This window comes from Coregonus clupeaformis, chromosome 39 (assembly GCF_020615455.1).
Source record: "Coregonus clupeaformis isolate EN_2021a chromosome 39, ASM2061545v1, whole genome shotgun sequence".
Classification (NCBI taxonomy): domain Eukaryota; kingdom Metazoa; phylum Chordata; class Actinopteri; order Salmoniformes; family Salmonidae; genus Coregonus; species Coregonus clupeaformis.
This window is the reverse complement of record NC_059230.1, coordinates 1222897-1294985: the sequence shown is the minus strand read 5'-3', so window position 1 is coordinate 1294985 and position 72089 is coordinate 1222897. Positions and strand designations below refer to the sequence as shown.

General features: G+C 43.7%; 3 protein-coding genes across 4 annotated transcripts; all 3 read right to left on the bottom strand.

Moving 5' to 3' along the window:
• Window positions 1–16704: 16704 nt before the first annotated feature.
• LOC121554192 (P2Y purinoceptor 3-like) lies at window positions 16705–21492 on the bottom strand. Its single transcript, XM_041867672.2, has 2 exons — window positions 21235–21492; window positions 16705–18291 (listed from the first exon to the last, which is right to left on the bottom strand). The coding sequence occupies exon 2, from the start codon at window positions 18136–18138 to the stop codon at window positions 16705–16707; it is 1434 nt and encodes a 477-aa protein (XP_041723606.2). The 5' UTR covers window positions 18139–18291; window positions 21235–21492.
• A 997-nt stretch (window positions 21493–22489) lies between these two features.
• LOC121554624 (schwannomin-interacting protein 1) lies at window positions 22490–33892 on the bottom strand. 2 transcript variants are annotated; one of them, XM_041868278.2, is made up of 7 exons: window positions 33452–33892; window positions 26527–26854; window positions 25227–25366; window positions 24773–24866; window positions 24496–24651; window positions 23580–23697; window positions 22490–23299 (listed from the first exon to the last, which is right to left on the bottom strand). In XM_041868278.2, exons 2-7 carry the CDS (start codon window positions 26764–26766, stop codon window positions 23199–23201), a joined length of 849 nt encoding a protein of 282 aa, XP_041724212.2. In that variant the 5' UTR covers window positions 26767–26854; window positions 33452–33892; the 3' UTR covers window positions 22490–23198. The 2 variants fall into 2 exon arrangements, with proteins under 2 accessions (XP_041724212.2, XP_041724211.2); XM_041868277.2 differs by having other exon boundaries at window positions 26527–26834.
• A 9489-nt stretch (window positions 33893–43381) lies between these two features.
• LOC121554679 (acetylcholinesterase-like) lies at window positions 43382–69459 on the bottom strand. The gene is made up of 11 exons (XM_041868351.2): window positions 69075–69459; window positions 55571–55988; window positions 55101–55205; window positions 54628–54841; window positions 54248–54511; window positions 53724–53906; window positions 53237–53335; window positions 52311–52506; window positions 49637–49829; window positions 49148–49326; window positions 43382–44652 (listed from the first exon to the last, which is right to left on the bottom strand). The coding sequence occupies exons 2-11, from the start codon at window positions 55894–55896 to the stop codon at window positions 44531–44533; spliced, it is 1881 nt and encodes a 626-aa protein (XP_041724285.2). The 5' UTR covers window positions 55897–55988; window positions 69075–69459; the 3' UTR covers window positions 43382–44530.
• Between the last annotated feature and the right edge of the window lie 2630 nt (window positions 69460–72089).

The following is a 72089-nucleotide window of genomic DNA, read 5'->3' as shown; positions in this document are numbered from 1 at the left end:
GAATAAATATGTATTGTAGACAAGTGTGTGTCTGGCATTAGTAGCACAAGCCATACTGGCAGCCCAGAGACAGGCTAGCTACCAGTAATGATGTGCTGCTAACACCAGACACACTGGAGACAGGCTAGCTAGCTACCAGTAATGATGTGCTGCTAACACCAGACACACTGGAGACAGGGCAGCTAGCTACCAGTAATGATGTGCCGCTAACACCAGACACACTGGAGACAGGCTAGCTAGCTACCAGTAATGATGTGCTGCTAACACCAGACACACTGGAGACAGGGCAGCTAGCTACCAGTAATGATGTGCTGCTCCTGAGTGGCGCAGTGGTCTAAGGCACTGCATCGCAGTGCTAACTGTGCCACTAGAGATCCTGGTTCGAATCCAGGCTCTGTCGCCGCCGACCGCGACCGGGAGACTCATGGGCGGCGCATAATTGGCCCAGCGTCGTCCAGGGTAGGGGAGGGAATGGCCTGCAGGGATGTAGCTCAGTTGATAGAGCATGGCGTTTGCAATGCCAGGGTTGTGGGTTCGATTCCCACGGGGGGCCAGTATAAAAAAAAAAAAAATGTATTCACTAACTGTAAGTCACTCTGGATAAGAGCGTCTGCTAAATGACTAAAATGTAAAATGTAAATGTAATGCTGCTAACACCAAACACACTGGAGACAGGCTTGCTACCAGTAATGATGTGCTGCTAACACCAGACACACTGGAGACAGGGCAGCTAGCTACCAGTAATGATGTGCTGCTAACACCAGACACACTGGAGACAGGGCAGGTAGCTACCAGTAATGATGTGCTGCTAACACCAGACACACTGGAGACAGGGCAGCTAGCAACCAGTAATGATGTGCTGCTAACACCAGATACACTGGAGACAGGCTAGCTACCAGTAATGATGTGCTACTAACACCAGACACACTGGAGACAGGGCAGCTAGCAACCAGTAATGATGTGCTGCTAACACCAGATACACTGGAGACAGGCTAGCTACCAGTAATGATGTGCTACTAACACCAGACACACTGGAGACAGGCTAGCTACCAGTAATGATGTGCTGCTAACACCAGACACACTGGAGACAGGCTAGCTAGCTACCAGTAATGATGTGCTGCTAACGACAGACACTGGAGACAGGGCAGCTAGCTACCAGTAATGATGTGCTGCTAACGACAGACACTGGAGACAGGGCAGCTAGCTACCAGTAATGATGTGCTGCTAACGACAGACACTGGAGACAGGGCAGCTAGCTACCAGTAATGATGTGCTGCTAACGACAGACACTGGAGACAGGGCAGCTAGCTACCAGTAATGATGTGCTGCTAACGACAGACACTGGAGACAGGGCAGCTAGCTACCAGTAATGATGTGCTGCTAACAACAGACACTGGAGACAGGGCAGCTAGCTACCAGCAATGATGTGCTGCTAACGCCAGAAACACTGGAGACAGGGAAGAGACCAGCAGGCAGACCAAGGGAAAGCCCAAGAGCCAGGCCGACAGAAGGATAGACCTCTCTTTGGCGCCAGAGACACTAAAGACTGAAGAGACCAGCCAAGTCGACTGACAGACTGGAGAGGAAGACAGATTAGAGACCATCTGACCACCTGGCCTTAGTTTGGAGCGAGACAGACCACCAGGCAGGTCGACAGGCCTCAGTCTCCAGACACACGGAGGAGAGAGACCAGTAGCCAGGCCAACCAGCAGGCCCAGCAGCAGGACCACCAGGCCACTCGGTCTGGAGCCAAAGGCCCCTTTCATTAGGAGTGTCAGACTGGGAGGGATCAACACTGAATCATGGTCCTTTGAATGGCTAGATAAATGTAACAATGGAGTGTGGCTTGATTCATTCCTACAGAGTAGAAATAACTGGAACATTAACTTTCCTTTGAGTAATATCTGATTATAAAAGGTCACACTAACAATCACAAAGTTGTATTTAGATACATAGTATTTCTTTCCAATGAGAGGAATAGCCATTTCATGCTGAAAAGCCACCAACAAACTGAATGCCAATCTAAAAGGGGCAAAAAACATGACATTGAGATAACAGTAAAACTGTCATGCTGACAACATTACAGATTATACAAACACCACTGACATCAACTGCCAGTGCAGATAAGGGGTCCTCCTTCAGAATGGAACATTGATATCTGTCAGTATTGGAATTGCAAAACGGTTCTTTTGGAATGGGCGTGATTCCAAGGGCTCCCAGTGACAGCACATAATGATTTGGAGTTGCTTTTAGATGCCTGCAAAACATGATGTGCTGCTAGAGGGTACCCCGGAGAGAGGCACAGAGAGGGAGAGAGACACAGAGAGAGAGAGAGAGAGAGAGAGAGAGAGAGAGAGAGAGAGAGAGAGAGAGAGAGAGGGGATTCTCCATGGTATGAAGCTGTGGAGATAAAGAAAAAAACAGATAATTAACATAACATTCTAACAAGATTTTCCCACTCATGGTTCAGTACAAGATTATTCTAGCACTTTATTTAAATTACACAGAACCAAGATATTACATATAGGCCTGTAACATAGTTTAAAGATATGTAATTTTTTACACTGGTTGCAAATTGCTTCTAGAGTTATATCAAAGAAACAGGAGTTGTGAGTAGTACAACAGTAGTTATGCTTTATTTAAAAAAAATAAAGAGCAAAGAGAGATAGTGAAATTATTTTCTTGGCAAATGCAATACTGAGTAAATTCTATGTAATTAATAGGAATTGAAATTATACTGCAATTATAATACAACTTTATTTACATACAATTATTTGAGACCACAAAATGGACGGTGGGCAAGTGGACAAAATGGTGGATGAAGATGACAAAAGAGAAGTAGAGAAGACACTTTCTGAACAGTTCACTAACTACACCAAAGGTGCTTACATTAATCTATTCACATTATATCTGAATGTAAAGACACCTAGTCCGTAAAAATATACTTAATAAAAAAATCACTATTTGCATAATATTTAACCCTGACTATTTTTGCCTGTTTTACCCTTTTCCCTAGGTTTTACATAGATTGTGTACTGACAAGACTGTTACATGCCGCAGAAAAAGATATACACAAGCCAACAGGACCACATCCCCATACATTGAAAATAATTGTGATGATTTCATAATGGTTATTGGTTGCTAAAAAATATATATGTTAATCCCCACAACATAGTCCAACATATTTACACCCCCCCCCCCCCCCCCCATCACCACCACCTCACCGAAACAATAACGTCATGTACTGCAGACTGCCAAACAGATTCACAAAAATAATGTGTTGAAATGAACACATTTAACTCAATATGTAGAATCATAGTTATGAAGTGTGCCTATTCTAAACCAGATAGCACATGAGGAGACAGTGATTCTCATCAAGACAAGCCCCCCACCATCTATCCCAATAGTAAAAACAGGAATACGAATTTTAACATGTCTATTTAAAAATATATATACTTGAGAGAACAGAAAAAGGGCCAGTAAAAACAAATAATAATTTATGTAATTATACCCTGATCATAGAAATTACAGACACCACAATGAAACCGGATTGAAAATGTCCCTGGAACACCCTGTGCAGCAAAGACCAATCAAACTTGTTAGGGCCTTGTTGGACCTCACTGTCTTCAAGACAAGATGATCTTCAAATATGAGTCGACTGTGCATGTGTGTGAGTAAGTGTGTGTGCGAAAGAGAGAGAAAGTTTGTGGACAGAAAAGGAGGGAGAGTGGAAAAGGAGGGGGAAAAAAGAGGGCGAAAGAGAGAAATTGCCCCCATAGGTGTGACCTTGACAACGAAATTGACGAGCAGTGATGCACCTGAGCTCCAGCTAATGTAGCAACCACAAGAGACACACCTCAGAGAGAGGGACGAGAGAGGGAGGGAGAAAAACAGAGGGCAGAGGATGCACGACAGGCCTCTGACTGTGGCTACAAGGGGTCAGTTCTTGGCACTAGCAGTTGAAATAGAACTGATGTGGCCCTCGAATCAGGCTAATCTAACACACAATTTAATATACATTTGAGACAAGTAATACATGAACTACAGTACATTTTTGTGTTATCAAGACACAGAAGGGTCACTTGGCAGGTTAAACAGAACTGATGTGGCCCTCAAATCTGGCTAAGCTAACACGATTCCAGTTTCAGAATACAGATAAGAGACAACTAATTCATAAATTACAATAGATTTTTTTGTTTTTATCACATATTTGGAATCCGGTTTGTGATCTGTTGAAAAAAAGTCTGAGAGACAACCTAGGAACAGTAATTAGCAATGAAGCTAATTACTGAAATATGAAAAAAATCTAAAAGCTACAAAAAGTATTACCTAAGTAGTGATTGTTTTTTTTAAATTGTAATTGAAGCGATAGTTGTTGTATTAAGTAAGAAATATATTTGGTTTTTAGGAAGGGGGGAGAAAAAAATATTCCACACACCACACCCTATGTGGTGTGCTTAAACCTTTTACACTTTGAAAAGTTGGATTTCCAAGGCATAAAGAATACCGAAATGAAACTTTTCACAGAGATACTATTGATATGAATTCATTTGAACCAAATTAACACTAAATTAGCCATACTTTTAGACTTTAAACAAAATCACAATTTTAACCCTACAATGTGAAAGAGAAAACAACTTCAAGGTCAAATAGCAAGCATTTGTCCTAGTAGGGCCAGAGACTAAAACCAACACAGTATTAATTAATTGCACCTAATTCACAACTTTTATGCAATTAGACATTCAAAGCCATGTAAAGAGTACAAGGGTATAGGCTACTAGCCTATTTCAGACTAGTGCCACACGACCACATTCATAGCACTACTGATTCAGGAAAAGCAGGCTTATTAGACGTTTAAACAAGCCAGTGATCACATCAGAAAGCAGGCATCAAGCATCCGTTTCTGTCTGTCCCTATTGCCAGATAGGCTCATTCAAAAAGAGTAAGGACAGCAAGAGCAGGGTAGAGAGAGGAGGGCAGAGAGAGAACGAACGAGAAAGAGCGGTGGCATAAGGAAAGGAAGCGAGAGAGAGAGAGAGAGAGAGAGAGAGAGAGAGAGAGAGAGAGAGAGAGAGAGAGAAATAGCAAGGCAAAAAGTGTAGCAGAGCGAGAGATGTACAGGGTAGTAGAAAGAACACATTTTTCAGTCTCTCCCTCTCTGGCCTATGCTTGTCACTCTCCATTCAAACCAGAGACCATTTTAAAATACCTGAAACAGAGAGAGGCGAGGGAAAGAAAAGAGAAATTCACTTACCTCGGGTCCATGTTCAAAATAATAATAAAAAAATAAAAAAAAAGGAGGGGGAATGGTTGGGGGCCAATAACAATCTGAACACCCCCTTCAAAATTCAATCCAGCTCACACCTTGTGTGTTAGCAGACTATTTCTCCTTATATTTATGCACTTCTTCAAAATGTCCTAAAGGCCAATTGTTCTCTCTACTCCAGCTCTCTCTCTCTACACACACGTAGCTTCAACTAAAACTTCACCAATTACAACACTGACCCAAAATCGAAAAAATAAATTAAAATGTCTTACAAGGAAATGTGTATCACTTGGGGAATAACCCAACCTAACCTTTTTTTTTTTTTTTAAGGTAAAATAAGCTTTGGGGGCTCCCCTTTCTAATTGGGGAAGCTTCCTGAACAAAGTCCTAAAATTTTCCCAAAAAACCTTTGGTCCTCTTACCCCCCCCCCCTCCCCAAAATACCCCCTCTCTCTCAATACATCTCCCTTATAAAAAAATATTTAAAAAAGGGACTTCTTGGATAAATAAAGGTTAAATAAAAAACTGAAATGCCCCCGTACTACACCCCAAACCATAGTCCCACTTACCCTCCCGCCCCCCTCCCCTCCTCTTCACCCCCAACGGGCCCCAGGGCAGGCTCCTGTGCTGTGCTGTGTGCAGTCCCTCTCGGCTCTATGCTGAAGCTAGTGAGGAGGCTGGGGAACTTAGTAGGCATAAAAAGGCAAGGGGAGCTGTTACTCTTTTTCCCTCGGCATCACTTTCTACAATAAAAATTGACATTTTCGGAGCCGCTGAAAAATCTGAAAAAAAATCTGCGGGTTGACGAGGTATCGGGGGAGACAGGTGTGAAATTTGGGGGTCGTGAGGGGAAGTGTCCAGCGGGAAAAAATTAATTTGCGAGGGTATGTTTTTGTCTAGTCTGGGCTGCACTAGTGCAAGCTGCAGACGCCACTCGCTTCGGTTTCTTGACGTCTTGCCAAGGCGTTCACTCTGCCAACGAAGGGAGAAAGCGAGAGGGAGAGAGAAGGGAGGGGGGGCAAGAGGGAACAGGCTAGACTGCGGAAAAGCACAGAGAGAGAGGGAAATAAAAATTAAGGAAAGTGTTGTTGCGCGTTTGTGTGGTGTTTTTTTTGCCACAGCGACAATGCTGAGTTTTCCCAGCAAAAAGTCGTAAATATAGTAATAAGCCACAAACCATGAACGTCCCCGAGCTGAACAATAAAAATTAGAGATACGACTACTTTCCAAGCTTGGCCCGAGTCCCATTTCGCATTTAACAGAAAAGGACGAGCGGGCGAGTGAAAAGAAGAGGGGAAAAATACAAAAAATATTTAAAATTGCAATCGGAGTCTCACCGACCTTTGGGGTGTCCGGCATTGTCGATAGAACAGAAAAGCAGCAATGAAATAATTTGACTAGGTTCATTGAGGAGTGGAAGGAAGAGAGCAAGCATACAACGTAGAGAAAATGTAGTTCTGGATCTACAGATAGTTTTACCGAGGACAGAGGGCCTCAAATGCACACAAACACGCACACAAGTGCACGTACAAACACGCGCACACACACAATATACGAAAAATAAAGACAAAGGCCTAGAATGCCAGAATCATAAATAGAATGTTGAAACTTCACACACAATTCCGAGATTCTGACTCCAAAGTAAAACATCTCATAGTTAACTTGGTAGAGTCCAAATACCTCTGAATAGGCACTGTCTGTCTAGTTATTCTGATAACCGGGACCAGTACAAAAGCTTAATCATTACATTCTATATTATTAGTATACTATTTTTTTTTATACCACAACATTCAACTTGCAAGCACAAATGAATCCAGTCACAGAAAATCAGTATTAGCCTACCAGTATATGCCATGGGGTGTAAGCTAAGGAGATAGTCAATATATCCAACCTCAGAACTATCAATTAAATATCAAGTCTAAAATCTTACCCTCAGCAAGCCAAGCACACAACCCAAATCAATTCCGTTGCAAAAATAGCTTCAGATATTACACACACAAACCTCACAAAATGCACTGTGACGCAGAAGCTTCTGAAAAAGACACTACAACTAGCCAGTCAGTCACCTGGGAATAACGTAGCCATACAAATAGGGCCCATGATACAGCAATGCTCTGTGTCTTACTGTCTGACGTCCTATACTCAAAATTAGGCCATGTTAAAATAGGAGATATATTCACTCCATATATAGAATGTTTTATGCATTTAAATCAACCTCCATTTGAAAGAACACCTGTTTCATAACATTGCCATATGATAGCCTGAATATATTGTGGTTGTGTAGAAGTCAAAAGACTGTGCTGAGTCAGATTGTATATTTCTTGTATATTATTTTAGGGTCTGTGCTAAAATGGCACACGCACGCACACATGCACACTAGATAGAAGATACTAGTGGATGTTTACCTATAGTACAGCAATCTGAACCTCAAACCAATAGTGACCAGACACTATCTATATCTATATCTATATCTATATATATATACACACAGTTTAGATTCAAAGGTTAGGGTGTGGTATTCAGTAAAATCCGTGACATATTGTGAAGTACTGTAATGCCTTTTGAAAACCAAGGCAACTGTACACTATATTATTTATTTTATTTTGGATTCATAGATATGCATACGTTTTCCTTTCCCAGAAAATGCACCAGAAAATACATTCAAAGTAGATGATTTGCTCCACACAATATGAATCTATACTAGAATGCAGTTGAATGAATGGGACTATTTGAAGTCATGAAGAGGACCAAAGAAAACACTATATTTGTACTGTACAAGTACAGTACGTGGCATCGACGGTGACGCAGTTACAAACGCACGCACCTAGAAGGTTCGATATGGAGGTCTCTGTTTTTAACTAGTATCAATTCAAGAATCTCTTCACATTGACCTAATCAATCTATCCTGTGCATTATTCTAAATATTTTGGAGACATTTCATTAAACTGAATGTATCTCTATCAACCAACAAATTCAAATATTGAGAATGTGAACTTATGGCAAGATAAGGGTGAGCGAAATAGTGAAATTATGCACCGACTAAAACATTATTTACGGTTTAAATCTAAAACTTGATGGTTGAACGGTATCATTTATCAAAGGGCAATCTTAGATAAAAGTAAGCAGATGGCAACATATCCAAGGCCAAAGAGCCAGACAGGCAACTGTCGTCAGCTAACGTTACAGGGAAGTAGATGGCTACTTACTATCATTTGCACATCAAAGTAGGTAACAATGTTGCAAGGTAATTCAAACTAAGGGAGCAATTATCTGTTAGCTACAATCGGCCAATGCAACTTTGTAACGACGTTGGGTAACATTTGTCTATGTTAGCTATAGTCATATATTCTGTATAGTGTTTATATGGCACAGGACGGGGGTTGGGTCGAGAAGAAACATGCTGATTCAGATCATGTCTTTGCGATTTCTTTTCGACTTGTTTCCCCCCACACATTCGACCGTTTATACTGCACATTTAATTATTTTGAACGATGTATTCAACCTTTTTCTAACATTTGGTAATTGAACGCAGTTTCTTTTGATTATTTTCTAGTTCAGCAAATATTTGATTTGAACATATGGGGGGGAATTCTCGAGAGGGGTGTCATGAGCGGATTTTGGGGAGGGGTCCACGAACCAAACCTATGGTACTCGCACTAAAACGTGGGTGTGACACCGACGTAGTAAAAATCTGTCCTGGAAATAAAATCATTACCCGTAACTTTGAATTAACTTATTTTAGCAACTACATCGACTGTCTTGCTTCCTTTGACAATGTAAAAAATAAAATCGTTTGCAATTCACCTCAATCTAGCTGTAGTGTTAAACAAATTCCCATAAAGCTTTTAACATCCACTAAACTTGGATATCCCAACAAAGTCATAGAAATGTACTGTTAGCCGAGTTGCTAGTCACCCTTGCTAGCTACAGTAGATTTAGATTGAAAAAGTATTTTGAAATACTCGAAGGTTACAATTGTTGAAAATGTATATTTCATGGCTAACCAACATAGACTGCCAGCTAGCTTGTGTTTATTTTTACCTAGCTAGCTAGCTACTATTACTAACAATGCAACTAACTAGCTAGCTACCTACCTAGCCTGCTAAATGCAGGCTAAAATGCGTACCTTGAGAAAATACATCCTCGTCCGATGAAGAAACGACCATTCTTGCAAAAAAACATAACCCGTCTAAATGCAATTAAAAAAATATTAATTAATTCGTTAAATATGTTTTTCAACCCAGACATTCATTCTCTTGCAGAATAAGTTTGAAAATGGCGCCAATGCCTTGCATCGACAGCTCTACACACACTGGTGACACGGGGGGAAAAAATTAATATAAATGTAAACGGTCAAATTATAATTTTTTACAAAATGCATGAGGTGTGTAATCGTTAGCCTAATCCATGTTGCTATTCGGTTTTGCTTAAAATGGCTCCTATTATTTTATTTTATTTTTTTGTTCAATTGTAATAACCGTCAAAGCTGGTTCTAGTCGTAGTGCAGCACGGGAAATGACATAATCGGTATTGTTTTGAATTTCCAAGCCGGGAAAGGATGAAATAGGAGAATTTGTCGCCCCCTCTAGCATGAGTTCATCAATGCATTTGTTCACCAACGTATTCCTATGCATTTCACTCCTCAACTAGGCCAGAAGTTAGGCCTAGAGCTGTAGAGCAGGATTTCCCAAACTTGGTCCTGGGGCCCACCCTGGGTGCACGTTTTGTGTGTGTGTGTGTGTGTGTGTGTGGGGGGGTTGCAGGACCGAGTTTGGGAAACCCTGGCCTAGATGACATAAAACGCCTTTGACTAGTATTGTAAACTATTTGTTTAACCACCATGTAGGCCTAATATACATTACATATATTTTCAGATAAGAATACGCTGTCTTCAAAATGTGTACACCTTCAGCTGGCATCCGGCCTGCTACATTCTCCTGTTTCTTAGATGTGTCGCCCGAGTGGCGCAGTGGTCTAAGGCACTGCATCGCAGTGCTAGAGATCCTGGTTCGAATCCAGGCTCTGTCGTAGCCGGCCGCGCCCGGGAGACCCATGGGGCGGCGCACAATTCGTCCAGGGTAGGGGAGGGAATGGCCGGCAGGGATGTAGCTCAGTTGGTAGAGCATGGTGTTTGGAACGCCAGGGTTCGATTCCCACGGGGAATAAAAAAAATAATGTATGCAGTCGCTCTGGATAAGAGTGTCTGCTAAATGACAAAAATGTAAAATGTAATGCCTTGCTCAATAAATAGCTCTTCATTCAATGTTGATACTTGTTTTTCACGAACAGTGAGCTAAGGGGGGAGAGAGAGACAGAAAGAGAGGGCGGGAGACTGAGAGGGAGGGACACAGAGAGAGAGAGAGAGTTGCACTATTTTGAGTTTATTTTACTAGCAATTAAAGCATAAATGTCATACCATATCTCTGGTATGCTCCTGTACAAGGCCTCTAGTGGTCCATTATGGAAGGCCTCTCTTCTTCTTCTTCGGTGAGGTTTAATGGTGGTGGGCATACAATATGTTGCATTACCGCCCCCAACTGAACTATAGTATGGATCCATTACACTTTGTGATACAAAATGGAAAAGGGGAACCCAATATATATATATATATAAAATAAAAAGATACATACTGTATATTTGAATTACCCTACCAACTAACCCTATACTCATTCAAACCCATCACCTTATTCCACTACTAAACCCTATCTGACCCTTCCCCAGGCCAACGACCTGAGAGGATGGGACACTACCACTCAACACACCCTGTAACTCTTCTGAAGTCAAATCTTGTACCCCCAAGTATTTCTCTGCAGCTGCTACCACAACATCTATTTTCTGTGACTTACGTTTAATTTGATAAATCAAATCAAATCTTATTTGCCACATGCGCCAAATACAACAGGTGTAGACATTACAGTGAAATGCTTACTTACATGCCCTTAACCAACAATGCAAAGTAAAACAATTTAAAAAAGTATCAAGCAAAAAAAAAAAAAGCTAATAACTAAAGAGAAGCAGTAAAATAAAATAACAGTAGGGAAGCTATATACAGGGGGGTACCGGTGCAGAGTCAATGTGCGGGGGCACCGGCTAGTTGAGGTAATTGAGGTAATATGTACATGTGGGTAGAGTTAAAGTGACTATGCATAAATAATAAACAGAGTAGCAGCAGAGTAAAAAAGGGGGGTGGGGGTGGGGGGGCAGTGCAAATTGTCCGGGTAGCCATGATTAGCTGTTCAGAGCCGGTGTAGTACGATTCAATCTTAGTCCTGTATTGACTCTTTGCCTGTTTGATGGTTCATGTATTGACTTTTTGCCTGTTTGATGGTTCGTCAGAGGGCATAGCGGGGTTAGAGTCCCGCTCCTTGAAAGCGGCAGCTCTAGCCTTTAGCTCAGTGCGGATGTTGCCTGTAATCCATGGCTTCTGTTTGGGGTACGTACGGTCACTGTGGGGACGACGTCATCGATGCACTTATTGATGAAGCCAGTGACGGATGTGACGTACTCCTCAATGCTATCTGAAGAATCCCGGAACATATTCCAGTCTGTGCTAGCAAAACAGTCCTGTATCTTAGCATCTGCGTCATCTGACCACTTTCTTATTAACCGAGTCACTGGTGCTTTCTGCTTTAGTTTTTGCTTATATGCAGGAATCAGGAGGATAGAGTTATGGTCAGATTTGCCAAATGGAGGGCGAGGGAGAGATTTGTATGTGTCTCTGTGTGTGGAGTAAAGGTGGTCTAGAGTTTATTTTCCTCTGGTTGCACATTTAACATGCTGGTAGAAATTAGGTAGAACTGATTTAAGTTTCCCTGCATTAAAGTCCCCGGCCACTAGGAGCGCTGTCTCTGAATTAGCGTTTTCCTGTTTACTTATGGCCTTATACAGCTCATTAAGTGCAGTCTTAGTGCCAGCATTGGTTTGTGGTGGTATATAGACAGCTATGAAAAATATAGAAGAAAACTCTCTTCGTAAATAGTGTGGTCTACAGCTTATCATGATATACTCTACCTCAGGTGAGCAAAACCTTGAGACTTCCTTAGTATTAGATTTTTTGCACCAGCTGCTGTTTACAAATATACACAGACCGCCACCCCTTGTCTTACCGGAGTCAGCCGTTCTATCCTGACGATGTAGCGTATATCCCGGCCAGCTGTATGTAATCAATGTCGTCGTTCAGCCACGACTCTGTGAAACATAAGATATTTTTAATGTCCCGTTGGTAGGATAACCGTAATCTTAGGTTGTCTACCTTATTTTCAAATGATTGAACATTGGCTAATAGGATTGATGGAAGAGGCAGTTTTCTCGCTCGCCGTCGGATCCTTACAAGGCACCCCGACCTACGTCCACGATATCTCCGTCTCTTTCTCATGCGAATGACAGGGATTTGGGCCTTGTCGGGTGTCTGTAGGATATCCTTCGCGTCCGACTCGTTGAAGAACCATTGCTTTGAACGCTAAGAAGCCAACCTTACTGAAGCATATATTACTCACTGGCCTATCCCTCTGTGCTGGCACAGATCTACTATTCACAGGGATCCTCTCAGAATCCTTCACCCTTGACCCATCCTCTTCTACTTTCTTCACTGCCTCAGCATACGACACCTTCTGCACTACTCTGACTCTAGCCACCTCAACCTGCCTCTCTCCTGCCGGACACTTCCGATTCCCAGCAACATGTGCACCCCTACAGTTGACACACACAACTTTATCCACCAAAACTGCACAATCCTCTATCCCATGCCCTCCTGCACACTTCCCACATCTCGGAATCTCCCTCCTACACACTGCTGCAACACAACCATAAACGTTGCACCTGAAACAGTGCAGTAGATTCATTCATCACAAACACTCTAACAGGATACAGTGGGGAAAAAAGTATTTAGTCAGCCACCAATTGTGCAAGTTCTCCCACTTAAAAATATGAGAGAGGCCTGTAATTTTCATCATAGGTACACGTCAACTATGACAGACAAAATGAGAAAAAAAAATCCAGAAAATCACATTGTAGGATTTTTAATGAATTTATTTGCAAATTATGGTGGAAAATAAGTATTTGGTCAATAACAAAAGTTTCTCAATACTTTGTTATATACCCTTTGTTGGCAATGACACAGGTCAAACGTTTTCTGTAAGTCTTCACAAGGTTTTCACACACTGTTGCTGGTATTTTGGCCCATTCCTCCATGCAGATCTCCTCTAGAGCAGTGATTTTGGGGCTGTCGCTGGGCAACACGGACTTTCAACTCCCTCCAAAGATTTTCTATGAGGTTGAGATCTGGAGACTGGCTAGGCCACTCCAGGACCTTGAAATGCTTCTTACGAAGCCACTCCTTCGTTGCCCGGGCGGTGTGTTTGGGATCATTGTCATGCTGAAAGACCCAGCCACGTTTCATCTTCAATGCCCTTGCTGATGGAATGAGGTTTTCACTCAAAATCTCAAGGTACATGGCCCCATTCATTCTTTCCTTTACACGGATCAGTCGTCCTGGTCCCTTTGCAGAAAAACAGCCCCAAAGCATGATGTTTCTACCCCCATGCTGCACAGTAGGTATGGTGTTCTTTGGATGCAACTCAGCATTCTTTGTCCTCCAAACACGACGAGTTGAGTTTTTACCAAAAAGTTCTATTTTGGTTTCATCTGACCATATGACATTCTCCCAATCCTCTTCTGGATCATCCAAATGCACTCTAGCAAACTTCAGACGGGCCTGGACATGTACTGGCTTAAGCAGGGGGACACGTCTGGCACTGCAGGATTTGAGTCCCTGGCGGCGTAGTGTGTTACTGATGGTAGGCTTTGTTACTTTGGTCCCAGCTCTCTGCAGGTCATTCACTAGGTCCCCCCGTGTGGTTCTGGGATTTTTGCTCACCGTTCTTGTGATCATTTTGACCCCACGGGGTGAGATCTTGCGTGGAGCCCCAGATCGAGGGAGATTATCAGTGGTCTTGTATGTCTTCCATTTCCTAATAATTGCTCCCACAGTTGATTTCTTCAAACCAAGCTGCTTACCTATTGCAGATTCAGTCTTCCCAGCCTGGTGCAGGTCTACAATTTTGTTTCTGGTGTCCTTTGACAGCTCTTTGGTCTTGGCCATAGTGGAGTTTGGAGTGTGACTGTTTGAGGTTGTGGACAGGTGTCTTTTATACTGATAACAAGTTCAAACAGGTGCCATTAATACAGGTAACGAGTGGAGGACAGAGGAGCCTCTTAAAGAAGAAGTTACAGGTCTGTGAGAGCCAGAAATCTTGCTTTTTTGTAGGTGACCAAATACTTATTTTCCACCATAATTTGCAAATAAATTCATTAAAAATCCTACAATGTGATTTTCTGGATTTTTTTTCCTCAATTTGTCTGTCATAGTTGATGTGTACCTATGATGAAAATTACAGGCCTCTCTCATCTTTTTAAGTGGGAGAACATGCACAATTGGTGGCTGACTAAATACTTTTTTTCCCCCACTGTAACTGATATATCCTAACATGACCTTGTCGGGTAAAGACTCTGACTAAAAACTCAAAAGGACTGACAGTGACTCCTCTGTTTCACCACGCTCATCACCGGGTCTGCGTCGCACCAAACGGCAGGCGTCACAAACACCATCTTCAACTTAAATTGCTCTACCTCCACACTTAACGCTACCCCAGAAATCACTCCTTTCAATGGTGCCCTGTTCCTAAGAGCAAAGCAAGAAACAGATCTTGACCCAAGTTGCATCGCATGGATCGCCTGCTCCCTCTGACCTGAAGAAACACAAGCAAATATTACAAGTCCACTTCGGGTTACCTTCACCGACTCAACAGCACCCACCATCTTTTCCACCCAACCTGAAACCACCCATGGATCAGCCAAAAGGCCTGGTTCCACCCTCTTCAAAAATCACACTATAGGCCTGTTTCAAAGCGAAGGACTTGGTGTTGTGACCATTGTGGATCAAGGGGATAGTCAGTCAACAACATATGAAATTCCAGAAGGAAAGTGTTCATAAAAAAAATAATTACACCAGTAGTTTTCCATTCATATAGCAGATTATTATATGTACTTACACAACCCAAATGACAGCTTGATCATTTACCCAGAGCTCAGAACTAAAGGCAACAACAACCTTAGCTAGGTCTTTACGGTCCATCAGTCTCACCTCACCTTCATTTGAGAAAATGGAAGGACAGAGTAGAGTTGAGTAGGTTCCAAGATCCATAGGTCCTGACAAGTGCTTGTGACATCACTACGGTCTCTAGATTCTAGAATGTAGATAGATAATTGTTTGTGAGTGGATCTCTGTGTATTTGAAGGGACGCTGTTGTTATGAATATGGGACTTTTTACATTTTATGACTTGGGTCTTTGGCTGCTCTCTACCTAGCATTGATGTTGTCTGATATGTATGAACTGTAATATCTTCATAGCTAAAATAAAGTATTATTATTATATAAAAAATATATATATAGATTCTAGAATGTACAACCCCATTCCATGTTAAGTCAAGTGGGTTGTTTTTGTGAATGAGTGGAGAGTATTTCCCTGATTTGAGGGCGTTTTACAACTTTTTTCTGTGTGTGAGTGTGTTTGTGTTTAAATTAACTTAGTAAGGTTGGCCTTTGGGTTGTGTTCAGGTGAAAAGGGAGATTATTAACATTATTGCTAAGCCACTTTGTTTACAAATCCATTACCATTTTTTCCCCTCTCTCTCTCACATTTAACAACACAAACTCATTGGGCAGTAAGTTTACATTAAACATGTTTAATTCAGTCATATTTTACACATTTTGAAAATGTCAGACACCAGATAAACAGGAAATAGTTCCGATACAGTTGTCATTGAGGGCTGTCATCAAAAGATACAATAACAGATAACAAGTCTGTCTCTGAGTTTTGTTTGCCTGAGGTATAACTTCCTTCAACTCAACAAAGTTATAAAAACAAACAAAGAAAATCAACCCCCCAAAAAGGTATAAGAGTCCGTCATGGTTTTTATAGTACAGTGCCAGCGTCATCATCTAGATCTAGTCATCAATATTTGAATACTGCAAATGATAGTATGTTCATCTCTAATGTCCTTTGTGTCTCCAAACAGATCTTTTTACATCCTGAATTCACACCCAACCATTTATTTTGTTCACAAATGTCTGTTTCTGAATTAAACACATAGAATGCAGAAGACTTGCGTCGCCACACAGGGTTTCTTAAACTATGGGTCGGTACCCAAAGTGGGCCTGGGCATGTGAGAGGTGGCTCGTGAGTTATGAGAATAAATCTAGTCACACACAATTTTTTCTTAATTTGGGTCATTGGAGGACGATTAGGGGCATGGGAGGACAGACAATTTCTCATTTGGGTCTCGAGTTGAAAACATTTAAGAAACCCTTCAAACAACAACTCATCCTATTCCTGCCAGCATTGATCCCCTTGGGAGGAATAAAGTCGATCGAATTGAACTTATTCCGCAGTATATCTGACTTTGGTTTTGGTCACCCCGCTGAACAGATGTACAGGTGTTTTATTAGTCTCTTTATTGTTACCCTTGTTATTGACCACGCCCCCCTCCTTGCCCCTGTTGCCCCCCTCCTCCTCGTCCCCCGCCCTTCTCAGCTTCCTCAGCGGCCAGAGGAGCCAGTGCTGCTGGTTGGTGGCGGTAGTATCCGGCGGTGGGCAACAGGGGGCGCCACCCCCTTTCTCCTTGGTGAAGAAGTAGAGGAGTGCGTTGAGCCAGGCGTTGAACGACGCCAGTGGGCGCGTGATCTTATAGCACATGGAGACCATGGTCATGGTGTGGCACGGGACGCCCTTCCTCACTTTGAGGATGAAGAAGATAGTCCTGGTGACGTGGAAGGGGAAGAAACAGAGGGCGAAGAGAAGGGTGATGGTGATGATGGTTTTGATGGATTTACGACGCCTGTGGGCGTATGGAGAGTGGGCTCCGAGAACGATTGACATCCCCTCTCCTCCTCCCTGAAGTCCTCCTTCTCCTACAACTCCAGCTCCATTCCCTCCTGCCTCTCCACATCCTCCTCCTCCTTTCCCACTTCCCTCTCCCCCTCCTCCTCTACGCTGTGACTGGGGCTGGGAGCGCAGGGTCCGGAATATTGTCAGAACCACTTGTGAGTAGCACCAGGCGATGATGGAGAATGGAAGAAAGAACCCCAGCAGATGCAAGATGATCGCATATGGAACATAGTCTTGGAACTCCTTATCTATAGCGTCGTCCCAACAGTTCTGATACGTCTCCACCTCCCCAGTACTGATACTACCAACGGTACCGGTATTATTACCATTAATTGCCATCGCCTCGTCCCCTACGCCTCTCATCACGTGGCCCGTTTGGGCGAACCGGAATATCGGGCAGGTGAGGGCGAAGACGACCCCCCACACCAATACACACGTCCCCTTGACCGCTCTCTTGGTCTCCAGTGTGATGGTCCTCATAGGGTGACATATCCCCAGGTAGCGATGGACAGAGATACACGTCAGGAAGAATATCGAACAATACAAGTTGAAGTAGAACAGGAAACGGACCAATCTGCACATGAAGTCCCCGAAGACCCATCGATCGCGCATCACGTAGCTAGCCACCAGGAAGGGGAGCGACAAGCCGTACATGAAGTCAGTGGAGGCTAGGTTGACCATGTAGATGAGGGAGGCGTTCCAACGCTTGGTGCGTCTGAAGGAACGCCAGAGAACGATAGAGTTGAGAGAGATGGAGAAGAGGAAGGTGAAGGAGTAGCACAGAGGTAGGAAGATGTACTTGTAGGATTCATTGATGCTGCAGGAGAAGGGAGGGAGCAAGGGATTGACAGAGGAGGAGTTGAGGAGGCGGCGTACTCCTTCGACGATGATGTCATCATTGAGCGCAGGGGTGTCAGTCGTCGTCATGGTGATGTTTGGGTTTTTCAGTTTCAGTGACAGTTGAGGCGGTGATATCTCCTCTTGCCATTCCACTGCTCCTTCTGGCCCCCTCTGTTACCGTTCTAACGATCCAAATCCCAGGTTTACTTCTGTTGTCTTCTCAATTCAAAGTCTGTTCACCTAGAAAGAAAGAGAGAGAGGGTTGTTAGAATCACCATGCGTTCATTACGTCTCATATCAATACATTTTCATAGTACACTTCACTGTACAGTGATATGAGATTGTTAGAAGTCTGGAATTCTAGAATATTCCAAATGGTCATCATTCTTTTTTTCTTTCTTTTCATTCATTCATCCCTATGTACCTCCCCCTTGCTGACCGGTGACTCCACCCAGCTCCTTACACAATCGCCAGTGCTGTTTGCCCTCCTGTGTGTGTGTGTTGCCTTACTGTACGACTGTATCCTGCTGATTCAGTCTCTTCTCACTCCATTAACTCATCAATCAGTAACTACACCTCCCCTCGCACTATCCATTCATCCATCCATCCATCCATCCCCGCCTCCTCCTTGCCTTCCTTTCAAACTCCATCCATCCTTCTTTTCATCTCAAGACTTATTTCTGCATTTTGATGTAAATTACATCATTCATGGGCATTCTGTATGTCTATGGTCTATCCTGTGTGCCATTCTGTTTCTGCTCTACTGCTAACCCCTTATGGAATTGTCATGTTAAAACAGTTTAGCTTGACAATGTCGATGGACTAGGCAGAAGCACAAATAGATCTGGGACCAGCCTGTAATAATACCACTTAGAATGTAGCATGAATCAGCATTAGAATGAAGCAATGTATACTACAAACAGATCTGGGACCAGCCTGTAATAATACCACTTAGAATGTAGCATGAATCAGCATTAGAATGAAGCAATGTAATGTATACCACCAGGCAACTATTAGTAGCAACTCATTCAATATACACCGCCTGATCCAGTGCTTTGCACGTGCTCAGTCACTCCCAACCCACTCCCCCTCCATCCATCCATCCATCCACCACATTAGGTTGAACACACAAGCAGGTGCGAGTAGGCTATACATGGTGTGTGTGTGTGTGCGATCAGCAATCACCATCACTTCACACATATAGAGATTTCGATAAATAGAGGTCATATGTGCACCAACAGGTGCAAAAAAAACAAAGCAGTAAAATATAAAACAATGAATTCTATTTAATCTGGCTATTCCACCAGAGGCGTCATGCACCCCTGAAATCTGAAGGGGCACAAAGAACACTACCGGTTTTAGAACACCTACTTATTCAAGGGTTTTTCTTTATTTTTTACTATTTTCTACATTGTAGAATAATAGTGAAGACATCACAACTATGAAATAACACATATGGAATCATGTAGTAACCAGAAAAGTGTTAAACAAATCAAAATATATTTTATATTTGAGATTCTTCAAATAGCCACCCTTTGCCTTGATGACAGCTTTGCACACTCTTGGCTTTCTCTCAACCAGCTTAACCTGGAATGCTTTTCCAACAGTCTTGAAAGAGTTCCCACATATGCTGAGCACTTGTTGGCTGCTTTTCCTTCACTCTGCGGTCCGACTCATCCCAAACCATCTCAATTTGGTTGAGGTCGGGGGATTGTGGAGGCCAGGTCATCTGATGGAGTACTCCATCACTCTCCTTCTTGGTAAAATAGCCCTTACACAGCCTGGAGGTGTGTTGGGTCATTGTCCTGTTGAAAAACAAATGATAGTCCCACTAAGCCCAAACCAGATGGGATGGCGTATCGCTGCAGAATGCTGTGGCAGCCATGCAGGTTAAATCACAGACAGTGTCACCAGCAAAGCCCCCCCTACACCATAACACCTCCTCCTCCATGCTTTACGGTGGGAAATACACATGCGGAGATCATCCGTTCACCCACATCGCCTCTCACAAAGACATGGCGGTTGGAACCAAAAATCTCAAATTTGGACTCCAGACGAAAGGACACATTTCCACCGGTCTAATGGCCATTACTCGTGTTTCTTGGCCCAAGCAAGTCTCTTCTTCTTATTCGTGTCCTTTAGTAGTGGTTTCTTTGCAGCAATTCGACCAGGAAGGCCTGATTCACGCAGTCTCCTCTGAAAAGTTGATGTTGAGATGTGTCTGTTACTTTAACTTTTATTTATTTATTTACTTGAGCATTTATTTGGGCTGCAATTTCTGAGGCGGGTAACTCTAATGAACGTATCCTCTGCAGCAGAGGTAACTCTGGGTCTTCCATTCCTGTCGCAGTCCTCATGAGAGCCAGTTTCATCATAGCACTTGATGGTTTTTGCGACTGCACTTTTTCCGGATTGACTGACCTTAATCTTTTAAAGTAATGATGGACTGTCGTTTCTCTTTGCTTATTTGAGCTGTTCTTGCCATAATATGGACTTGGTCTTTTACCAAATAGGGCTATCTTCTGTATACCCCCCCTGTATACCCCCACTACATTAAGAAGTAAATACATTCCACAAATTAACTTTTAAGAAGGCACACCTGTTAATTGAAATGCATTTCAGGGGACTACCTCATGAAGCTGGTTGAGAGAATGCCAAGAGTGTGCAAAGCTGTCATCAAGGCAAAGGGTGGCTATTTGAAGAATCTCAAATATAAAATACATTTTGATTTGTTTAACACTTTTTTGGTTACTACATGATTCCATATGTGTTATTTCATAGTTTTGATGTCTTCACTATTATTCTACAATGTAGATAATAGTACAAACAAAGAAAAACCCTTGAATGAGTAGGTGTTCTAAAACATTTGACCGGTACTGTACATGGGCAAGATTTAAATAATGCTACATAACTGAAGTTCTAGAATTAGAACAATATTCACATTTCTAAAAGTTGGCCCAACTCTCTCTATATATGGCTCTGGAATAGATCATGACTAAATTGCATCGTCTCGGTTGTACTATGTGTGTCATGTCTGGACCCTGGTTGCCATAGAAAAGTATGGCACATAGAGAGAGTGGCAATACATGGAACTGTAATAAATGTATACATGTAACCGTAAACAAAACATAAATACTTTAATCTCTGCAATTGGTTAGCGTAGTGGGCGACATAAGGACTTACCTGTTGATGCGATGTTCACTTCTGTGCAAAGCTTCCTCTATCCCTGTTTTCCAAGTCAGAAAACAGAGAAAATGAAACCCCCAATTTGATCTATGTTCAAGAAACCAAGGAGAGAACAGGAGAATATATATATATGGACAAAATGACCAACGAAGAAACTCCTTGGAAAGTATCTCTCTCTTTTCCTCCTTTTCTCTTTCTTTATATGATGAGTCACCTTCAGTCGTTCAGTCTCTATCTCCTTTTTTCGGTCTACCTGTTTTTGGCTCCTCTAACTAAAACATCCCTTTCTTTGTGTCTCAGGCTGTGTGACACAGTCCCTCCCCCCTCCCGCCTTCTCTCCCTCCCTCCTTCTCTCTCCCTCCCTCCTCTCTCCCCTCTCTCTCATCCTATCCCTCTATCACTCCCTCCTTTCTCCTGTCCCTCCCTCCCTCCCATTTTTGCTGATCTAGACATTTGGCTAAGGCAAACTCTGACCAGGGCAAATCCCACACACACACACACACACACAAGCACACACACACACACACACACACACACACACACACAGACACACACCTCCCAACACTCAGGCAATGTATACAATTTACATCCATGCTAAATACATTATGCAAATACATTATGCTACTTACTTAATTCATCTATAGATACAGCTACATGCAAAATAGCACTAGCACACCTACATATGTAGCATTGCCAACCTGTTTATTCAATACAAAATGATTGAAGAATAGAACATCAAAAGGAAGTGACGTCAAACTCACTCCTGTGACGACGTGTAAATGCATGTAAACAGCACACAATCCCAACGCTCCCTGCGTGTGTGTGTGTATATCTATGTGTGTGTGTGTGTTTGTATATCTGTGTGTGTGTGTATATATCTGTGTGTGTGTGTGTGTGTGTGTGTGTTACTCCCTTGCAGAACTGTTTTATGACAACAGCCCCAAACAGGCGAGGCTTGCTCAGGGACCTTGTCGGTCGGCTGATCGGTAGACATTTTTGTCATTACAGCATTATGAATGCAGGCTGATATAATACTCAACTTATATTCCCCTCTTTCAATGGCCAAGTCATTGAGTTGAGCTGCGCTCACGTTACTGTGTGTGTCTGTTTGGTTAGTAATGTCCCTTTCTATGACTGACTCATTTGACGATCATCATACATACATACATACATACATACATACATACATACATTCATTAAAACATGCAGGAGATAGAACTGAAGACAATGAAATGTGTCCAAACAACAAGAATAAAAACAATCTGTAAAACTTTATTTGAACTCTACGTCATAACACTCAGTGACAAGAAAATCCTATGATATTATTATGATGCAATCAGAATCACCTTTATTCAATGTATATGACGCATTGTTCGAATAATGTGCTACCAAACAATCATTACATTTCAATATATGGATGACGATGATATTAGAGCTAGATCGATCCATGGGCAGCAATAGCAGTTTATTAATCCCTTATAATATTACAGTTATTTCCCCCTAAAACACTACAACACTAACAGTCCAGATAACAGTCCAGACATACACATTTGATTTACCGCAAAAAAACACAGAGGGCAAACAAAACTGGTTGATGTGATGTCATAATGAATGTAAAACTGGGTGTAATCATGTCATTTCAACCAGTTTTGCTCACTGGGTATAAAATAAAAACAAAACGCTGTGCAATTCAATCAAAAAGTATTTAGGAGTGATGCAGTCTCTTCAGAGTGATTTGACTCATCCTTTCATTTGAAGAAGAGTGTCTAATCCAACATCGATTAATTGTGACATCACCGACACCGGGATTCAATTTGATGTGATGACGACTCACCATAGATTTAGAATGATTAGAAGGATTCTATGGTTACGGGACTTCTCATAGAGATAGAACCCTAGAGAGGAATTTCTAGTTCCAAATCCGTGACACAAACTGTCCCCCCACCTTGCCTGGGACTGGGTCAGAGTGATGTCATACCCTGTACCTCCAGCAGCATGGCGTCCTGTTCCGTCCTCAGCTGGTCCCGAGTCTGGAGGTCAACCACCAGCTCTGTGCTCAGGTCTGATGGGATATATACACACACAGGCACACACACACACGCACACAGGCACACACTCAGGCACACACACACAGGCACACACACACACACACAGGCACACACAAAATGTAAGGTCAAAGGCAGAGTTTTACAGATCATTTGACAAAGGTGAAATCAATGTAAAATAATGAGGTTGGTATAACTTCTAAATGAAAAAGGTGAAATATACTATATCTATTAAATATAATGTAACCTGTATCTAAAATGGAAGTATATCCAGTGTATTAGCTGAGTGACCCTCACCTTGTATTGCCTTATTGAGAGAGTTTCTGTGAGTGTTGAGTTCTTTGAGACTGAAGGCCTGCAGGTCTCTACAGTCTAGCTTTCCATTCTTCAACAGTTGATCACCACACGATAGACTCTGAGACACAGGGGACAAGCTGAAGGGCAGAATAACTGGCTAGACTCTGAGACACAGGGGACAAGCTGAAGGGCAGAATAACTGGCTAGACTGGGAGACACAAGGGACAAGCTGAAGGGCAGAATAACTGGCTAGACTGGGAGACACAGGGGACAAGCTGAAGGGCAGAATAACTGGCTAGACTCTGAGACACAGGGGACAAGCTGAAGGGCAGAATAACTGGCTAGACTGGGAGACACAGGGGACAAGCTGAAGGGCAGAATAACTGGCTAGACTGGGAGACACAGGGGACAAGCTGAAGGGCAGAATAACTGACTAGACTGGGAGACACAGGGGACAAGCTGAAGGGCAGAATAACTGGCTAGACTGGGAGACACAGGGGACAAGCTGAAGGGCAGAATAACTGGCTAGACTCTGAGACACAGGGGACAAGCTGAAGGGCAGAATAACTGACTAGACTGGGAGACACAGGGGACAAGCTGAAGGGCAGAATAACTGGCTAGACTGGGAGACACAGGGGACAAGCTGAATGGCAGAATAACTGGCTAGACTGGGAGACACAGGGGACAAGCTGAATGGCAGAATAACTGGCTAGACTGGGAGACACAGGGAACAAGCTGAAGGGCAGAATATAAGATAACTGAGGATAAAACCTAAGAACCAAAGACTGTGGGCCTCGAGGACAGTACGTTCAGCCCCTAGTCCCTCCTTCCTAACCACTCCTGTAGATCTCAAGGGTTGTATCAGAAGGCAAGGGGAAGCAAGCGCCATATTGCTTAAACCTATTCTCTCTCTCACCTCCTGTTTCTGCTCCATCCTCAGCCTGTTTTTGAGGGCACTCAGTGCAGCCTTGAAGCCTGATGATTTGCTTTTGGTGGCAGCCGGGGACTGGGGCTGATGGGGCACCTGCACGCTGGAACCGTTGGAACCATTCTTTACCACCATTTTGGAATTCTGGAGTGGCCAAAACAAGATGGTGACAGGGCTTTAAATAAAACAGTTATACTTTCCAGTCCCTCTTTCTTTCCTTTCTGATTTATATGAGCTGTAGCACTCTACCTATGGCTGACCTTACCTTTGCGCAAATCGTTTCCCCAGAATCCTCCTCCTCTTCTTCGCTCCCACTGTCATTGATGAAGCACAGCTGGAGGTTCATCTGATTTGAAAGACTGAGGAGAACAAACAATTTTTTGTTTTTGTTAGAATCATGAACAAATCCCACTTGTGACCCCAGTGTGATGAAACGAAGGGAGAAGCGTAAAGGTCTGAGGCGAGAAGCAAACTCACAACCTTGTGGTCAAGAATCGGTCTAGACTTAGTTTTCGTTTATTAATTCAACCATTAAAAAAAAACTATTCAAAGACAATACCAGATGCTCTCAGAAAGCTAGCTCCCTAAGGGGAGTGGTCATCATGTTTATCAATGCCAGGGTCATTGCATTACTATCTGGCTGGTTACTGTACTTTTACTATATAGTTTAACAACACTATCATAACATTATGTTTGGTAGACAACGCCATGCTTCGTACCGAGAGGTCAGGGCTGTCACGCGGCTATTGCAGTCCTCCGCCTCTCCTCCATCCTCCCAGTTCTCTTTACTCTCCCCTCCATCCCTCTCTAGCGGCCGGCTCTCTAACAACTTCTTCCCTCGTTCCAGGACACTGGAAGACTGGAGATGAATCGGATATAGGAAGCACAAGTTAGACAGAGCGAGATATGGAGGGTATCCCTTGTATGTAAACGCTAACTTTAGTTACTAACTATTGTATATGGTGTCTTTCAACCAGAGATGTAGTGTAGGGTCACCTCACGTAAACGCCGTTTAAGCACCATTTGTGTTTAGCCAACTATTTTCTATTTCAGAAATATGCATTAAACGTAAAGGGAGCGTTACTTTATTCACTGCGACCAGTGACCACCGATCAGCGTTTACCCATGTTTTTTTTATTTAAAACTACTACATCACTGCTTTCAACGCAAAACTAGCCACTTAACAGAGCACTTGACTTGATAACATTCCATTAATGGAAACATTTGTTTGTAACGCTGTTTCACTGATATAATTTATATAGCACACTTCCCTCAAACAAAATATCACAGGCCTAAACTGCATCACCTGTCCCCATCCAAACCCTGACCCTCTCCTTCTCCCTCCTCATCCCACTCTGCTCTCTTTGTCCCCATCTCCTCTACCTGTCCAAAAACACCTGTCCCCATCTCCTCTACCTGTCCAAAAACACCTGTCCCCATCTCCTCTACCTGTCCAAAAACAACTGTCCCCATCTCCTCTACCTGTCCAAAAACACCTGTCCACATCTCCTCTACCTGTCCCCATCTCCTCTACCTGTCCAAAAACACCTGTCCCCATCTCCTCTACCTGTCCAAAAACACATGTCCCCATCTCCTCTACCTGTCCAAAAACACATGTCCCCATCTCCTCTACCTGTCCAAAAACACCTGTCCCCATCTCCTCTACCTGTCCAAAAACACCTGTCCCCATCTCCTCTACCTGTCCAAAAACAACTGTCCCCATCTCCTCTACCTGTCCAAAAACACCTGTCCACATCTCCTCTACCTGTCCCCATCTCCTCTACCTGTCCAAAAACACCTGTCCCCATCTCCTCTACCTGTCCAAAAACACATGTCCCCATCTCCTCTACCTGTCCAAAAACACATGTCCCCATCTCCTCTACCTGTCCAAAAACACCTGTCCCCATCTCCTCTACCTGTCCAAAAACACCTGTCCCCATCTCCTCTACCTGTCCAAAAACACATGTCCCCATCCATAACTAACAGACAGCATTCAACTGTAACCCCTGACACACACACCTTTGTCTTCTTCTCTCTCTTTTCCTCTTCCTGTTTCTCCAGCTCGGCGATGCGCAGGCTCAGCGCCTCCCAGTGCATTATGGGTAGACCCAGGTCATCCTCTCCGTACGAGCCCTCCTGCCACACCAACGCTGCTCCCTCTGCATCTTCATCATCCTCCTCCTCTTCATCATCTTCCTCAGTCTCGTCGCTCTCTTTCTCCTCTCCCCGCTCCCTCTCTCTCTCCTTCTCTCCCTCCATCTCTTGTGTCAGTAGGACAGCGTACCAAGGTGGGTAGATTTCACGCTGCTCTGGGGAGGAGGGCGGTTCTGTTTGTATAACAGAAAGACTAAATAGTTGTTTATTAACACTTTATAACAAGTTATAAACAAATATATGAACCTACTGTTATAACACTACTTGGTGTTAGGCCTACTACTTCAACATTATGATATATAAGGAGACAATTTGACTTTGAAGAAGCTATCAGCAATATTCGAAGGAAGATATTTTAGGATGACTTGAAGTTGGAGTGACGACAGAGGAGAGACTTGGTACGTTTGTTTTTAAATGGACATGGAACATCCTGAATCCTTGGAAAACTAATATCAAGACTTAAAATGTAATAATGGTACCATGTTAACAGTGTCTATCATGTGGCAACAGTCTATCAAAGTAGCACTCACTGTCATCATTAAGTGCTTTGAGAGGCTAGTTAAGGATCATATCACCTCTACCTCACCTGACACCCTAGACCCACTGCAATTTGCATACCGCCCCAATAGATCCACGGATTATGCAATCACCATCGCACTGCACACTGCCCTAGCCCATCAGGACAAGAGGAATACCTACGTCAGAATGCTGTTCATTGACTACAGCTCAGCCTTCAACACCATAGTGCCCTCCAAGCTCATCATTAAGCTTGGGGCCCTGGGTCTGAACCACGTCCTGTACAACTGGATCCTGGACTTCCTGACGGGCCGCCCCCAGGTGGTGAAGGTAGGCAACAACATCTCCACTACGCTGATCCTCAACACTGGGGCCCCACAGGGGTGCTTGCACAGCCCCTTGCTGTACTCCCTGTTCACCCATGACTGCATGGCCAAGCACGCCTCCAACTCAATCATCAAGTTTGCAGACAACACAAAAGTGGTAGGCCTGATTACCAACAATGACTAGACAGCCTACAGGGAGGAGGTGAGGGCCCTGGCGGAGTGGTGCCAGGAAAATAACCTCTCCCTCAACATCAACAAAATGAAGGAGCTGATCGTGGACTTCAGGAGACAGCAGAGGGAGCACGCCCCCATCCACATCAACGGGACCACAGTGCAGACGGTGAAAAACGTCAAGTTCCTTGGCGTACACATCACTGACAATCTGAAATGGTTCACCCACACAGACAGTGTGGTGAAGCGCATCTTCAACCTCAGGAGGCTGAAGAAATTTGGCTTGGCCCCTAAGACCCTCACAAACATTTACAGATGCACCATTGAGAGCATCCTGTCGGGCTGTATCACCGCCTGGTACGACAACTGCACTGTCCGCAACCGCAGGGCTCTCCAGAGGGTGGTGCGGTCTGCCCAACGCATCACCGGGGGCACACTGCCTGCCCTCCAGGACATCTACAGCACCCAATGTCACAGGAAGGCCAAAAAGATCATCAAGGAACTCAGCCACCCGAGCCACAGCCTGTTCACCACGAGATCATCCAGAAGGTGAGGTCAGTACAGGTGCATCAAAGCTGGAAAACAGCTTCTATCTCAAGGCCATCAGACTGTTAAATAGCCATCACTAGCCGGCTACCACCCAGTACCCTTCCCTTAACTTAGTCACTGTCACTAGTCGGCTACCACACGGTTAATCAACCCTGCACCTTAGAGGCTGTTGCCCTGTGTACATAGACATGGAACACTGGTCACTTTAATAATGAAACACTGGTCACTTTAATAATGTTTACATACAGTTTTAACCATTTCATATGTACAGTGCATTCGGAAAGTATTCAGACCCCTTTACTTTTTCCACATTTTGTTACGTTACAGCCTTATTCTAAAATTGATGAAATTGTTTTTTTCCCCTCATCAATCTACACACAATTCCCCATAATGACGAAGCAAAAACGGGTTTTTAGAAATTGTAGCAAATTGATTTTTTTCAATTACTCAAATATCAGGTATTCAGACCCTTTACTCAGTACTTTGTTGAAGCACCTTGGCAGCGATTACAGCCTCAATACTTCTTGAGTATGACGCTACAAGCTTGGAAGACCTGTATTTGGGGAGTTTCTCCCATTGTTCTCTGCAGATCCTCTCAAGCTCTGTCAGATTGGATGGGAAGTGTTAGTGCACAGCTTTTTTCAGGTCTATCCAGAGATGTTCGATCGGGTTCAAGTCTGGGCTCTGGCTGGGCCACTCAAGGACATTCAGAGACTTCTCCCGAAGCCACTCCTGCGTTGTCGTGGCTGTGTGCTTAGGGTTGTTGTTCTGTTGGAAGGTGAACCTTCGCCCCAGTCTGCGGTCCTGAGCGCTCTGGAGCAGGTTTTCATCAAGGATCTCTCTGTACTTTGCTATGTTTATCTTTCCCACGATCCTGACTAGTCTTCCAGTCCCTGCCGCTGAAAAACATCCCCACAGCATGATGCTGCCACCACCATCCTTCACCGTAGGGATGGTGCCAGGTTTCCTCCAGATGTGATACTTGGCATTCAGGCAAGTTTCATCAGTCCAGAGAATCTCGTTTCTCATGGTCAAAGTCTTTAGGTACCTTTTGGCAAACTCCATGCGGGCTGTCATGTGCCTTTAACTGAGGAGTGGCTTCCGTCTGGCCACCCTACCATAAAGGCCTGATTGGTGGAGTGCTGCAGAGATGGTTGTCCTTCTGGAAGATTCTCCCATCTCCACAGAGGAACTCTAGAGCTCTATCGGAGTGACCATCGGGTTCTTGGTCACCTCCCTGACCAAGGCCCTTCTCCCCCAATTGCTCAGTTTGGCGGGAGGCCAGCTCCAGGAAGAGTCTTGGTGGTTCCAAACTTCTTCCATTTAAGAATGATGGAGGCCACTGTGTTCTTGAGGACCTTCAATGCTGCAGACATTTCTAAAAACCTGTTTTCGCTTTCTCATTATGGTGTATTGTGTGTAGATTACTAAGGATTTGTATTTATTTAATCAATTTTAGAATAAGGCTGTAACGTAACAAAATATTGTAAAAAGTCAAGGTGTCTGAATACTTTCCTGAAGGGGCTGTTTTTCTGCTTTGGGGCAGAAAAACAGCCCCAAAGCATGATGTTTCCACCCCCATGCTTCACAGTAGGTATGGTGTTCTTTGGATGCAACTCTGCATTCTTTGTCCTCCAAACACGACGAGTTGAGTTTTTACCAAAAAGTTATATTTTGGTTTCATCTGACCATATGACATTCTCCCAATCCTCTTCTGGATCATCCAAATGCACTAGCAAACTTCAGACGGGCCTGGACATGTACTGGCTTAAGCAGGGGGACACGTCTGGCACTGCAGGATTTGAGTCCCTGGCGGCGTAGTGTGTTACTGATGGTAGGCTTTGTTACTTTGGTCCCAGCTCTCTGCAGGTCATTCACTAGGTCCCCCCGTGTGGTTCTGGGATTTTTGCTCACCGTTCTTGTGATCATTTTGACCCCACAGGGTGAGATCTTGCATGGAGCCCCAGATCGATGGAGATTATCAGTGGTCTTGTATGTCTTCCATTTCCTAATAATTGCTCCCACAGTTGATTTCTTCAAACCAAGCTGCTAACCTATTGCAGATTCAGTCTTCCCAGCCTGGTGCAGGTCTACAATTTTGTTTCTGGTGTCCTTTGACAGCACTTTGGTCTTGGCCATAGTGGAGTTTGGAGTGTGACTGTTTGAGGTTGTGGACAGGTGTCTTTTATACTGATAACAAGTTCAAACAGGTGCCATTAATACAGGTAACGAGTGGAGGACAGAGGAGCCTCTTAAAGAAGAAGTTACAGGTCTGTGAGAGCCAGAAATCTTGCTTGTTTGTAGGTGACCAAATACTTATTTTCCACCATAATTTGCAAATAAATTCATTAAAAATCCTACAATGTGATTTTCTGGATTTTTTTTCCTCAATTTGTCTTTCATAGTTGACGTGTACCTATGATGAAAATTACAGGCCTCTCTCATCTTTTTAAGTGGGAGAACTTGCACAATTAGTGGCTGACTAAATACTTTTTTCCCCCACTGTACATACATATACAGTACCAGTCAAAAGTTTGGACACACCTACTCATTCAAGGGTTTTTCTTAATTTTTACTATTTTCTACATTGTAGAATAATAGTGGAGACATCAAAACAATGAAATAACACATATGGAATCATGTAGTAACCAAAAAAGTGTTAAACAAATCAAAATATATTTTATATTTGAGATTCTTCAAATAGCCACCCTTTGCCTTGCTGACAGTTTTGCACACTCTTGGCATTCTCTCAACCAGCTTCACCTGGAATGCTTTTCCAACAGTCTTGAAGGAGTTCCCACATATGCTGAGCACTTGTTGGCTGCTTTTCCTTCACTCTGTGGTCCAACTCATCCCAAGCCATCTCAATTGGGTTGAGGTCAGGTGATTGTGGAGGCCAGGTCATCTGATGCAGCACTCCATCACTCTCCTTCTTGGTCAAATAGCCCTTACACAGCCTGGAGGTGTGTTGGGTCATTGTCCTGTTGAAAAACAAATGATAGTCCCACTAAGCCCAAACCAGATGGGATGGTGTATCGCTGCAGAATGCTGTGGTAGCCATGCTGGTTAAGTGTGCCTTGAATTCTAAATAAATCACTGACAGTGTCACCAGCAAAGCACTCCCACACCATCACACCTCCTCCTCCATGCTTCACGGTGGGAACCACACATGCAGAGACCATCCGTTCATCTACTCTGCGTCTCACAAAGACACAGCGGTTGGAACCAAAAATCTCAAATATGGACTCATCAGACCAAAGGACAGATTTCCACCGGTCTAATGTCCATTGCTCGTGTTTCTTGGCCCAAGCAAGTCTCTTCTTCTTATTGGTATCCTTTAGTAGTGGTTTCTTTGCAGCAATTCGACCATGAAGGCCTGATTCACGTAGTCTCCTCTGAACAGTTGTTGTTGAGATGTGTCTGTTACTTGAACTGTGAAGCATTTATTTGGGCTGCAATTTCTGAGGCTGGAAACTCTAATGAACTTATCCTCTACAGCAGAGGTAACTCTGGGTCTTCCATTCCTGTGGTGGTCCTCATGAGAGCCAGTTTCATCATAGCGCTTGATGGTTTTTGCGACTGCACTTGAAGAAACCTTCAAAGTTCTTGACATTTTCCGTATTGACTGAGCTTCATGTCTTAAAGTAATGATGGACTGTCATTTCTCTTTGCTTGTTTGAGCTGTTCTTGCCATAATATGGACTTGGTATTTTACCAAATAGGGCTATCTTCTGTATACCACCCCTACCTTGTCACAACACAACTGATTGGCTCAAACACATTAAGAAGGAAATAAATTCCACAAATTAACTTTTAACAAGGCACTCCTGTTAATTGAAATGCATTCCAGGTGACTACCTCATGAAGCTGGTTGAGAGAATGCCAAGAGTGTGCAAAGCTGTCATCAAGGCAAAGGGTGGCTATTTCAAGAATCTCAAATATAAAATATATTTTGATTTGTTTAACACTTTTTTGGTTACTACATGATTCCATATGTGTTATTTCATAGTTTTGATGTCTTCACTTTTATTCTACAATGTAGAAAATAGTAAAAATAAAGAAAACCCTTGAATGAGTAGGTATGTCCAAACTTTTGACTGGTCCTGTATATATACGCTGAACAAAAATATAAACGCAACATGTAAAGTGTTGGTCCCATGTTTCATGAGCTGAAATAAAATATCTCAGAAAGGAGTATTTCTGTCTGTAATAAAGCCCTTTTGTGGGGAAAATCTCATTCTGATTGGCTGATCCTGGCTCCCCAGTGGGTGGGCCTATGTCCTCCCAGGCCCACCCATGGCTGTGCCCTTGCCCAGTCATGTGAAATCCATAGATTTGGGCCTAATGAATTTATTTCAATTGACTGATTTCCTTATATGAACTGTAACCAGTGGCGACCCATCATTCAGTGCAGGTGGGGCAGAGCTTGTCATCCCCTTTTGTACATCTCAATTGTCAGTAGAAACCACATTTGTTTAAGCAAGTCAGCCATATTTTTTTTTAAGGCAGTAAATGAGGCTGAATGAACTGTTTCGCTGCCAGACAAGGCTCCGCTGATTGCCAGGTGTAGTAGTGGTAAGGTGTTGGGACTGCTGTTGGGACTCTGCTGTTGGGACAGCTTTATGTAGGCCCTAACAGTTTGTGGGCACCGTTTGTCATCGTTATAGTGCAATGAATGTATTGTTTAGTGTTGTGTTGTGTAGTGGCTTTGCTGGCATGCATCTACATATTATTATTTTTTTGGGCCCCAAGATCTACATTTTAACTCGTTGAAATTGTTGCGTTTATATTTTTGTTCAGTATATATATATATAAATACTCTGGACTCCGATATTGCTCGTCCTAATATTTCTATATTTCTTAATTGCATTATTTTACTTTTAGATGTGTGTGTATTGTTAGATATCACTGCACTGTTGGAGCTAGGAACACCCCGCAATAACATCTGCTAAATATGTGTATGCGACCAATAACATTTGATTTGAAGTGTGTACAGTGCAAGACTGCAGAATCATATAATAAAATAAAATAAATCAATAATGTTATATCAAGGAAAAGTGTTTTCAAGACTGAAATACTAGAACGGCTACAGTATGTGAGTGTATAGGTCTAAGGGATAGCCTGGAGAAAAGGAGAAGTGACACGTATCGATAGATGTAGGATATAGGCATATTATTTAGTTAGCCAGTGATCGATTGTGTAACCCAATAGCTATCAGAATCACTTACCAATTTCCCCCAGGAGTACAAACTTCTTGCGCTGACAAACCGGGGGAGACGATTATTGTGCCCACATAACTTTCTCTCTTCCTTGAATAAAAACTCTTCCTAGTTTACCTATATTCTCCTTCCTGCTCTCCCTCCTTCTTACTTTCCACCCTTACTTTCATTCCCCCGTTCCTTTATCTGAACTTCTTGCTCACTCTAACTGGAGTAGGGCGTTGAATTGCAAGACTATCCAACGTGTGTTCAAGCGGCTATGATTTAAAGTATAGTTTGTTACAAGTGGCGCAGTTACGTTAGTAGCCTAAACGTTATGACGGTTTTTAGTAGGCAAGAAAATCCACTAATTCGTGCGACAAAACAATCGAAACAAAAGCGTAAACCTTCAGGAATTAAACGGCTTTTCGGTAGGGACACACAGGGAGAAAGAGAGATGAGGGGTGGAGAGAAAAGACGGGCTGAAGAAGTAACGAAAAATTGCCAGGTGTCCAATTTCACAGTTTTTAGCGGACTACTGACATTCAAATGATTGAAGAAAGTACATTTGATTGGGTGGCTTTAAATTCTGATTGACAGGGAGATGATTGCAAGGAGAACACAGACAATTGTTAGTTAACTTTGTTTAGTAATTTATTAGGCTATTCCTCTTGTACCATTAGTATTTGGGCAAGAAGTCACACGCCAGCAAGTCCTTACAAGTTCACAATATATGGCAGAGGGATGCCACAACACAGAAACAATGAGTACATTTACATGCACACTAATAATTCGATGTTGAAATGATTATGGCAGTAGGCAGGTTGTGCAATAGAGTGTAAACGCCTTATTCTGTTTATCTTAATCGATGCAAGGTCAAAATACAGTTACATACACACAATAATGCGATTAAAAACATTTAAACACCTTAATCTTAATCGTTGTTCCAGGGGTGTATCTGATCTGTGCATGTGCCATCACCAGCCGAGTGAACCTCCCTCTTTAGCCAAGTGAAGTGTGTTTGGAACAACTTAAATGTATGCGTTTTAGAAGTTGTTTTCACATACAAAATGTATATGTCCGAACTCAGAATCAAATATGCTTCCCAAAAATAACATGCTTGCTGTGGTAGAACGTTTATTTTGATTGGCGATTTTCGGCATTTATCAGAGTGCCATCAAGTAGCCTGATTTCAGATGTAAACAGTATTATTAGGTCAATCGTTCATCTTGCAAATCATGTAAACGTTTTAATCGAACTATTATTTTAATCTGAGTATCCACAATAATCGTATTATTGTGTGCATGAAATGACTGCATGCTACAGCTATGGACTGTAGCCTAGGCCTACTGTAGCCCCCAAATAGTTAGACGTTTAGGTAGGCTATTATCTGTAGGCCTACTATCAACAATTAAATGTATTATGAAAGTGAATAATTTAGTGATTCTAATGCAGTTTCTTTTTTATGTACAAGTTTAGGTCTAACTATTGTGATTGTCCCCAAAATTTATTTGAATTCTTCCACAAACATAGGCCTGATTTATTTACAAGTAATCTATTATCTATTTGAATGATTTGGTTTAAATTCCTCTAAAACGAAGGGATTAGTTAAATGTCTTTATGGCATCGTAGTGGAGATGATTTACGATGACTGTTATGTGTGTGTGTGGCAAGAGAGGAACACACACAGTGACGCCCAGTTTTAGGCCTCAAGTTAAGGGCAATTCCTCAGGCCATCCTCTATTTCTGTGCTTACACTGCCGTCTTGTGGCCAAACCAAGACACTACAACCTCCTCTGCGAAACATCCAAAATTGATAGTTAGATGGTAATTTATTAGAAACCGGAAGAGGTAAAATGTGTTAATTATGTATTTAGACTTGTACATGTACTCAGGATATACTGCAGTCAGAGGGAAAATGCATACTTGTACAAGTAGACTACAGTACAGTATATTGCAGTTGTCTGCTAAATGGCATATTATTATTATTATTATGAAGCCTGCAGGGACGGCTTGTTCAATAGGGCGATATGGGCGACGCACTGCCAAACGGGAAAAGGAAGGGATTTTTTTTCTAATCAATTATATCACGGCAACAGCAGTTATCAGTGTTCACGTCTGATCTGCCAGCCACTAAATGTCAAATCAGGCTAAAGTCGTGCTTCAAATGGCCCCGCCCGTTTTTTGGGCGATTTCAGTCAGGTTGAAAATCGCCCAGAAGTCTCTCATAGCCTGTCATGTAAAATCTATTTTTTTCACATTTCAAAGCTTTCAATACATTCTCTATGGGTGTCTGTGGGCATGCACTTACGCGCTTTCGTCATACGTGACGTAACGTTGAACGTAACTAAGACAATGGCGGCTAGCAGCGTCTATGTTGCGACCTGCAGTGTGGCGTTATTTTATGTTTTTAATTTGTAGACTTAGTTTACAAACATTCTGCAAACATTCTGCTTTGGACTGATCTTCGGTTTTGGACTGATCTTGTTGATCGTGTACATACCCGCTACGAACGGACTAAATAATGAAAACGCTGCTGGCAGCGGAATCCCAATACAGCTGGGAGACTTGGCTGGATGACAGAGTCCCGGACAGAGAGGTGGAGCCGGCCGGCTTCACCCTGGTCAGAGCGGACCGCGATCCTGGTAAGAGAGCGACTCTGTACCCCGACATTGAACTGCTTTCTGTGTCATTGAACCTTACTATTGTTGATAAAACAAGTTTACTGGAGAACGGAGACCAAGTAGAGACTTTTGGACAAGGTGGATAATTGTATAATATAAGGCAGTTTATTCAGAGGTAAAGATATCTGGAATCGCGTGCACGGACCCGTTCGTCAAACTCGTAGGGAGTTTATCAGAAGAGCCCCTAAACATTGTGTGCTGACATTTTATACAATAAAATGAAGTAGGTTGAATCTAGTAGTTCTGATCTTCTGATTGGTCCTGATGAGTTGGGCGAGGTCACCTCCAGGCTAGTGTCACTGTTGCATTGGCTCTGAGTCGGGTTCTCTGTCTTCAGATGTTCAGCCTAAGAGAAGAGGATTTGTGTGTGTGTGTGTGTGTGTTTGTTATCAGTGTGTGTGTGTGTGTGTGTGTGTGTGTGTTTGTTATCAGTGATGATGTGTGTGTGTGTGTGTGTGTTTATCAGTGATGATGTGTGTGTGTGTGGGTGTGTGTGTGTGTGTCCTCAGGGCAAGAACTCGTGAGTTGGAAGAACTGAGAGACCTATGGCGTGGGTGTTATCCTTAGCCACCTGCTGACAAGGCTGACAAGATAGGACTCTTGTTCATTGTATTGAATACAAAGGCCCAACACAAAATGGGTCATGCACAAGATTTTAGTCAGACCAAGCTATAACATTATATATTTACTACGACAGTACATTCAACCAAAAGCTAATATAACAAAGGCATCAGAGATTATTTATAATCTGTCACAGAAACTGGAATCCATCTCCCCAGATCAGTCAATAAATGCTTCTGGTATTGACTTATATGCTGCCCCTGTCTTCATGTTGTTGCTGGACATATCTTTTTTAAAATGTGTGTAGGTCACCTAAATCATCAGAAAAATTGCCCCTCCTGAGAATTTTTTCAGGAGCCGCCACTGGAAGCCTGTGATTTTGGTAGAATCAGCAATTTGACATCATCTGCAGTCTGCCACAATTTGCTTTTAGCAATAATTGACCTTCCACCATATACTGGGTTGTATGGGCTGTAGGCTATATGATTTTGGTTCAGTCTGTTATGACATTTTCTTGTTATTTTCCTCACAAATTATCCGATGTAAATACAGTGCCTTCGGAAAGTATTCAGACCCCTTGACCTTTTCCACATTTTGTTACATTACGGCCTTATTCTAAAATTGATTAAAAAAAAAAAAAACTCTGCAATCTACAAACAATAACCCATAATGACAAAGCGAAAACAGGTTTTTAGAAATGTTAACAAATGTATTCAAAATTAAAAACAGAAATACCTTAATTACATACAGTTGAAGTCGGAAATGTACATACACTTAGGTTGGAGTCATTAAAACTCGTTTTTTAACCACTCCACAAATGTATTGTTGACAAACTATAGTTTTGGCAAGTCGGTTAGGACATCTGCTTTGTGCATGACACAAGTAATTTTTCCAACAATTGTTTACAGACAGATTATTTAACTTATAATTCACTGTATCACAATTCCAGTGGGTCAGAAGTTTACATACACTAAGTTGACTGTGCCTTTAAACAGCTTGGAAAATTCCAGAAAATGATGTCATGGCTTTAGAAGCTTCTGATAAGCTAATTGACAACATTTGAGTCAATTGGAGATGTACCTGTGGATGTATTTCAAGGCCTACCTTCAAACTCAGTGCCTCTTTGCTTGACATCATGGGAAAATCAAAAGAAATCAGCCAAGACCTCATAAAATAAATTGTAGACCTCCACAAGTCTGGTTCATCCTTGGGAGCAATTTCCAAATGCCTGAATGTACCACGTTCATCTGTACAAACAATAGTACGCAAGTATAAACACCATGTGACCACGCAGCCGTCATATCGCTCAGGAAGGAGACGCGTTATGTCTCCTAGAGATGAATGTATTTTGGTGCGAAAAGTGCAAATCAATCCCAGAACAACAGCAAAGGACCTTGTGAAGATGCTGGAGGAAACGGGTACAAAAGTATCTATATCCACAGTAATATATATGGACATAACCTGAAAGGCCGCTCAGCAAGGAAGAAGCCACTGCTCCAAAACCGCCATAAAAAAGCCAGACTACGGTTTGCAACTGCACATGGGGACAAAGATATTATTTTTTGGAGAAATGTCCTATGGTCTGATGAAACAAAAATAGAACTGTTTGGCCATAATGACCATCATTATGTTTGGAGGAAAAAGGGGGTTGCTTGCAAGCCGAAGAACACCATCCCAACCGTGAAGCACGGGGGTGGCAGCATCATGCTGTGGGGGTGCTTTGCTGCAGGAGGGACTGGTGCACTTCACAAAATAGATGGCATCATGAGGAAGGAAAATTATGTGGATATATTGAAGCAACATCTCAAGACATTAGTCAGGAAGTTAAAGCTTGGTCGCAAATGGGTCTTCCAAATGGACAATGACCCCAAGCATACTTCCAAAGTTGTGGCAAAATGGCTTAAGGACAACAAAGTCAAAGTATTGGAGTGGCCATCACAAAGCCCTGACCTCAATCCTATAGAACATTTATGGGCAGAACTGAAAAAGCGTGTGCAAGCAAGGAGGCCTACAAACCTGACTCAGTTACACCAGCTCTGTCAGGAGGAATGGGCCAAAATTCACCCAACCTATTGTGGGAAGCTTGTGGAAGGCTACCCGAAACGTTTGACCCAAGTTAAACAATTTAAAGGCAATGCTACCAAATACTAATTGAGTGTATGTAAACTTGTGACCCACTGGGAATGTGATGAAAGAAATAAAAACTGAAATAAATCATTTTCTCTACAATTATTCCGACATTTCACATTCTTAAAATAAAGTGGTGATCCTAACTGACCTAAGACAGGGAATGTTTACAAGGATTAAATGTCATGAATTGTGAAAAACTGAGTTTAAATGTATTTGGCTAAGGTGTATGTAAACTTTCCGACTTCAACTGTATATTATATCTGAAGAATACGTAGGATAGAATAGTATATGTACAGCAATAGTTGAATAGGATGGCCTTGACTAGAATACAGTATATAGAGTTGAAGTCGGAAGTTTACATACACCTTAGCCAAATACATTTAAACTCAGGAAAAAAGTAGCTACTCAGTGTGACTGGTAAGAGAGGAAGAGAGCTATTCAGTGTGACTGGTAAGAGAGGAAGAGAGCTATTCAGTGTGACTGGTAAGAGAGGAAGAGAGCTACTCAGTGTGACTGGTAAGAGAGGAAGAGAGCTATTCAGTGTGACTGGTAAGAGAGGAAGAGAGCTATTCAGTGTGACTGGTAAGAGAGGAAGAGAGCTATTCAGTATGACTGGTAAGAGAGGAAGAGAGCTATTCAGTATGACTGGTAAGAGAGGAAGAGAGCTATTCAGTATGACTGGTAAGAGAGGAAGAGAGCTATTCAGTATGACTGGTAAGAGAGGAAGAGAGCTATTCAGTATGACTGGTAAGAGAGGAAGAGAGCTATTCAGTATGACTGGTAAGCAGCAAGGTGTCTTTATTTTGCTGCAATTTGACAAACAACAAGCTGGAATACATTCATGAAAACATACTTCTACAAAAGCCATTCTAATGTATTATTTAAAGTACTAGCGACCGTAACAAATGAGGATGCAGGAGTAGTAGTACTGTAATAGTACTGTAGTGGTACTAGGATACTGTATATACTATACATAATAATAATAATAATAATAATAATAATAATAATAATAATAATAATAATAGTTTGGTCGGTGCTTATAGTTGTCCTAATTGGAAATGAGTTTTTTTGCATATCCCAACTCCCCCTGAGACACCCTCAGAGAGTGGGGTCATGGCCAGGGTCATGCTCTATATACTAGTTAGTATACTGTAGTAATACTCTAGTAGTACTAGTATACTTCCTATACTGTGTATACCATTATACTATACTCTATGCACTAGTATACTGTAGTAATACTGTTGGATTGAAAAAAATATTTATAACGAGACAAAAATAAATATAAAAATTCAAATCAAAAGATGTCACTTATATATATATATATATGATATTGGTTTATCCAGATATAGCCTCCCTTTCATTGTTAATGGTAATAATATCCATCATCATCATCATCATTGTCGTCAACGTACAATAAATGTCAATGCATTTAAATATCAAATATATTTTCATCATATGCGTTATATTATTGCTAACGTCAACTGTAATCTCAAAGCTATAATATTTTATAATAGTTGTCATAATAATAATCCAAATACAAATCGGTACATCGGGGGAAATATCACATCAGAAAATAACAGTCATGCATTTGGAGTAGAATGCAGAGAGATGGGGGTGGGTGCTTGGGACATGCATCAGGGGATATTATTGGAGGAGAAAGGGTAAGCAGGCCCTCTTATTGGACAAGAGGTGCTTGAGCAACTGTCACTCACTCATCAGAACACTCACGCACACAGCCATTCATACACCCCACAGGAGTCTGCTGAGGGGAGGACGGCTCATAATAATGGCCGGAACGGAGCCAATGGAATGGCATCAAACACCTGGAGACCATGTGATGGTATTTGATACCATTGCACTGATTCTGCTCCAGCCATTACCACGAGCACGTCCTCCCCAATTAAGGTGCCACCAACCTCCTGTGATACACACATGCAATCTTTTCAGTCAAACAAAGTGGTTGCGTCCCAAATAGCACCCTATTCCCTATATAGTGCACTACTTTTGACCAGGGTCCACTACTTTTGACCAGAGCCCTATGGGATTAGGGTGCCATTTGGGAGTGAACCAGTATCTAAATACTTACAGATAGTCTTTCACTTTTTACAATTCTTCTCAATATACGTTTTTTTTTTTTTTACTTTGTTTTTTAAAGCTAGACTACTCTACTCCAGTCGTTAAATAGGAGTTGTACATGCCCGGTAAATAAACCAATCACAATGCTTTGCTGGAAGACCTACTGACCAATCACAAGGCTGATCCTGATTCCTTCTACAGTGTCAACGGACGAGAGTTGAAATAAATATGACATCACACACATGACATCACACAAATATAGACAGACCATCACACAGATGAACACACAGACAGACACATACGAGTAGACAGACGGACTTATCACAAAGCCCTCGAGAGAGCAGCCAAACTCACAACAGTCCATTATACTGACACCGTAGTTGGTGTAAACATGCAACTGTAACACAAAAATAACATACTGAAAAAGATAAAGAAAAACCCACAAAGAGGTATTATGTATATGTCACATTAAAGATAAATAACCCTGGTACAGACAGGAGTGGAGTACATAACCATGGTACAGACAGGAGTGGAGTACATAACCCTGGTATAGACAGGAGTGGAGTACATAACCCTGGTACAGACAGGAGTGGAGTACATAACCCTGGTATAGACAGGAGTGGAGTACATAACCCTGGTACAGACAGGAGTGGAGTACATAACCCTGGTACAGACAGGAGTGGAGTACATAACCCTGGTATAGACAGGAGTGGAGTACATAACCCTGGTATAGACAGGAGTGGAGTACATAACCCTGGTACAGACAGGAGTGGAGTACATAACCCTGGTATAGACAGGAGTGGAGTACATAACCCTGGTACAGACAGGAGGGGAGTACATAACCCTGTTTTCTTGTTTTTCTTCCCTTTCTATCTCTTTCTTCCTCCACCTCTCTCTCTCCCTCCTTCCTCCATCTCTCTCTCCCTCCATCTCTCTCTCCCTCCTTCTCTCTCTCCCTCCTTCTCTCCCCTATTCCTCTCTTTCCTCTCCCTGGTCTCTCTGTCTCCTCTCTCTCCCCCCTTCCTCCATCTCTCTCTCCTTCTCTTCATCAACCCCAGCCACTGCAGTACACAGCCCAGCCAGGCCTGTCTGTCTCATAGCCAGTGAAGGGCAGACGCAGCGTCCTGCTGTTTCACACACGCTCTGAGTGAATTACTCACACACACACGCTCTGAGCGAATTACTTCAGCCTCCATTAGACTAACGAGAACGCTCATCCTCTGGGGACACGGAGTGATGGATGGATGGATGGAAGAGAGAGAGAGGGATGGAGGGGGAAGAGACAGTGAAGGGGAGGTGGAAAGAGGGGGGAGTGGAAAGGGGAGAGATGTATAGGAATAGATGAGAGAGATGGAGGGAGGAATAGATGAGAGAGATGGAGGGATGGAGAGGGAGGAATAGGTGAGATATGGAGGGATGGAGAGGGAGGAATAGGTGAGAGAGATGGAGGGATGGAGAGGGAGGAATAGATGAGAGAGATGGAGGGATGGAGAGGGAGGAATAGATGAGAGAGATGGAGGAATAGATGAGAGGGAGGAATAGATGAGAGAGGGAGGGATAGAGAGGGAGGAATAGGTGAGAGAGATGTAGGGATGGAGAGGGAGGAATAGGTGAGAGAGGGAGGGATGGAGAGGGAGGAATAGGTGAGAGAGATGGAGGGATGGAGAGGGAGGAATAGATGAGAGATGGAGGGATGGAGAGGGAGGAATAGGTGAGAGAGAGGGAGGAATAGGTGAGAGAGATGGAGGGATGGAGAGGGAGGAATAGGTGAGAGAGATGGAGGGATGGAGAGGGAGGAATAGATGAGAGATGGAGGGATGGAGAGGGAGGAATAGGTGAGAGAGAGGGAGGAATAGGTGAGAGAGATGGAGGGATGGAGAGGGAGGAATAGGTGAGAGAGATGGAGGGATGGAGAGGGAGGAATAGATGAGAGATGGAGGGATGGAGAGGGAGGAATAGATGAGAGAGGGAGGGATAGAGAGGGAGGAATAGATGAGAGAGATGGAGGGATGGAGAGGGAGGAATAGGTGAGAGAGATGGAGGGATGGAGAGGGAGGAATAGATGAGAGAGAGGGAGGAATAGGTGAGAGAGATGGAGGGATGGAGAGGGAGGAATAGATGAGAGATGGAGGGATGGAGAGGGAGGAATAGATGAGAGAGATGGAGGGATGGAGAGGGAGGAATAGGTGAGAGAGATGGAGGGATGGAGAGGGAGGAATAGGTGAGAGAGATGGAGGGATGGAGAGGGAGGAATAGATGAGAGATGGAGGGATAGAGAGGGAGGAATAGGTGAGAGAGATGGAAGAATAGATGAGAGAGGGAGGAATAGATGAGAGATGGAGGGATGAGAGTGAGGAATAGATGAGAGAGATGGAGGGATGGAGAGGGAGGAATAGATGAGAGAGATGGAGGGATAGATGAGAGATGGAGGGATGGAGAGGGGGAGGGAGGGATGGAGAGGGATGGAGAGGGAGGAATAGGTGAGAGATGGAGGGATGGAGAGGGAGGAATAGGTGAGAGAGATGGAGGGATGGAGAGGGAGGAATAGATGAGAGATGGAGGGATGGAGAGGGGGATGGAGGAGTGAAACATATCAACCGTTGGTACGGAGACAACATCAGTAGTGGATATATGCAGACAAGTGCATACACAGTTCATAAACACACTATGGATTGAAAGACGTGCACAGAAAACTAATATTAAAGCAGAGTTCAGCGATCATAACACATATAACTACATGTAACATAACACATATAACTACATACAGTGTGACACACACACACACACACACACACACACACACACACGCACACACACACACAGTCTTAACTGTTTCAGTGCAGTTCTTTTCTAACCCAGCACACAGGGATTTACATTGCTCCAGATTCCTAGAATAATATAATAGTTGATCAGTGGTTTTAGGTTTTACATTTGGACCCACGCAGACTCAGACTAGGAAGGAAGGAGGAGGGATGAATGAGATCTAGACTAACGAAAAGTGAACAGATACATAGGTAGACAACAGTAGCTGTTTTAAATAAAGATAATTTAAAATAAGAAGATCGTGAAATTTGTATCAACTGGAAAATAATAAAGTTAAGTAATACAAAAAATATATTAAAAAAGTGTGAGGTGGGTGGGACCCAGAGGTTCAGTCACACACATACAGAGGTACTGTAATGACACACATATTCACACTCTTCATCAATGACCACCTCCTTCCATAACTCCTGTCTGATGAATAGTCTTATGGACCTGCTATACCCTCTGCAATGGAAACCAGAAAAAACACATTGAGTTAAATATAATAGCCTCAACATATCAAGCCTCAACATATCAAGCCTCAACATATCAAGCCTCAACATATCAAGCCTCAACATATCAAACCTCAACATATCAAGCCTCAACATATCAAGCCTCAACATATCAAGCCTCAACATATCAAGCCTCAACATATCAAACCTCAACATATCAAACCTCAACATATCAAGCCTCAACATATCAAACCTCAACATATGAAGCCTCAGCATAACAAGTCTCAACATATCAAACCTCAACATATCAAGCTTCAACATATCAAGCCTCAACATATCACATGAAGACATGTAGGAGAATATGGAAGGACATCTCTCGGCATCTCTCTCTCTCTCCCCTCTCCTCAGAGGTCAGTGCAGCGCTCCTGCTTGCTGTAATGGTCGAACTGGCTCTTCCAATGCATCATGTAGGAGGACCAGCGATGGAACTCCACCTTCCACTGACGCTCTGCCTCGTCTATGTTATCTGGGGAGGAAGAGAGAGCGAGAGAGAGGGGAGCGAGAGAGGGGAGAGAAAGAGAGGGAGAGAGGGAAGAGAGAGAGAGAGAGAGGGGGGAGAGAGAGAGAAAGAGAGAGAGAGAGGGGGGGAGAGAGAGAAAGAGAGAGAGAGCGAGAGGGGAGAGAGAGAGAGAGAGAGAGAGGAGAGAGGGGACAGAGAGAGAGAGAGGGGAGAGAGAGGGGGGAAGGGGGGAGAGAGGGGAGAGAGAAAGAGAGACAGAAAGAGAGAGAGGGGAGAGAGAAAGAGAGACAGAGAGAGAGAGATTACTACAAGTGAAAGACAGTGACCACTCTCACCCACAGATGGAATCACACACTATCAGTCACAGATGGAATCACACACTATCAGTCAAAGAGTCACAGTCAGAGAGGAACCCAGGGTGGGAGACCCTGTTTATCTGACCAGAGGTCATAGGTTAGGGGTCAGAGGATTACCAGACATGTTTCACACAGATCTCTAACATTAACACACAGTGATTTTTGGTATACAAACATGGATCACACACGGAACACACACATACACACACACACTGACGAAGGAGGAGGGAATACTGATGAAGGAGGAGGGAATACTGATGAAGGAGGAGGGAATACTGATGAAGGAGGAGGGAATACTGATGAAGGAGGAGGGAATACTGATGAAGGAGGAGGGAATACTGATGAAGGAGGAGGGAATACTGATGAAGGAGGAGGAAATGAAGGGGAGATTAAATAGGAGTTGTAAATGAAAGATGAAAATAGAAAGATGAGAATGATTTAAAATACCAAAAAAAATACGTAACTTAAGAAAATAACTATAAAAAACGAAGCATAATGTGATAAAACGATATTAGCTAAAAGATAAGAGAATTCTGATTGAAAGGGGAACGGGTGCTGAAGTCAACAATAGAAAGCCTAAGTTAACAGGGACCAGAGTAAAAGGCCCTAGAATGAGTTCAATAAGGTCTGGGCATCGGTGATGTCATAGAAGAGTGGAAGGCCCAGAGGAGTTCCGTGATTCTCTTCATCCTGCTAACCTATGGGCCCTGGTCAAAAGTAGTGCACTAGAGATTAGGGTTCCATTTGGGATAATAATATAATAATAATAATATGCCATTTAGCAGACGCTTTTATCCAAAGCGACTTACAGTCATGCATACATTTTTTTGTGTATGGGTGGTCCCGGGTTCGAACCCACTACCTTGGCGTTACAAGCGCCGTGCTCTACCAGCTGAGCTACAGAGGATGCAATCAGTGCTTAATTTGAGACGGATCCTGCCGGAAACAGGATCCGGCACCTCTCCGTTAATGGACTGTTTTGTTCCAGAACCTATTTGGCCGGATCCTGTACCTCTTCCTGGCATGAAAAATAATTCACTTTTTTCAATATAAAAATTATAATAAAAGCGATCAAAGTTCATTCGAGTTGCCTCTTCGTTAATTCTCCTGCCCCCACAAAAAAACGTTGTGTCGAAAAAGTCGATTCGTTTTGGGCCGGCCCGGGTTTATGGTTTGCGCAACATTATTATTATTATTATTATAATTATAATTATAATTATTATTATTATTATTGTAACCCATGTTTGAGACCAACACGTGGCCGTGGCTGTGTGAAGCGCGCCAGTATCTTTCACATTACTAGAATGAGATTAACTTTCTATGATCTCTCTCCCTCTCTCTGCTCTGATAGACATGAGCCTGCAACTCTCATCTCTCCAGCGTTGCACTTCATCATTTATTTCCTTATAGAATCACAGTGAAGGGTTCTGGAGGAGCTGCAGCACCCCTGATACATTGAAATACATTTGACAAAGTTATAGAATTACTGCTGTCTGTTCAGAAATAAATGAAATCATTCAGAATAGCCTACTACACCATGAGAAGGCCTACAATTTAACCACTGGGGATTAATAGCTTAAAAAAAAAAATATATATATATATATATATATATAGCCTAGTTGTGGATTGTAGCCCAATAACAAGGAATAGCCTACAGTCGGGAACGCGCGGCAAATTTGTCTGTGAAAAAACATGCAGACAAAACAGGCCTTTCGCAATATTTCAAATACAATTGAGGGAAAACACAGGTTGGAAAGCAAATGGCTCCTGCTGAAAAGTGAAGACTCTATGCTGTAGGCTACCAAAATATTTGATCAATTTCCAAATATTGTTTTACAAAAGAGAGAGAGAGAGAGGCTTTTGGCACGAGCACATTGGCCACCACCAGTGAGTGAGATGCGCATCATTGGGTGAGTCAGTGAAACTGGAAAGCATGTTTAGGACTATAACTTCCTCCTCATATTGTAGCCTACAATATGTCTCCACACACTTAGGCATAGGCTATTGATGGATTCAAGACTAGGTCGTTTTCATTGATCTCAGATTCTCAGTTTGCCAGTGTCAAAGTAGCCTGTCATTTCGATAATTTGTGCTGTATTAAAAAAAGATTCTGCCAAAGTCACCAGTCATGTAAAACGACGTAAAATGACGTAGAATTGAATGAAATGCATTTATAAAAGGCCACATTTTTCCCAGATCCAACTTCTTTAAGTGCCTCTACTCTACTGCTCAATGTCACTACGCAAATGAGATGATATGCATGCAATGCTTTATTATAAAGGTGATTTATTTTTCTAATGCGGTCCGGTACCTCAGAACTCCCCAGGTCACCCCCCTCTCGCGCTCACTTTTTGTTCCGGCACCTCCCGATTTACAATTTAACCACTGGATGCAACGTATGGCTCCCGAGAACGCATGCATGGCATATAGAATCCGGAACTAACCTTAAAGTCTATGACATCATTGTCCTACACTTCTTCATCCAATCTGACTCTGGGTCAGTTTAGCAGGAAGGGGTGTAGCTATAGTTTGCAATACTGACCATGAACAAAGTTCCACTGCAAAACCAAACAATCCACATCATCTCACCCCCTCCCCGGTCTCTCTCTCCCCCCGCTCTCTCGCCCCTTCTCTCTCGCTCTCTCTTCTCTCGCCCCCCTCTATCTCTCCTGTCTCAGTTATTTTTATAGTTCTGTCAGTCAGTTGAGTCTTTTCCCTGTAAAAGACAGTTAGCTGCACAGAGCTCCCTCAGAATATTAATTAACCCTCTGTATGAATCAGTTGAATATACAGTACCAGTCAAAAGTTTGGACACACCTACTCATTCCAGGGTTTTTCTTTATTTTTACTATTTTCTACATTGTAGAATAATAGTGAAGACATCAAAACAATGAAATAACACATATGGAATCATGTAGTAACCAAAAAAGTGTTAAACAAATCAAAATATATTTGAGATTTGAGATTCTTCAAAGTAGCCACCCTTTGCCTTGATGACAGCTTTGCACACTATTGGCATTCTCTCAACCAGATTCATGAGGTAGTCACCTGGAATGCATTTCAATTAACAGGTGTGCCTTGTTAAAAAGTTAATTTGTGGAATTTCTTTCCTTGTTAATGTGTTTGAGCCAATCAGTTGTGTTGTGACAAGGGAGGGGTGGTATACAGAAGATAGCCCTATTTGGTAAAAGACCAAGTCCATATTATGGCAAGAACAGCTCAAATAAGCAAAGAGAAACGACAGTCCATCATTACTTTAAGACATGAAGGTCAATCCGGAAAATGTGAAGAACTTTGAAGGTTTCTTCAAGTGCAGTCGCATAAACCATCAAGCGCTATGATGAAACTGGCTCTCATGAGGACCGCCACAGGAATGGAAGACCCAGAGTTACCTCTGCTGCAGAGGATAAGTTCATTAGTGTTACCAGCCTCAGAAATTGCAGCCCAAATAAATGCTTCACAGAGTTCAAGTAACAGACACATCTCAACATCAACTGTTCAGAGGAGACTGCGTGAATCAGGCCTTCATGGTCGAATTGCTGCAAAGAAACCCCTACTAAAGGATACCAATAAGAAGAAGAGACTTGCTTGGGTCAAGAAACACGAGCAATGGACATTAGACCGGTGGAAATCTGTCCAAATGTGAGATTTCTGGTTCCAACTGCCGTGTCTTTGTGAGACGCAGAGTAGGTGAACGGATGATCTCCGCATGTGTGGTTCCCACCGTGAAGCATGGAGGAGGAGGTGTGATGATGTGGGGGTGTTTTGCTAATGACACTGTCTGTGATTTATTTAGAATTCAATTAATATGTGGGAACTCCTTCAAGACTGTTGGAAAAGCATTCTAGGTGACTACCTCATGAAGCTGGTTGAGAGAATGCCAAGAGTGTGCAAAGCTGTCATCAAGGTAAAGGGTGGCTATTTTGAAGAATCTAAAATCTAAAATATATTTTGATTTGTTTAACACGTTTTTGGTTACTACATGATTCCATATGTGTTATTTCATAGTTTTGATGTCGAAAATAGTAAAAATAAAGAAAAACCCTTGAATGAGTAGGTGTGTCCAAACTTTTGACTGGTACTGTATACTTGCAGCCCAATAATTAGTTCAATAATGAATATGCGTGCGTGTGTAACCCCCTTACCGGTGATATTGAGGAGGCGTGGCAGAAAGCGGTTCCAGAATGCACACAGCTGGTTCCGCAGGCCCTTGTGGATCTTTAGAGATTCTGTGTTCAGACCCACGTGTTTTTGCTCACTGTTGGTGAACTGGGGCCACCTCCGCCTGCTATCCACACTGCCGTCAAAATTGATGTTGGGGTTACTGGAGAGAGAGGTGGAAGAGGGTGGAAGGAGGGAGTCAGAGAGAGAGAGAAAGAAAGAGAATAGATTAGGGTTGGACAGCTTTCAGTGTGCTTCCATAGACAGACATACACCCTATACCCTTTAACCCTTCTCTCTCGCTCGCTCTCTCTCTCTCGCTCTCTCTCTCCCTCTTTCTCTCTCTTTCTCTCCCCCTCTCCCCCTCTTTCTCGCTCTCTCCCCCTCTTTCTCTCTCTCTCTCTCTTCTCTCTCTCTCTCTCTCTCTCTTCGCTCTCTTTCTATCCCGCCCGCCCTCTCTCTCTCTCTCTTACCCGGTGCGTGCGAAGTTAGCCCAGTATCTCATCATGCGTCGGCTCAGTTTCTCCTCCTCGGCTGTGTAGTTGAGTCTCTTCTCCAGGGGCATGCCGAACACAAACTCTATCTCGTAACCATGGATAACGCCCATCCACTCAGGCCACGCCAGGTTAGACGCACGGTGGTCAAACAGGTAGAGGTAAACTCCAGCTAGAGAGCATAGAATGACACCAGGACACCAGAATGAATCCCTGACCACTTCATTCACGGTAAGTCGCTAGCTAATACTTGTTTGTGTCTAACTAGCTATGTGTATTGCCTGTGTAAACCTGGAGATTCCACCAAGTAGGTGTAGATATTGCCATAGGCTACTTTGGGCCATTTGGTAAGGTTGTCTCCCCAGCTGGTCTCCGGCAAGTTGAAAGGACATATAGGCAAGCCAAAAATAATCAACTTTTCTAGATACCTAGACTGTTCAAGGGCAGGCAAAGACTGGAAGTAGTTACGCGGCAAATCTAAGACTAGCAAATTAGATCGAGATTAACTTCTCTTGCTAGCCAGCCAGCTAACGTCAGTTAACCAGCGAAAAAGCTAGGCGTAAACAAACAGTGACGTAAGTATAATGCAACAGCTATACTAGCTTTACTGTCAGTGTTAGCAGGTCAGTATAATGTGACAGCTTTACTGTCAGTGTTAGCAGGTCAGTATAATGAGACAGCTTTACTAGCTTTACTGTCAGTGTTAGCAGGTCAGTATAATGAGACAGCTTTACTTGCTTTACTGTCAGTGTTAGCAGGTCAGTATAATGAGACAGCTTTACTGTCAGTGTTAGCAGGTCAGTATAATGAGACAGCTTTACTGTCAGTGTTAGCAGGTCAGTATAATGAGACAGCTTTACTGTCAGTGTTAGCAGGTCAGTATAATGAGACAGCTTTACTAGCTTTACTGTCAGTGTTAGCAGGTCAGTATAATGAGACAGCTTTACTTGCTTTACTGTCAGTGTTAGCAGGTCAGTATAATGAGACAGCTTTACTGTCAGTGTTAGCAGGTCAGTATAATGAGACAGCTTTACTGTCAGTGTTAGCAGGTCAGTATAATGAGACAGCTTTACTTGCTTTACTGTCAGTGTTAGCAGGTCAGTATAATGAGACAGCTTTACTTGCTTTACTGTCAGTGTTAGCAGGTCAGTATAATGAGACAGCTTTACTGTCAGTGTTAGCAGGTCAGTATAATGAGACAGCTTTACTAGCTTTACTGTCAGTGTTAGCAGGTCAGTATAATGAGACAGCTTTACTTGCTTTACTGTCAGTGTTAGCAGGTCAGTATAATGAGACAGCTTTACTGTCAGTGTTAGCAGGTCAGTATAATGAGACAGCTTTACTAGCTTTACTGTCAGTGTTAGCAGGTCAGTATAATGAGACAGCTTTACTTGCTTTACTGTCAGTGTTAGCAGGTCAGTATAATGAGACAGCTTTACTAGCTTTACTGTCAGTGTTAGCAGGTCAGTATAATGAGACAGCTTTACTTGCTTTACTGTCAGTGTTAGCAGGTCAGTATAATGTGACAGCTTTACTGTCAGTGTTAGCAGGTCAGTATAATGAGACAGATTTACTGTCAGTGTTAGCAGGTCAGTATAATGTGACAGCTTTACTGTCAGTGTTAGCAGGTCAGTATAATGAGACAGCTTTACTGTCAGTGTTAGCAGGTCAGTATAATGAGACAGCTTTACTAGCTTTACTGTCAGTGTTAGCAGGTCAGTATAATGAGACAGCTTTACTAGCTTTACTGTCAGTGTTAGCAGGTCAGTATAATGAGACAGCTTTACTTGCTTTACTGTCAGTGTTAGCAGGTCAGTATAATGAGACAGCTTTACTGTCAGTGTTAGCAGGTCAGTATAATGTGACAGCTTTACTGTCAGTGTTAGCAGGTCAGTATAATGCAACAGCTTTACTGTCAGTGTTAGCAGGTCAGTATAATGTGACAGCTTTCCTTGCTTTACTGTCAGTGTTAGCAGGTCAGTATAATGAGACAGCTTTACTGTCAGTGTTAGCAGGTCAGTATAATGTGACAGCTTTACTGTCAGTGTTAGCAGGTCAGTATAATGTGACAGCTTTCCTTGCTTTACTGTCAGTGTTAGCAGGTCAGTATAATGAGACAGCTTTACTAGCTTTACTGTCAGTGTTAGCAGGTCGGGTAACACAGTGGCAGCATACGTATCATGCAAATAATTTGTTGTTGTGCCAAGTATGTTAATAACGACACGTGATGCTGCTGAAAATGTTTATTGAAACGACAGTTTACTTAGGATGACGCCAAAGTTAGGCTAATTACATGGGAGTACCCTACGTCTGTACCCTACTCGGGGGCATGGTCACCTTAAGCCACGCAGGTATCAAACATATTCATGCCAGTAGACTTCTGATTGGCCAGCTCATCCTCCTCAGGAGCAGGAAATAGCAAGCATTTTTTTAACGTCTGTTTGTGATACAAGTTTAAGGTGGGGTTTTAAAAAAAAATCTCACATTTTTGCTTTGCCACAAATAAGAGTATAGGATGAGCCAACAACATTATTTGGGTATGAGGTAACAGAATATGAACTTTTAAAAGTGAGATTTTCACTGAACAGTTACTTTAAAAACCAATCAAGACATGAAATAACATATTTGAAAAACATTCATGAACCATTCTTACCTTGTGAGTTCCCGTCCTTGGTCATGGCCCCAGCGTTACCTGCCTGTTGTCCATTGTTGGCACCCAGGTTAGAGTGGAACTGGGAGTATGTCCTGGCAAAGTGCTGCAGGGGGCAGATGACATTATGGTCTCCGACCACGTCATCCAGGGAGTCTCGGTTCTTTGCTCCGTTGTTCTCATCGAACCAGTCAGTGTACTGCAACACAATAAAACTTTATTAGACCGGTATTCAAACCGGGGACCTTTATACAACACAACTTTATTAGACCGGTATTCAAACCGGGGACCTTTATACAACACAACTTTATTAGACAGGTATTCGAACCTGGAACCTTTATACAACACAACTTTATTCGACCGGTATTCAAACCGGGTACCTTTATACAACACAACTTTATTAGACCGGTATTCAAACCGGGGACTTTAATTCAACACAACTTTATTAGACCAGTATTCAAACCGGGGACCTTTATACAACACAACTTTATTAGACCGGTATTCGAACCTGGGACCTTTATACAACACAACTTTATTAGACCGGTATTCGAACCTGGGACCTTCATACAACACAACTTTATTAGACCGGTATTCGAACTGGGCACCTTTATACAACACAACTTTATTCGACCGGTATTCGAACCGGGCACCTTTTATACAACACAACTTTATTAGACCGGTATACGAACCGGGGACCTTTATACAACACAACTTTATTAGACCGGTATTCAAACCGGGGACCTTTATACAACACAACTTTATTAGACTTGTATTCAAACCGGGGACCTTTATACAACACAACTTTATTAGACTATTTGTTTCACTAATCACACACATCCAGCAACTCTCAAGTTGCCAGATCAATTCAAACTTTTTTTCAGCGCCCGGCTCACCCAGGATTCGAACCAGCAACCTGCTGGTCCACCTACCTGCAGCACCACAGCCTCCTGGCCGATTTCGTTGGCGTGCGGGACACTCAGCTTCACGCTCTCCAGGAAGTCCTCACGGGAGATTAACGACTCGTTGTCCTATGGAGTGCCAATGAAAGATTAGGGTGGAATTGTATCAGTGTCAGTGGAGCGCATACACACACACACACACACACACACACACTAGGGCTGTGACGATACTAGTATCACAATATATTTTCCATGGCAAAAATGAAAACACGAAGCAGAACAAACTCTTTGGTCTTGTTTGAAAGTTTGAAACCTGCTGTATGTAAATTATTGTGTGCTATAGCTTGGAAAATAAATAAATGTGTCTCTGGATGACAACATAATGATGTTTGTTTCCAACATTAGGGCTGTTTTCCTAAAGAAGTTAAATCTGATTTGTGTTTTGTTTCCTTGCAACGATACTAATGAGTATCGCGATACTGGTATCGTCACGGCCCTAACACACACACACACACACCTTGCTGAAGCCGGGGGCTCCGTAGAGGAGGAAGAAGGAGCCCTCATCCTGGTTGACTCCCAGCAGGATTTGGGTGTCTTTGATGTTGCCTGATGACAGCATGGCCTCTGGGTTGTCAGGAAGGACCACGCCATCGATGACCGGCACGAAGGAGAAACGGAAGATGGCCGACCATGGCATGACCTGGAAAAAAAGGTAAATAATATCAAATAAACCATAGGCACCCTATTCACTATATAACTTTACTACTTAATAATGATAAAATATAAATTTCAAAACCTTGACTGTTTATTTCTCTATTTAGCCTAATTGAGAACACATTCCTTAAAAAAGTAAAACATAAAAGTAAAATGAAAAGTTTAAATGCACATGTAAACAAACATTTTAAAGTAAAATATGCATATATACATATAAAGGTAAACATAAATGCAAAGCTTTATGCAAATGTTTTAACTTTGCGTAAAACGTAAATATAAAGGTACACATAAATGTACAACTTTACGTAAAACGTAAATGTAAATTACCTGCCACTCCTGGTCGATGAGGTCCTGGGGGGGCTTGTTACGGAGACAGTCCACCAGCTCTGTGTTGTTACCCCCAGAGGGACAGCCCACCAGCTTCCCCAACATGGCTGCCCTCCGCTGGGCTTCAGCGGGTGTAACAGTGGCCCAGGGACAGTTGGGGACTCCACTCTGGAGGATGGCTCGGGTGAAGGTGGGGCGACTATCTGGAGACAGGAGGTGCATCCCCACAGAGACTGCTCCGGCACTCTCCCCAAAGATGGTCACCTGGGAGTAGTAGTAGTAGTAGTAGTAGTAGTTCATAATATTAATATTGAATTTGTAGAGAGCATCTCCCAAGCACGCAGGCACAAGCGCACACACAAACTCTTTATTATCATTACCTGCTTGGGGTTGCCCCCGAAGATATGTATGTTATCCTGGACCCACTGGAGGGCCATACGTTGGTCTAGGAGCCCCACGTTCCCAGGGGCCTCCGAGGAGCCACGAAGAGCCAGGAAACCAAAGGCCCCGACACGGTAGTTCATGGACACCACCACCACCCTCTCCGAGTTGGCCAGGTAACGTCCGTCGTACACATCCAGGGATGAGGAGCCACTATAGAACAATAGAACATTATTGTCCATATGTTACATGGAACTTTGTCTCTGGATAGAGAGCATGTTGTGTTTTGTTCATTTCTCACTCAGATATCATACACACCAAGCACCCCTGGATGGAGAGTATGTTGTGCTTTGCATAAGGGCACAATGGTAGTTAGGGGATTGTTGTTAGGATGTGAACCCAGCAGTCCTCTAGTTGCCAGATCAAACCCTCCAGTTACAGGCCCATCTCCTTAGCCCACTGGGCTACCTACCTGTAGAAGCCTCCACCGTAGATCCACACCATCACAGTGAGGTTGTGAGGTCTGGGGGAGGCCGGGACCCAGACGTTGAGGTAGAGGCAGTCCTCACTCATCTCCCTGTTGGAATCAAATCAAATCAAACTGTATTTATTAAACATTGTGCCCTTGCTAGCTACCATCACAACTGGTATAATCAAACTTTATTTCAAGAAGTCATTTTAAAACCACAAACACACTTTACAGTTAAATAATGAAAGGAAGTAAAATAGAAGAAAAGAGATGAATAAAATAACATTGAAACACAACGTATGTCCTAAATAGTGCACTGCTTTTGAACAGAGTCCTATGAGCCCTGGTCAAAAGTACTGCACTAAATAGGGAATATAGTGCATTTAGGGACGCAACCAGAGGATGTCTAAAACAATCAACCATTTGGGGTTACATATCTCGGAACACTGGAAAATGTCAAAGTAAATGTAAACCTGTTGGGGTTCCACATCTCAGATCCTTGGAACCCGGGGAAAGAGGTGTCAACGAACTGATAGCAGGCGTTGGGGTAGGAGCTAGCGTCAAACACGCCCAACCACGGCTTCTTGGGCTCCGCCTTACGGAAGCGCTTCTTGCCCAGCGGGGGCTCGGCGAATGGGATGCCAAGGAAAGCGGTCACGTGACTCCTGTCGGGCGTCGGTAGGCGGATGCCGCGTATGCTTCCTGCCTGCGTTGTGACGATGACTTCCGGAGAGTCGCTCTGGGAACAAGAGAGTGAGGCGAGGACTGAGAGGAGGAGCAAGACGGTGGAGGTCTTCATGATGTTGTTGTTGTCTGTGTTGTTTACTTCCTGGTTCTGGTTTCAGGTAGTTAGACGTTTGTGGTCTCTGTTCTGTCTGGAGTCCCTCAGATCTAGAGGAAGAGAGGGAGAGAGAGAGAGAGAGATAAATACAGATACAGATATATACGGAGGAAGAAAGAAATGAGGTTGGAAAAAGGGAGAGAGGGAGGCTTGGAAAAAGGGCGAGAGGGAGGCTTGGAAAAAGGTAGAGAGAGAGGCTTGGAAAAAGGTAGAGAGAGAGGCTTGGAAAAAGGTAGAGAGGGAGACTTGGAAAAAAGGAGAGAGAGAGGCTTGGAAAAAGGGAGAGAGAGAGGCTTGGAAAAAGGGAGAGAGGGAGGCTTGGAAAAAGGGAGAGAGGGAGGCTTGGAAAAAGGGAGAGAGGGAGGCTTGGAAAAAGACAGTGGGGCTTGATAGGGATTTACTAAGCGACTGCGTGAGGTTTAATAAGACAAGGGAAAGGAAATAACTTGAAGCAATATTCAATATTGAAGGAAAAGATGACACTGTAGGAGTCAAATGAATCAGACCAACTCAGCTGATAGGGCCGCAAGGATCTCTAAAACACACACCACACACGCGAGGTTGTAGGTTGTTGTTTATGTTTTGCGATGTGTGGTTGCCATAGCGACATGATTAGTTTGGGAGGCACATCGGGGATAGGGGTACATGACTTCCACTGCAGGTCTGTGTGTGTGTGGACTATTTCTGTTCTCCTCTGTCTTCACTGTATGTAGCTCTATTCTCGTGGTGTCACCTCTCTCCCGATCCCCTCACACGCACGCACACACACATAAACCAACTGCTGCTGTACACGAATATGGCATCGTCACATACAGTACCAGTCAAAAGTTTGGACACACCTACTCATTCAAGGGTTTTTCTTTATATTTACTATTTTCTACATTGTAGAATAATAGTGAAGACATCACAACTATGAAATAACACATATGGAATCATATCGTAACCAAAAAAGTGTTAAACAAATCCAAATATATTTTAGATTTTAGATTCTTCAAAGTAGCCACCTTTTGCCTTGATGACAGCTTTGCACACTCTTGGCATTCTCTCAACCAGCTTCATGAGGTAGTCACCTGGAATGCATTTCAATTAACAGGTGTGCCTTGTTAAAAAAGTTAATTTGTGGAATTTATTTCCTTATTAATGCGTTTGAGCCAATCAGTTGTGTTGTGACAAGGTAGGGGTGGTATACAGAAGATAGCCCTACATTTTACATTTTAGTCATTTAGCAGACGCACTTGGTAAAAGACCAAGTCCATATTATGGTAACAGCTCAAATAAGCAAAGAGAAACGACAGTCCATCATTACTTTAAGACAAGAACGTCAGTCAATCCGGAAAATTGGTATAAAAACATACTAAAATCACCAGGAATTCAGCTAAAAAATGTGTATAATTTAGGAAATCTGTTCCCAAGTATTCCTCCCTAAAAAACTAAAATACACGAGAGAGAGAGAGAGAGAGAGAGAGAGAGAGAGAGAGTAGGAAAGGGGGAGAGAAGAGGGGAGAGGAGGTGAGAGAGGTGTCCGTTCCTGAATTAGCTCCTGGAATCTGTGTATGAAGTTCACAGGGGGATATGTTTCAGTGTGGAGGCTTACACCGCTGTCATTTATACGTTGTATACACACACACGCGCTCTTCTCTCTCACTCGTTCACTCTCAGCCTCCCCTCTGTCTATCTCTTTCTCTCCCTCCATCTCTTTCCATCTCTCTCTTGTTCTCTGACTGAGCCTCAGCGTAACCTCTGTCTTGGTTGCTGTGGAAACACTGGGCCCATAAAATCTACTGAATCCACTATGTCTCCTGAGTGGCGCAGTGGTCTAAGGCACTGCATCGCAGTGCTAACTGTGCCACTAGAGATCCTGGTTCGAATCCAGGCTCTGTCGCAGCCGGCCGCGACCGGGAGACTCATGGGCGGCGCACAGTTGTCCAGGGTAGGGGAGGGAATGGCCGGCAGGGATGTAGCTCAGTTGATAGAGCATGGTGTTTGCAACGCCAGGGTTGTGGGTTCGATTCCCACGGGGGGCCAGTATAAAAAAATAATAATATATATTCACTAACTGTAAGTTGCTCTGGATAAGAGCGTCTGCTAAATGACTAAAATGTAAATGATGTCTCTTTAACTATCTTCCTTTCCTCCTCTCCTCTTCCATTTCTCTGTCTCTCTCTCTCATCCTGTACTCCACTATATACACCACATGACCAAACGTATGTGGACACCGGCACGTCAAACATCTCACTCCAAAATCATGGGTATTAATATGGAGTTTGTCCCCCCTTTGCTGCTATAACAGCCTCCACTCTTCTGGGAAGGCTTTCCACTAGATGTTGGAACATTGCTGCGGGGACTTGCTTCCATTCAGCCACAAGAGCATTAGTGAGGTTGGGCACTGATGTTGGGCGATTAGCCCTGGCTCGCAGTCGGCGTTCCAATTCATCCCAAAGGTGTTCGATGAGATTGAGGTCAGGGCTCTGTGCAGGCCAGTCAAGTTCTTCCACACCGATTTCGACAAACCATTTCTGTATGGACCTTGCTTTGTGCACGGGGGCATTGTCATGCTGAAACAGGAAAGACCCTCCCCAAACTGTTGCAACAAAGTTGGAAGCACAGAATTGTCTAGAATGTAATTTTTTGCTGTAGCGTTAAGATTTCCCTTCACTGGAACTAAGGGGCCTATCCCAAACCATGAAAAACAGCCCCAGACCACTATTCCTTCTCTACCAAACTTTACAATTGGCACTATGCATTTTGGTAGGTAGCGTTCTCCGTTTCCACTGCTCCAGCGTCCAATGGCGGCAAGCTTTACACCACTCCAGCCGACGCTTGGCATTGCGAATGGTGATCTTAGGCTTGTGTGCGGCTGCTTTGCCATGGAAACCCATTTCATGAAGCACCCGACAAACAGTTATTGCACTGACGTTGCTTCCAGAGGCAGTTTGGAACTCGGTAGTGAGTGTTGCAATCGAGAACAGACCATTTTCCAGCACTCGGCAGTCCCGTTCTGTGAACTTGTGTGGCCTACCACTTCGAGCCGTTGTTGCTCTTAGACGTTTCCACTTCACAATAACAACATTTACAGTTGACCGGGGCATCTCTAGCAGAGCAGACATTTGATGAACTGACTTGTTGGAAAAGTGGCATCTTATAACGGTGCCACGTTGAAAGTCACTGAGCCCCTCATTAAGGACATTCTACTGCCAATGTTTGTCTATGGAGATTGCATGTCTGTGTGCTCGATTTTATACACCTGTCAGCAAAGAGTGTGGTTGAAATAGCCAAATCCACTAATTTGAAGGGGTGTCCACATACTTTTGTTTATCTAGTGTATATCCCTAAGGGACTGAATACATTCCTTTCCATCCCCCCAATACAATTCCACAGGTCAAGTGCCAAACTAGCAGCAATGGCACTGGTGACATCACTCTGGTTACATTGGTCTAGTTCCACTATAAACTGCTTCTGAGAGAGCAACAGAGACTGTTTTAGTCTACTACACAGGCTGTAGACTAGACTGTAGAGAGACTGTTTTAGTCTACTATACACGCTGTAGACTAGACTGTAGAAACTGTTTAAGTTTACAGCTATTCTATAGTGTACTGTAGAGAGGCTCAATGAATACCCACTTCTGAAAGAGCAACAGAGACTGTGTATCTACTATAGAGGCACATTTTTATATTCCTGAACTTATTTAGGCTTGCCATAACAAAGGGGTTTAATACTAATCGTTTCAAGACATTTCCGTTTTAAAATTTTTAATCAATTTGAAAAAAATTCTACAAAACATCATTTCACTTTGACATTATGGGGTATTGTGTGTAGGCCTGTGACAACAAATCTCAATTTAATCCATTTTAAATTCAGGCTGTAAGACAACAAAATGTGGATAAAGTCAAGGGGTGTGGATAGTTTCTGAAGGCACTGTACATGCACACACGTACACACACGGCCACGCAGACGCACACTCACACACACACTCACACAATGTCACACACACAGGCACGCATGCGCACACACACACAAAGGGTCATTTTTTTACTTTTAGTGAAGCGCGCCCCGATCTGTCACTCTGGGTGACATGGCAGACCTAGCTATACGCCTCCAGGACACTGACAGTTTGATGAGCATGGGCTAATGTTTCACCCTACAGACACAGACACAGACGCACACACACACACACACACACACACACACACACACACACACCATTATTGGAGGCAGGCAACCACACAATGTTGGGCGATGTCAACCTTTGTCCTATCGTGATTACGTACCCATAAAACATAGTGATAAACGATGCTATCGCCCCCAATGGCCACGCCCCCAAAAATACTAATAATAAATAATAGAAACAATTGGGCTATAGTGCGGAATCGAATGCAACTGGACAAATCCTGATGAAAGATAATGTTGTTGAAAGCCTGGACGAATCCTGATGAAAGATAATGTTGTTGAAAGCCTGGACGAATCCTGATGAAAGATAATGTTGTTGAAAGCCTGGACGAATCCTGATGAAAGATAATGTTGTTGAAAGCCTGGACGAATCCTGATGAAAGATAATGTTGTTGAAAGCCTGGACGAATCCTGATGAAAGATAATGTTGTTGAAAGCCTGGACGATTCATGATGAAAGATAATGTTGTTGAAAGCCTGGACAAATCCTGATGAAAGATAATGTTGTTGAAAGCCTGGACGAATCCTGATGAAAGATAATGTTGTTGAAAGCCTGGACGAATCCTGATGAAAGATAATGTTGTTGAAAGCCTGGGCAGAGGATGTGCAGGCAATGGCAAATATTTTTTTAAAATTATTTCTGGTGGAGTAGTAGAACAGGTTTGAGTGTGTCTTTCTGTCTGTGTGGCGAGCACATGATGGAATAGTGACTGTCTGATGAGGAACGGGCTGTCTTACCGTAGTGAGCTAGGTTATAGGACTACGTCATGATGGAGTAGTGACTGTCTGATGAGGAACGGGCTGTCTTACCGTAGTGAGCTAGGTTATAGGACTACGTCATGATGGAATAGTGACTGTCTGATGAGGAACGGGCTGTCTTAACGTAGTGAGCTAGGTTATAGGACTACGTCATGATGGAGTAGTGACTGTCTGATGAGGAACGGGCTGTCTTACCGTAGTGAGCCAGGTTATAGGACTACGTCATGATGGAATAGTGACTGTCTGATGAGGAACGGGCTGTCTTACCATAGTGAGCTAGGTTATAGGACTACGTCATGATGGAATAGTGACTGTCTGATGAGGAACGGGCTGTCTTACCGTAGTGAGCTAGGTTATAGGACTACGTCATGATGGAGTAGTGACTGTCTGATGAGGAACGGGCTGTCTTACCGTAGTGAGCTAGGTTATAGGACTACATCATGATGGAGTAGTGACTGTCTGATGAGGAACGGGCTGTCTTACCGTAGTGAGCTAGGTTATAGGACTACATCATGATGGAGTAGTGACTGTCTGATGAGGAACGGGCTGTCTTACCGTAGTGAGCCAGGTTATAGGACTACATCATGATGGAGTAGTGACTGTCTGATGAGGAACGGACTGTCTTACCGTAGTGAGCTAGGTTATAGGACTACATCATGATGGAATAGTGACTGTCTGATGAGGAACGGGCTGTCTTACCGTAGTGAGCCAGGTTATAGGACTACATCATGATGGAGTAGTGACTGTCTGATGAGGAACGGACTGTCTTACCGTAGTGAGCTAGGTTATAGGACTACATCATGATGGAATAGTGACTGTCTGATGAGGAACGGGCTGTCTTACCGTAGTGAGCCAGGTTATAGGACTACATCATGATGGAGTAGTGACTGTCTGATGAGGAACGGGCTGTCTTACCGTAGTGAGCTAGGTTATAGGACTACGTCATGATGGAATAGTGACTGTCTGATGAGGAACGGGCTGTCTTACCGTAGTGAGCTAGGTTATAGGACTACATCATGATGGAATAGTGACTGTCTGATGAGGAACGGGCTGTCTTACCGTAGTGAGCTAGGTTATAGGACTACGTCATGATGGAATAGTGACTGTCTGATGAGGAACGGGCTGTCTTACCGTAGTGAGCCAGGTTATAGGACTACATCATGATGGAATAGTGACTGTCTGATGAGGAACGGGCTGTCTTACCGTAGTGAGCTAGGTTATAGGACTACATCATGATGGAATAGTGACTGTCTGATGAGGAACGGGCTGTCTTACCGTAGTGAGCTAGGTTATAGGACTACATCATGATGGAATAGTGACTGTCTGATGAGGAACGGGCTGTCTTACCGTAGTGAGCTAGGTTATAGGACTACATCATGATGGAGTAGTGACGGTCTGATGAGGAACGGGCTGTCTTACCGTAGTGAGCCAGGTTATAGGACTACATCATGGGCTGGATAGAAGCAGCCTACCGTCTTCACAACTGGATAATAATTGCTTCATTTGCCTAATACAATAATAGAAAAATAAACAATATTGTTTTCTGACTGGACATTTTTTACTGCTTTGGTGGAATTCTCCGCTCTGTCTGGCCTACATCCCTCTCTTGCGTTCTGTAGACTATGTAACTTTGTTTGAAATAGACTATAGCATATAGGAATACTCAGAATATCATGTACTGTCCTGCTGTGTACTGTCCTGCTGAGTACTGTCCTGCTGAGTACTGTCCTGCTGAGTACTGTCCTGCTGAGTACTGTTCTGCTGTGTGCTGTCCCGCTGTGTGCTGTCCCGCTGAGTACTGTTCTGCTGAGTGCTATCCTGCTGTGTGCTGTCCTGCTGTGTACTGTCCTGCTGAGTACTGTCCTGCTGAGTACTGTCCTGCTGAGTACTGTCCTGCTGAGTACTGTCCTGCTGAGTACTGTCCTGCTGAGTACTGTCCTGCTGAGTGCTATCCTGCTGTGTGCTGTCCTGCTGTGTACTGTCCTGCTGAGTACTGTCCTGCTGAGTACTGTCCTGCTGAATGCTGTCCTGCTGAGTGCTGTCCTGCTGTGTGCTCTCCCGCTGTGTGCTGTCCTGCTGAGTACTGTCCTGCTGTGTGCTGTCCTGCTGAGTACTGTTCCGCTGTGTGCTGTTCCGCTGTGTGCTGCCCCGCTGAGTACTGCTCCGCTGTGTGCTGTTCCGCTGTGTGCTGCCCCGCTGTGTGCTGCCCCACTGTGTACTGTCCCGCTGTGTGCTGCCCCGCTGTGTGCTGCCCCGCTGTGTGCTGCCCCGCTGTGTGCTGCCCCGCTGTGTGCTGTCCTGCTGAGTAATGTTCGCTGTGTGCTGTTCCGCTGTGTGCTGTTCCGCTGTGTGCTGTCCTGCTGAGTACTGCTCCGCTGTGTGCTGTTCCGCTGTGTGCTGTCCCGCTGTGTGCCCCCCCCGCTGTGTGCTGCGAGACCATCGTCTGTCACATCATGATGTCATCACCATCGACGATGGCTGTCAATCATTGTCAATAGACGACGCTATCGTAATATCGCCCAACCTTACTACACAGAGCCTATTGGCTATCCAATATAGGCCTTTTTCGTTGAAGAACAACAAATACTAGACTACTAGACATGGGCAGGCATGGTCCAGTGTGCGCGCTATCAGGAAGAAAAGACCATTAGGCCCTGCGACCACCTCTCCAGGGACTACAGTGGTCGGTTACAGTGTTGTTTTACAAGGTCAGCCATAGAGGTACGGCGCCCCTGGAGCAAATTAGGGTTAAGTGCCTTGTTCAAGGGCACATCGACAGATGAATCTCCTTGTCGGCTCGGGTATTCGAACCAGCGACCTTTCGGTTACTGGCCCAACGATCTTACCAAATGAATCAAATAAAATACATTTTTATTTGTCACATGCTTCATAAACAACAGGTGTGGACTAACAGGGAAACGCTAACTTATGGGCCCTTCCCAACAATGCAGACAAAAAGAAAATAGAGAAATAATAGAAACGTAAAACATGTAATAAAAGTAATAATAAATACACAATGAGTAACGATAACTTGGCTATGTACAAGGGGTACCAGTACCGAGTGGATGTGCAGGGGTACGAGGAAGTTGAGGTAGATATGTACATAGTACTAGTACTAGTAATAAAGTGACAGATAAACAGTAGCAGCAGTGTATGTGATGAGTCAAAAGAAGTTAGTGCAAAAAGGGTCAATGCAGATAGTTAAATAGTTAACCAAATAGCTATTTAGCAGTCTTATGGCTTGGGGGAAGAAGCTGTTCAGGGTCCTGTTGGTTTCACACTTGGTGCATCGGTACCGCTTGCCGTGTGGTAGCAGAGAGAACAGTCTATGACTTGGGTAGCTGGAGTCTGACAATTGTTAGGGCCTTCCTCTGACACCGCCTGGTATAGAGGTCCTGGATGGCAGGGAGCTCGGCCCCAGTGATGTACTGGGCCGTACGCACTACCCTCTGTATCGCTTTGCAGTCAGATGCCAAGCAGTTGCCATACCAAGCTGTGATGCAGCCAGTCAAGATGCTCTCGATGGTGCAGCTGTATAACATTTTAAGGATCTGAGAGCCCAAATCTTTTCAGCTTCCTGAGGGGGAAGAGGCGTTGTCATGCCCTCTTCACAACTGTGTTGGTGTGTCTGGACCACGATAGATCCTTAGTGATGTGGACACCGCTCTACTACAGCGGAGTTGATGTGTTTGGATATCAACATGTCTTCTTTCCCACAGTAAAGTTTATGAAATGCTGGCCTGATAAATTGCAGGGATTACATTTGGAAACCCAAGCTTTAGTATAGGCTTCTCTAGCCATGCGCAAATGGAGGTATAGTACCGAACCTACCGAGTTGATTTATGATTTCTAGAATGTTTTAATTATATTCCCAGACTTTTCACTGTATTTTTTTACAATTTGTATTGTGTTAAATATTAGCCACTATCAGTAGCCACCGTCACATATACCCACATACATTTACAACTGTCACTTTAGTGTTAGTTTCCTTACATTTGGCATCATTACATGACATCATTAAATGTACCTTTCATTCCTCTGTCATGTTTGAGTGGTTGTTCCTGAGGATCGCTAGCAATAGTGGATCATATTAGGCTAACGTATTACAAGTTGTGCAATAATTGGGGCCATGTAGCCTATTTGAATCATTATGGAACGCAGGCCACAGGTAGCAGTTTAAACCTGGAGCCTGACGCATGACTGCACCGTTGTCACTGGACCGTTGTCATCACGGTTCCATGAGGATCATTAGGGTAGATTTATAGGACTACTCTTCAACCCCTATTGTACACTCTAACCTTCCAACATTTAATGGATTGAACAATTGAATGGCAACTTTCAGGATGAATCAAACCACTGTATTTTTGATTCACCCAATATACTTTGTGCATAAAGTCTCTCCAACCCAGTTTTTTATTATTATTCATAAATACTTTCCTAACGTTAAATAATATACAGAATATTCTTTATCTACAAATTGTGTCACGCCCTGACTCTAGGGACTGGTGTTTGTTGAGTCAGGGTGTGTATTTTCTGTGTTGTGTTGTGCTATGTCAATGTTCTATGTTTAAGATCTAGAATGTGTAGATCTATGTTGGCCTGTGTGGTTCCCAATCAGAGGCAGCTGTCGCTCGTTGTCTCTGATTGGGGACCATACTTAGGCAGCCTTTTGGCACCTGTTAGTGGTGGGATCTTGTTCCGTGTAAGGTATGTTGTGTGTATGCTACCTTGGACTTCACGTTTCGTTTGTTGTTTTGTCGTGGTGTTTAGCCGTAAATAAACATGTATGCTTATCACGCTGCGTGTTCAGGAGCAAACGCCGGGAATTCAACGGGAGGTTACATTAGTTGATTTCCTCCTCGGTTGGGGGAGAATTACGGAGGAAGAGGCCGTCCGTTACTGGAGGGCGATGAATGAGGATGCCCAGGTAGGAGAGGAGAAACGGCGCCAACAGTGCCGACGACGGAGACCGGAGAGGCAACCCCAAGACAATTTTTGGGGCGGGCACACGGTGTGGACGACGAGGCAGCAGGAGGCTGCGACAAGGCGATTCTGCAGGTTAGGAGGCCACCAGGTTACGGGGGCTATTGGTTCAGAGGGAGCAGGAGTTATTTGGTCAGAGGGAGGAGCTACAGGAGGCTATAAGGGAGAAGGAGAGTGTAGAGGCACGGCGAGAGGAGCTGGTTAGACAGTCCCGCTCCTCGCACCAAGCAAGTGGTGCGTGTCGCCAGTCCGGTCCGGCCCGTTCCTGATCCCCGCACTAAGCCAGTGGTGCGTGTTCCCAGTACGGCCCGACCCATTCCTGCTTCCCGCACAAGGCCAGTGGTGTGTGTTCCCAGTACGGTCCGGCCCGTTCCTGCTCCCCGCATTAAGCCAGTGGTGCGTGTTCCCAGTACGGCCCGACCCGTTCCTGCTCCCCGCACTAAGCCAGTGGTGTGTGTTCCCAGTACGGCCCGACCCGTTCCAGCTCCCCGCACTAAGCCAGTGGTGCGCGTCGCCAGCCCGGTCCAGCCTGTTCCTGTCACTCGCACCAAACCAGTGGTGCGCGTCGCCAGCCCGGCCTGTTCCTGCCCCTCGCACCAAACCGGTGGTGCGCGTTGCCAGACCGGCCCGGTCCGTTCCTGCCCCTCGCACCAAACCGGTGATGCACGTCGCCAGCCCGGCCCGGCCTGTTCCTGTGCCTCGCACCAAGCCAGTGGTGCGCGTCGCCAGCCCGGTCCGGCCTGTTCCTGTCCCTCGCACCAAGCCAGTGGTGCGCGTCGCCAGCCCGGTCCGGCCTGTGCCCGCACCAAGCCAGTGGTGCGCGTCGCCAGCCCGGTCCGGCCTGTTCCAGTCCCTCGCACCAAGCCAGTGGTGCACGTCGCCAGCCCGGTCCGGCCTGTTCCCGCTCCCCGCACCAAGCCAGTGGTGCGCGTCGTCAGCCCGGTCCGGCCCGTTCCTGCTCCCCGCACCAAGCCAGTGGTGCGTGTGTCCAGTCCGGCACGGCCCGTGCCTGTTCCACCGGTGCCTGGTCCGGCACCGGTCAGCTGCTCCACTCCGGAGCCAGAGGAATCCGCTCCACCGGGGTCTGGTCCAGCTCCGGTCAGCTGCTCCACTCCGGAGCCAGAGCAATCCGCTCCACCGGTGCCTGATCCAACTCCAGTCAGCGGCTCCACTCCGGAGCCAGAGCAGCTCGATCCACCATCGTCGGGTCCAGCTCCAGTCAGCGGTTCCAGTCCAGACCCAGACGTCAGCCCCTCTCCAGGTTCGGGGTCTCCCACACCAGGGTCCAGACAGGGCCTGGCGTATCGTGGGAGGAAGGAGAGGGGAAGCAGCGCGCCGAGGTCCAGACCAGACCAGGGGCGCAACAGGGAGGTAGAGAGTAAGTGGTGGTCACGCCCGGAGCCGGATCCGCCTCCGAGGCGGAATGCCCACCCGGCCCCTACCCTGTTATGTTTATGTGGCGCGGTCGGAGTCCCCATCTTTGGGGGGTACTGTCACGCCCTGACTCTAGGGACTGGTGTTTGTTGAGTCAGGGTGTGTATTTTCTGTGTTGTGTTTGCTATGTCGATGTTCTATGTTTAAGATCTAGAATGTGTAGATCTATGTTGGCCTGTGTGGTTCCCAATCAGAGGCAGCTGTTGCTCGTTGTCTCTGATTGGGGCCAATACTTAGGCAGCCTTTTGGCACCTGTTAGTGGTGGGATCTTGTTCCGTGTAAGGTATGTTGTGTGTATGCTACCTTGGACTTCACGTTTCGTTTGTTGTTTTGTCGTGGTGTTTAGCCGTAAATAAACATGTATGCTTATCACGCTGCGCCTTGGTCCTTCTCGTTCGTAAACGATCGTGACAAATTGGTCCTGAAAAGGAGACAAATATGCGTGTATTTACATGGCTTTCTTTCATTGATCCCTAATATTCTGACTCGTTCTCTCCATATGTTCTAGTGTCTGTCGAGAAATGTTTAATTAAAAGGTACACCAAATTTAAAGGGATGGATTTAGATAAATATACTGAAAACCCTATTGAATGAAAACTCCACAAGAAAAGCTGTTGACCAGCAAGGTTTTCAGCGGATGAATAAAATGTATTCAGTGCATGCAAGGGAACCACGCCTGCAAAGTCCATTATGCACCTGCATAAGATAATAATAATAATAATAATATCAACTGCTAAGAAGTGCATAGGGAAGGCGTACAGGTGTTAGTCAAGGTAAACAAAACGTCATTTTAGTCCAAATACTTTACGCGCGCCTCTCTCTCGCTCTCTGTGTGCCCACGCGCCACTCACAAGATGCCATCCTCCTGCTTTTAATCAAATTATAGAGCACATATCCATCCATCAATCTAGGCCTATCTATCAATCAATCTATCTATCTCTATGGAGTAGCTTATAAATTATCTTGTAACAAGGCTATAACACGATTCCGGTGTACTGATAGGCAAGACCTATAGCCTATAGTCTGAAGATGATATGACATAATGGCAGCAAACCAAGCCATCTTATTTTAGCACCATAGACAGACATTATGCAACATCAAGCAGCATCACACACACACACACTGGCTCCCGGTAGAGTCCCGGTTACCCAGCTACATTAGTAAGCCTAATAATGCTATTACATCAATGGAATGACATGGAAGGAGACAGCCATGATCTAATGGACAATGAAAGATAATAGGCCTAATAATAATAGTAATAGTAATTATTAGGCCTACAAATTCCAAATTGCTCAACTAAATGGTTTCATCAGCCACAATTTAATTTGCCCCATAATAATTAAGCCTAGCTATATAGTACCGTATGTTACGTTTCGCATCCAGCACCCACTGTCTATGAAATCTATTACAAACACGACAGACGAGACATCGCCACTGTCTGCGGCCCTCAAAACCAAACAGATGTGCCCAAGGAGAGGAACGCCAACAAACACACGTGTCTCGCTCTGTGGTCTCAACATGGAAGGCGCGTCACACACGCAACAGCACAGTAGAGTATACACCACCACACTCACGCACGCACGCACTCTCTCTCTCTACATCAAATGAATATCCCACATTCGAATGTTCCAATTCCATTTCACTCACCGACGAGACTGACAGAGGCGCGAGACTAGATCGAGTCATTTCCAGCAAAATGTCTATAAAAGGACAGACAGCAGCTGCTGCTGCAAGCACGGAGCCCGAGCCGAACCGAGCGCGCCACTGGGCTCAGGCTGTGCGTTTTTACCTTACCTGGCAAGTTAGTAGCCTAGTGGGTCCTTCAGAGGCCAAAACCAATCCAACCCGGCTACAGACGCTGCTTCGCAGAATCCCCTGGGAGGCAAGCGACCCTCCTCGCCCTGTCAATCTCTTTAGACTACGTTAAACCCCGTGTCCTACGCACAGTTAGGGGGTGAGGGAGGGTTTCTAGTCGGGGAGCAAAGACGCGTGGTTTAATTATGGTCTTCGCTTCTTTGCTGTCAGCCCTAGATGTTTATATAATGTGCCCGTCTCTCTCTCTCTCTCTCTCTCTCTCTCTCTCTCTCTCTCTCTCTCTCTCTCTCTCCAATTCAATTCAATTATCTCTGTATTGAGTGGAGGTAGTGTCAGACCCGTACTATGCTGTTAGGACGACCGGGTAAACTGAGGCTGATAAAGCGCTCCACGAATGAGAAAAAAATGAAAAGTAGTAGGCTACTCAGATGAAGTCTCGCGAGAAGAAAGGCAGCTACCACAATATCTCTTGTTGTCAAAAAAAAAATCTGATAGCAGGCCTACCTCTGCTTGCCAATACACTGACCACACTTTATTGCTAAGGTATGAAGGCTATGTTCTGATATTTGTATTAGAAAATTCCAAATGCTTTATTCGCATGACATACTATTGGTAAATTGTCAAAGTATCAATGGTAGGCCTACTGCCTCTCGCTCTCTCTCTCTCGAATTGGCTTTGTTGGCATTAGAAACGTGTGTTTACATAGCCAAAGCAAGTGAAATAGATAATAATAATCAAAAGTGAAATGAACAATTTAAAAAATGAACAGTAAACATTGCACTCACAAAAGTTCCAAAATAATAGAAACATTTCAAATGTCATATTATGGCTATAGTGCTGTAAAGATGTGCAAATAGTTAAAGTACAAAAGGGAAAAAAAAAAACAACATAAACATGGGTTATATTTACAATGGTGTTTGTTCTTCACTGGTTGCCCTTTTCTTGTGGCAACAGGTCACAAATCTTGACGCCACCTAACTATTTTTGTAAATATCAAACCTGTTGAGTATGACTGGTCTATAAGTTGTTCAATATTAGTTTTTGAAGGTATTCCACTCTGTAAAGTGGGTTATTGAAAAACTGATGATATGGGAGGGCTGCTTAGGTGTTTAAAAAATAGAAATCCAGCAGCATTAAAGGTTCTTGACACACTCAAACCGGTGCACCTGGCACCTACTACTGTTGAAAGACACTTAAATCTTTTGTCTTGCCCATTCACCCTCTGAACAGCAGACATACACAATCCATGTCTCAATTGTCTCAAGGCTTAAAAAGGATTCTGTAACCTGTCTCTTCCCTTTCATCTACACTGATTGAAGTGGACTTAACAAGTGACATCAATAAGGGATCATAGCTTTCACCTGGATTCACCTGGTCAGTCTATGTCATGGAAAGAGCAGGTGTTCTTAATGTTTTGTATACTCAGTGTATAAAGTGGGTAAAACAGGATGTAAACATTTTTTAAGTGATCAGTGTTCAATGACTATTTATTTGTTATATTTATCAAACTTGTATTTTATCAGGGAGTCATACTGAGACCAAGGTCTCTTTTACAGATTAATAAAAAAATACATATACAAAACGCAGCAGAATGAAAAACAAACACAGTTTTAAGATCCTCAATCAGCTTTCTGAATTTCCCTAAAGGCACCAACACATCAAAATTCAAGAACATTTTGAAGATTGTTCCACAAATATGGTTCAATAAAACGAATAGCTTATTTACCTAACTCAGTAGAGACCAAAGACATTTACAGAGTTAGGCATCCCTGAGACCGGGTGTGGTAACTCGTATATCTAAAGTTTAGTAATGATGTTAGGTACAGTGGGACTTTTTGTAAAAGGGCTTTATAAATGAAAACATAGCAATGTATCAACCTACGTGACATCAAAGAGGGCCAACCAACTTTCTGGTAGAGAATGCAGTGAGGAACACTAAAATTGTCACCCGTAATAAAGCGCAGTGCTCTATGATAAATTACATTTAATGGCTTTAATGAAGTGGCAGCTGCGTTCATATAGATGATGTCGCCATAGTCTAGGACCGATAGGAACGCCGACTGAATAATCTGCTTTCTACTATTTAGTGAGAGGCAGGACCTATTTCTATAGAAGAAGCCCATTTTCATTCTCAGATTCTTAACTAACTCATCAATATGCTTTTTAAAAGACAGCTTTTCATCTATCCAGATGCCCAGATATTTATAAGCAGGGACACGATCAATATGCACACCATCCAAAGTACATACAGTGCATTCGGAAAGTATTCAGACCCCTTGACTTTTTCCACATTGTGTTCCGTTACAGCCTTATTCTGAAATTGATTCAATTAAAAAATGTCCTAATAAATCTACATACAATACCCCATAATGACAAAGTGAAAACAGGTTTTTAGAATTTTTTGCAAATTTATAAAAAATAAAAAACAGAAATACCTTATTTACATAAGTATTCAGACCCTTTGCTATGAGAAGCGAAATTGAGCTCAGGTGCATCCTGTTTCCATTGATCATCCATTAGATGTTTCTACAACTTGACTGGAGTCCACCTGGGGTAAATTCAATTGATTGGACATGTTTTGGAAAGGCACACACCTGTCTACAGTGCATTCGGAAAGTATTCAGATTCCTTCACTTTTTCCACATTTTGTTACGTTACAGCCTTATTCTAAAATTGATTACATTTGTTTTTTCCCCTCATCAATCTACACACAATACCCCATAATTACAAATATTTGGCACTTTTGGCAGCGATTACAGCCTCAAGTCTTCTTGGGTATGACGCTGCAAGCGCCCCTGTATTTGGCACCCCTGTATTTGGGGAGTTTCTCCCATTCTTCTCTGCAGATCCTCTCAAACTATGTCAGGTTGGATGGGGAGCGTCACTGCACAGCTATTTTCAAGTCTCTCCAGACATGTTCGATCGGGTTCAAGTCCGGGCTCTGGCTGGGCCACTCAAGGACATTCAAAGACTTGTCCCGAAGCCCCTCCTGAG

Bases quoted from the DNA above. Each gene is read 5' to 3' on its own strand.
- LOC121554192 (XM_041867672.2), bottom strand. From the start codon at position 18,138: ATGACGACGACTGACACCCCTGCGCTCAATGATGACATCATCGTCGAA.
- LOC121554679 (XM_041868351.2), bottom strand. From the start codon at position 55,896: ATGAAGACCTCCACCGTCTTGCTCCTCCTCTCAGTCCTCGCCTCACTC. The intron at 54,512-54,627 runs GTAATGATAATA...TACTACTCCCAG, and splicing joins TCGGGGGCAACCCCAAGCAG to GTGACCATCTTTGGGGAGAG. The intron at 49,830-52,310 runs GTAAGAATGGTT...TATGCTCTCTAG, and splicing joins CAAGGACGGGAACTCACAAG to CTGGAGTTTACCTCTACCTG.
- LOC121554624 (XM_041868278.2), bottom strand. From the start codon at position 26,766: ATGGAGGGAGAGAAGGAGAGAGAGAGGGAGCGGGGAGAGGAGAAAGAG. The intron at 23,698-24,495 runs GTGAGAGAGAGA...CCTGTGTCTCAG, and splicing joins GGATGGAGCAGAAACAGGAG to AGTCTATCGTGTGGTGATCA. The intron at 23,300-23,579 runs GTGAGGGTCACT...ATATCCCATCAG, and splicing joins TCTCAATAAGGCAATACAAG to ACCTGAGCACAGAGCTGGTG.